General features: G+C 48.4%; 4 protein-coding genes across 9 annotated transcripts; 1 reads left to right on the top strand and 3 right to left on the bottom strand.

The window, feature by feature from the left end:
• Nucleotides 1-26016: 26016 nt before the first annotated feature.
• LOC130213335 (gastrula zinc finger protein XlCGF57.1-like) lies at nt 26017-32226 on the top strand. 2 transcript variants are annotated; one of them, XM_056444907.1, is made up of 3 exons: nt 26017-26105; nt 26172-26502; nt 30207-32226. In XM_056444907.1, the coding sequence occupies exons 2-3, from the start codon at nt 26223-26225 to the stop codon at nt 31664-31666; spliced, it is 1740 nt and encodes a 579-aa protein (XP_056300882.1). In that variant the 5' UTR covers nt 26017-26105; nt 26172-26222; the 3' UTR covers nt 31667-32226. The 2 variants fall into 2 exon arrangements, with proteins under 2 accessions (XP_056300882.1, XP_056300968.1); XM_056444993.1 differs by lacking the exon at nt 26017-26105 and having other exon boundaries at nt 26210-26421.
• Nucleotides 32227-32228: 2 nt separating this feature from the next.
• LOC130211563 (zinc finger protein 84-like) lies at nt 32229-43721 on the bottom strand. Of its 3 annotated transcripts, XM_056442502.1 has the most exons (4): nt 43244-43721; nt 38516-38689; nt 32703-35520; nt 32229-32595 (listed from the first exon to the last, which is right to left on the bottom strand). In XM_056442502.1, exons 1-3 carry the CDS (start codon nt 43305-43307, stop codon nt 32747-32749), a joined length of 3012 nt encoding a protein of 1003 aa, XP_056298477.1. In that variant the 5' UTR covers nt 43308-43721; the 3' UTR covers nt 32229-32595; nt 32703-32746. The 3 variants fall into 3 exon arrangements, with proteins under 3 accessions (XP_056298477.1, XP_056298394.1, XP_056298554.1); XM_056442419.1 differs by having other exon boundaries at nt 32229-35520; XM_056442579.1 differs by having other exon boundaries at nt 32229-35520; nt 38516-38665.
• Nucleotides 43722-45851: 2130 nt separating this feature from the next.
• LOC130212526 (oocyte zinc finger protein XlCOF28-like) lies at nt 45852-54532 on the bottom strand. Of its 3 annotated transcripts, none has more exons than XR_008835371.1 (2): nt 46908-50756; nt 45852-46106 (listed from the first exon to the last, which is right to left on the bottom strand). XR_008835371.1 is itself a non-coding variant. In XM_056443580.1 (2 exons), the coding sequence occupies exon 1, from the start codon at nt 49620-49622 to the stop codon at nt 47478-47480; it is 2145 nt and encodes a 714-aa protein (XP_056299555.1). In that variant the 5' UTR covers nt 49623-50757; the 3' UTR covers nt 45852-46106; nt 47475-47477. The 3 variants fall into 3 exon arrangements, 2 of the variants coding, with proteins under 2 accessions (XP_056299555.1, XP_056299636.1); XM_056443580.1 differs by having other exon boundaries at nt 47475-50757; XM_056443661.1 differs by lacking the exon at nt 45852-46106 and adding an exon at nt 54269-54532 and having other exon boundaries at nt 46181-49534.
• An 8429-nt stretch (nt 54533-62961) lies between these two features.
• LOC130198567 (zinc finger protein 135-like) lies at nt 62962-64259 on the bottom strand (the record flags this gene model as incomplete). The annotated part of the gene is made up of 1 exon (XM_056421777.1): nt 62962-64259. A coding segment is annotated over one exon (999 nt), but the record flags the coding sequence as incomplete, so codon positions are not given.
• Nucleotides 64260-70480: the final 6221 nt, after the last annotated feature.

Here is a 70480-nt window from a genome sequence, read left to right as displayed (position 1 = left end):
AGAATTTTCTGTTTCTGCTGAAATGACTCTAGCTCATGTAGTTATTTATTTTGTCCATTAGGGTCTCTGTTTTCCCTTGTATGTTACATGTCATGGTTTTTGATGAGAATTGTTATTATTTAGATTTAATGTGGTCCTGTCTTCCATGAACAATGGTTTTATTTTGCTGAGGGAAGTGGAAGTGCAGAGACAGATCAGAAGGCAAATGTGTGTGTTCTGTTGTCTTCTGCAGAATAAATAAGTGCTGGGAAAATCCACCATCTGAGCCGACTTCTTCCATGCCCGCTCCACATCTGTAACATCTGCTCTGAACCTCTTTCATGTGAGGGTGAAACTCTTTTATTTTGCAAACCTCTAAAACCCAACCCAATGTTTCTTAAAGAATTCTGCTCTGAACCTCTCATGCCCAAAGTTACAGTGTGTTGATAGTTGTTATTGGACAGTGTTGATGAGCACGCTGTGTTCTTGAAATAAAGCTTTGGTTTTTACAATATTCTACTCAAAACCTCTTTTCTTCTCATTGTTGAGTGCTATTTAAACCGCGTCGCCCAACTGCGCCCCCCCAAAAAAAAATTTCACCAGCCGCCACTGCTTGTATTGCACTTTACATGTCACTGCTGCTATATTGTACTGCCATGTGGTAAATACTCATGTATGCTGCTCTTGCTCTTTTTGCATATCATGTATTTAATATTTTTACAAATGTCATGTTATTATATATTGTCACAGTCAGGGACTACGGATGGAAATTAGCTCAAAGCTATAATCTGGCATATCATCTAGTCACATAACCTGTCTAAAGTGTTCATTAATGTGCATTGTCCCTCTTCAAATAAAACGATTAACTAACATTGTTCACCTGGTCACATGACATCTATTGTTCATCTAGTCACATGACATCTATTGTTCATCTGGTCACATGACATCTATTGTTCATCTAGTCACATGACATCTATTGTTCACCTGGTCACATGACATCTATTGTTCATCTGGTCACATGACATCTATTGTTCATCTGGTCACATGACATCTATTGTTCATCTGGTCACATGACATCTATTGTTCATCTGGTCACATGACATCTATTGTTCATCTGGTCACATGACATCTATTGTTCATCTGGTCACATGACATCTATTGTTCATCTAGTCACATGACATCTATTGTTCATCTGGTCACATGACATCTATTGTTCACCTGGTCACATGACATCTATTGTTCATCTGGTCACATGACATCTATTGTTCATCTGGTCACATGACATCTATTGTTCATCTGGTCACATGACATCTATTGTTCATCTGGTCACATGACATCTATTGTTCATCTGGTCACATGACATCTATTGTTCACCTGGTCACATGACATCTATTGTTCACCTGGTCACATGACATCTATTGTTCACCTGGTCACATGACATCTATTGTTCATCTGGTCACATGACATCTATTGTTCATCTGGTCACATGACATCTATTGTTCATCTAGTCACATGACATCTATTGTTCATCTAGTCACATGACATCTATTGTTCACCTGGTCACATGACATCTATTGTTCATCTGGTCACATGACATCTATTGTTCATCTGGTCACATGACATCTATTGTTCATCTGGTCACATGACATCTATTGTTCATCTGGTCACATGACATCTATTGTTCATCTAGTCACATGACATCTATTGTTCATCTGGTCACATGACATCTATTGTTCATCTGGTCACATGACATCTATTGTTCATCTGGTCACATGACATCTATTGTTCATCTGGTCACATGACATCTATTGTTCATCTGGTCACATGACATCTATTGTTCATCTAGTCACATGACATCTATTGTTCATCTGGTCACATGACATCTATTGTTCACCTGGTCACATGACATCTATTGTTCATCTGGTCACATGACATCTATTGTTCACCTGGTCACATGACATCTATTGTTCATCTGGTCACATGACATCTATTGTTCATCTGGTCACATGACATCTATTGTTCATCTGGTCACATGACATCTATTGTTCATCTGGTCACATGACATCTATTGTTCACCTGGTCACATGACATCTATTGTTCATCTGGTCACATGACATCTATTGTTCATCTGGTCACATGACATCTATTGTTCATCTGGTCACATGACATCTATTGTTCATCTGGTCACATGACATCTATTGTTCATCTGGTCACATGACATCTATTGTTCACCTGGTCACATGACATCTATTGTTCATCTGGTCACATGACATCTATTGTTCATCTGGTCACATGACATCTATTGTTCACCTGGTCACATGACATCTATTGTTCATCTGGTCACATGACATCTATTGTTCATCTGGTCACATGACATCTATTGTTCATCTGGTCACATGACATCTATTGTTCATCTGGTCACATGACATCTATTGTTCATCTGGTCACATGACATCTATTGTTCATCTGGTCACATGACATCTATAGTTCATCTGGTCACATGACATCTATTGTTCACCTGGTCACATGACATCTATTGTTCATCTGGTCACATGACATCTATTGTTCACCTGGTCACATGACATCTATTGTTCATCTGGTCACATGACATCTATTGTTCATCTGGTCTCATGACATCTATTGTTCATCTGGTCACATGACATCTATTGTTCATCTGGTCACATGACATCTATTGTTCATCTGGTCACATGACATCTATTGTTCATCTGGTCACATGACATCTATTGTTCATCTGGTCACATGACATCTATTGTTCATCTGGTCACATGACATCTATTGTTCATCTGGTCACATGACATCTATTGTTCATCTAGTCACATGACATCTATTGTTCATCTGGTCACATGACATCTATTGTTCATCTAGTCACATGACATCTATTGTTCACCTGGTCACATGACATATATTGTTCATCTGGTCACATGACATATATTGTTCACCTGGTCACATGACATCTATTGTTCATCTAGTCACATGACATCTATTGTTCACCTGGTCACATGACATCTATTGTTCATCTGGTCACATGACATATATTGTTCATCTGGTCACATGACATCTATTGTTCACCTGGTCACATGACATCTATTGATCATCTGGTCACATGACATCTATTGTTCATCTGGTCACATGACATCTATTGTTCATCTGGTCACATGACATCTATTGTTCATCTGGTCAGTCTCTAGTCTTAGAACTAGTCATACTAGACCCCATGAGACGTGAAGTCAAAATGACTCCGGGGAGAAAGCAGAGTGAGTAACGTGTGATGGAGAGATGAAAGTTCATCCCTAAGGAGAGAAAAGAGGAGAGAGGAGCTCAGTGTATCCTTAGCGTCCCCCTCAGCCTCTCAGCCTATAGCAGCGTCTCCAGGGGCTGGACCAGGTGAACCTGATTCAGCCCTAACTATAAGCTCTGTCAAAGAGGAAAGTCTTAAGTTTCCATGAGGGGGCGGAGTCTCCTCCAGGACTGAAGGTGAAGCTGGTTCCATAGAAGAGGACCTTGATAACTAAAGGCTCTGGCTCGCATTCTACTTTTTAAGACTCTAGGAACTACAAGTAGTCCCGCATTTAGTGAGCGTAGCTCTCTAGTGGGGCAATATGGTACTACAAGCTCCTTAAGATATGATGGTGCATCACCAATCAAGGCTTTGTACGTTAAGAGAAGAATTTTAAAAGTGATTCTTGATTTTACTGGGAGCCAGTGCAGAGCAGCTAGTGCAGGAGTGATGTGATCTCTGTTCTTAGTTTTAGTGAGAACACGAGCTGCAGCATTCTGGATCAACTGGAGTTGACCTAAGAGACTTATAGAGCAGCTTGATAATAAGGAGTTGATCTAAGAGACTTATAGAGCAGCCTGATAATAAGGAGTTGACCTAAGAGACTTATAGAGCAGCCTGATAATAAGGAGTTGACCTAAGAGACTTATAGAGCAACCTGATCATAAGGAGTTGACCTAAGAGACTTATAGAGCAGCCTGATGATAAGGAGTTGCAGTAATCCAGTCTCGAAGTAACGAACGCATGAACCAATTGTTCTGCATCTTTTTGAGACGTGCCTGATTGTTTAAATATAACGTAGATGAAAGAATGCAGTCCTTGAGATGTTCTTCACGTGGAGTTAAAGGACCCGATCAAAGAGAACAGAGATTCTTTACAGTGGTGTTGGATGCTACAGCAATGCCTCTACAGAAACCACATCACCAGATCATTGATCTCTGAGGCGCTCACAGTAAAATTACTTCGGTTTTGTCTGAGTTTAACATCAAGAAGTTGCAGGTCATCCATATTTTTATGTCTTTAAGACATGCTTGAATTTTACCGAGTTGGTTGCTCTCCTCTGGTTTTTTCCATAGAATATAGTTGAGTATCATCTGCATAACAATGAAAGTTTATGGAGTGTTTCCTGATAATATTGCCCAAAGGAAGCATGTATAAGGTAAATAAAATTGGTCCAAGCACAGAACCTTGTGGAACTCCGTGATTAACGTTGGTGGTTATCGAGGCGTCATCGTTTACAAATACAAACTGAGATCCATCTGATAAATAGGATTTAAACCAAATTAGTGCCGTGCCTGAAATGCCAATCGACTGCTCCAGTCTCTGTAATAGGATGTCATGGTCAATGGTGTCGAATGCAGCACTAATGACCTCATGTTTATTAAATAATGAGCTCATGTTTATTAAATAATGACATCATCTTTATTGTATAATGACATCATGCTTATTACATAATGACATCATGTTTATTACATAATGACATCATGTTTATTGTATAATGACATGTTTATTACATAGTGACATCATGTTCATTACATAATGACGTCATGTTTATTACATAATTAGTGTCCCCATGATGTCCTCTTAGTGTCCTCATGATGTCCTCTTAGTGTCCTCATGATGCCCTCTTAGTGTCCTCATGATGTCCTCTTAGTGTCCCCATGATGTCCTCTTAGTGTCCCCATGATGTCATCTTAGTGTCCCCATGATGTCCTCTTAGTGTCCTCATGATGTCATCTTAGTGTCCCCATGATGTCCTCTTAGTGTCCTCATGATGTCCTCTTAGTGTCCCCATGATGTCCTCTTAGTGTCCCCATGATGTCATCTTAGTGTCCCCATGATGTCCTCTTAGTGTCCTCATGATGTCATCTTAGTGTCCCCATGATGTCATCTTAGTGTCCTCATGATGTCCTCTTAGTGTCCTCATGATGTCATCTTAGTGTCCCCATGATGTCAGTGTCCCCATGATGTCATCTTAGTGTCCCCATGATGTCGTCTTAGTGTCCCCAAGGTTCCATTTTAGGGCCCATTTTATTTTCCTTATACCTTCTCCCCCTTGGGCTCATTTTTAGAAAACATGGCGTCTCCTACCACCTTTATGCGGACGACTCCCAAATATACATACCCCTAAATAAACGCACCTGCTCTCTGACGCCCCTGGTTGACTGTCTCAATGACATAAAGGCCTGGATGGCGCGAAACTTTTTAAACATAAATGAGAGTAAAACGGAGGTAATTGTGTTTGGACCAAATGGCGATGTCCCTCCATTGACCTGGGTTCCTGCAACAGTATGCAAACCCATGGTCTCTAATCTGGGCTAAATCGACAGTGCTTTTAAATTAGATAAACAGATAAACTCTGTGGTTAAGTCCAGTTTTTATCACCTGAGGCTGCTGTCCAAAATTAAACCGTTTTATCCGCTTCTGATTTTGAGTGTAATTCATGCATTTGTTTCACGCGCTTAGATTACTGTAATGCACTTTATGCCGGCTTAAACAAGATTCGCTGGCCGCCTGCAGCGTGTGCAAACGCCATGCTCGGTTGCTTACAGGAACCCGCAAGACGATCACATCACCCCAGTCCTGTCTTCCTCCATTGGCTTCCTGTCCACTTTAGAGTTCATTTTAAGATTTTATTGTTTGTTTTAAAGCGCTTAATGGGCTGGCCCTCAGTACATCTCTGACCTCATACAGGTGTACACCCCTCAAGGGGTCTGAGATCGGCTGACCAGCTCCTCCTAGTAGTCCCTAAACTAAGAAAATTACCAGAGGAGACCGGCCTTCTCAGCAGTAGCCCCAGGCTCTGGAACGACCTGCCCCCAGGTCAAATTGTCGCCCACCCTCCAAACCTTTAAGTCCCGTCTGAAGACCCACCTCTTTTCCCTCGCTTTTGAGTCAGTTTGAGCTATGTTTTGTATTGATTTCTCTCTATTTTGTTTGTATGCCTTTTATCTACTACTGTAATATTATATTTTATTATGCTATGCTTACTGTGAAGCACTTCGTTAAACCCTCTGTTTTTAATATGTGCTATATAAATAAATTGGATTGGATTGGATTGGATGATGTCATCTTAGTGTCCCCATGATGTCCTCTTAGTGTCCTCATGATGTCATCTTAGTGTCCCCATGATGTCCCCTTAGTGTCCCCATGATGTCCTCTTAGTGTCCCCATGATGTCATCTTAGTGTCCTCATGATGTCCCCTTAGTGTCCCCATGATGTCCGATGTCCCTTAGTGTCCCCATGATGTCATCTTAGTGTCCCCATGATGTCCTCTTAGTGTCCCCTCATGTCCTCTTACTGTCCCCTCATGTCCTCTTAGTGTCCCCATGATGTCCTCTTAGTGTCCTCATGATGTCATCTTAGTGTCCCCATGATGTCATCTTAGTGTCCCCATGATGTCCTCTTAGTGTCCTCATGATGTCATCTTAGTGTCCCCATGATGTCCCCTTAGTGTCCCCATGATGTCCTCTTAGTGTCCCCTCATGTCCTCTTAGTGTCCCCACATGTCCTCTAAGTGTCCCCTCATGTCCTCTTAGTGTCCCCATGATGTCCTCTTAGTGTCCCCATGATGTCCTCTTAGTGTCCTCATGATGTCCCCTTAGTGTCCCCATGATGTCCTCTTAGTGTCCTCATGATGTCCCCTTAGTGTCCCCATGATGTCCTCTTAGTGTCCCCATGATGTCATCTTAGTGTCCCCATGATGTCCTCTTAGTGTCCCCATGATGTCATCTTAGTGTCCCCATGATGTCATCTTAGTGTCCCCATGATGTCCTCTTAGTGTCCCCATGATGTCATCTTAGTGTCCCCATGATGTCATCTTAGTGTCCTCATGATGTCCTCTTAGTGTCCTCATGATGTCCTCTTAGTGTCCTCATGATGTCATCTTAGTGTCCCCATGATGTCCTCTTAGTGTCCCCATGAGGTCATCTTAGTGTCCTCATGATGTCCCCTTAGTGTCCCCATGATGTCCTCTTAGTGTCCCCATGATGTCATCTTAGTGTCCCCTCATGTCCTCTTAGTGTCCCCTCATGTCCTCTTAGTGTCCCCTCATGTCCTCTTAGTGTCCCCTCATGTCCTCTTAGTGTCCCCTCATGTCCTCTTAGTGTCCCCATGATGTCATCTTAGTGTCCTCATGATGTCATCTTAGTGTCCCCATGATGTCATCTTAGTGTCCCCATGATGTCATCTTAGTGTCCTCATGATGTCATCTTAGTGTCCCCATGATGTCATCTTAGTGTCCCCATGATGTCATCTTAGTGTCCCCATGATGTCATCTTAGTGTCCCCATGATGTCCTCTTAGTGTCCTCATGATGTCATCTTAGTGTCCCCATGATGTCCTCTTAGTGTCCTCATGATGTCATCTTAGTGTCCCCATGATGTCATCTTAGTGTCCTCATGATGTCATCTTAGTGTCCCCATGATGTCATCTTAGTGTCCTCATGATGTCATCTTAGTGTCCCCATGATGTCATCTTAGTGTCCCCATGATGTCATCTTAGTGTCCCCATGATGTCCTCTTAGTGTCCCCATGATGTCATCTTAGTGTCCTCATGATGTCATCTTAGTGTCCCCATGATGTCATCTTAGTGTCCCCATGATGTCATCTTAGTGTCCCCATGATGTCCTCTTAGTGTCCCCATGATGTCATCTTAGTGTCCTCATGATGTCCTCTTAGTGTTCCCATGATGTCATCTTAGTGTCCTCATGATGTCATCTTAGTGTCCCCATGATGTCCTCTTAGTGTCCTCATGATGTCCTCTTAGTGTCCTCATGATGTCATCTTAGTGTCCCCATGATGTCCTCTTAGTGTCCTCATGATGTCATCTTAGTGTCCTCATGATGTCATCTTAGTGTCCCCATGATGTCCTCTTAGTGTCCCCATGATGTCATCTTAGTGTCCCCATGATGTCATCTTAGTGTCCCCATGATGTCCTCTTAGTGTCCCCATGATGTCCTCTTAGTGTCCTCATGATGTCATCTTAGTGTCCCCATGATGTCCTCTTAGTGTCCTCATGATGTCCTCTTAGTGTCCTCATGATGTCATCTTAGTGTCCCCATGATGTCCTCTTAGTGTCCCCATGATGTCCTCTTAGTGTCCTCATGATGTCATCTTAGTGTCCCCATGATGTCATCTTAGTGTCCCCATGATGTCCTCTTAGTGTCCTCATGATGTCATCTTAGTGTCCCCATGATGTCCTCTTAGTGTCCTCATGATGTCATCTTAGTGTCCCCATGATGTCATCTTAGTGTCCCCATGATGTCCTCTTAGTGTCCTCATGATGTCATCTTAGTGTCCCCATGATGTCCTCTTAGTGTCCTCATGATGTCCTCTTAGTGTCCTCATGATGTCATCTTAGTGTCCTCATGATGTCCCCTTAGTGTCCCCATGATGTCATCTTAGTGTCCTCATGATGTCATCTTAGTGTCCCCATGATGTCCTCTTAGTGTCCTCATGATGTCATCTTAGTGTCCCCATGATGTCATCTTAGTGTCCCCATGATGTCCTCTTAGTGTCCTCATGATGTCATCTTAGTGTCCCCATGATGTCATCTTAGTGTCCCCATGATGTCCTCTTAGTGTCCTCATGATGTCATCTTAGTGTCCCCATGATGTCCTCTTAGTGTCCTCATGATGTCATCTTAGTGTCCCCATGATGTCATCTTAGTGTCCTCATGATGTCATCTTAGTGTCCCCATGATGTCATCTTAGTGTCCCCATGATGTCATCTTAGTGTCCCCATGATGTCCTCTTAGTGTCCTCATGATGTCATCTTAGTGTCCCCATGATGTCATCTTAGTGTCCTCATGATGTCATCTTAGTGTCCTCATGATGTCATCTTAGTGTCCCCATGATGTCATCTTAGTGTCCCCATGATGTCATCTTAGTGTCCCCATGATGTCATCTTAGTGTCCTCATGATGTCATCTTAGTGTCCCCATGATGTCATCTTAGTGTCCCCATGATGTCATCTTAGTGTCCCCATGATGTCCTCTTAGTGTCCTCATGATGTCATCTTAGTGTCCCCATGATGTCATCTTAGTGTCCCCATGATGTCATCTTAGTGTCCTCATGATGTCATCTTAGTGTCCTCATGATGTCATCTTAGTGTCCTCATGATGTCATCTTAGTGTCCCCATGATGTCATCTTAGTGTCCCCATGATGTCCTCTTAGTGTCCTCATGATGTCATCTTAGTGTCCCCATGATGTCCTCTTAGTGTCCCCATGATGTCATCTTAGTGTCCCCATGATGTCCTCTTAGTGTCCTCATGATGTCATCTTAGTGTCCCCATGATGTCCTCTTAGTGTCCCCATGATGTCCTCTTAGTGTCCCCATGATGTCCTCTTAGTGTCCTCATGATGTCCTCTTAGTGTCCCCATGATGTCCTCTTAGTGTCCTCATGATGTCATCTTAGTGTCCTCATGATGTCCTCTTAGTGTCCCCATGATGTCCTCTTAGTGTCCTCATGATGTCCTCTTAGTGTCCTCATGATGTCATCTTAGTGTCCTCATGATGTCATCTTAGTGTCCTCATGATGTCCTCTTAGTGTCCTCATGATGTCATCTTAGTGTCCCCATGATGTCCTCTTAGTGTCCTCATGATGTCCCCTTAGTGTCCTCATGATGTCCCCAGTGTACCCCCACACAGTTAAATGTCTTCCCAGCATGCACCTGTCCTACCTGCAGCCGAGGTGCAGTGGGTGTGTAGTCGGGCAGACTGCAGTCGCTTCTCTGCAGACAAACGCAGCCAATCAGCAGAAGAACCACGGCACACGGCTTCAGCTCCATCTGCCACCCAATCAATCAATCAATCAATCAATTGTCTTCTTCTTCTTCTGTGAGAATAAACAGAACCAGCTGGAGACTGGTGAGGAAAAATAATCCTCTTAGTCTGGTTTACAGGTCACGTGACCAGAGAGGACGTCACGTGACTCTCCCCTCTCTAGTCCCTGATGTACCCATTTGAAAGGGACCAGAGGGACCAGAAGTGAACTAGAGTCCATGTTATGATAACATGTTAAAAGTTTGAGCAGAAAAGGAGTCAACGAGCTGGAAGCCTCGGCAAGGGGGGGGGGGGTTAGTGCACCAGACCGCCAAAAAAGAAGAAGAGTTGAGTGCGATGGCAGCCAGCAGCACGGAACCGCGTCCGGTGAAGACCAGCTGTGCTCCCACGAAGGTCTCCTCTAAAGACCCGGATCAGAGGATCAACATCGGGCTCGCGTTCCCAAGGTGGAGCGCCCTCCGAGCGGCCAAGGGGCTCCAGCTGGACTCGGAGCTGGCTCTGCTGCTGCTGGATGCGTGAGTCCTACTGGTCCTACTGGTCCTACTGGTCCTAGTCTGCTGTCACCAGTGACCAGCTCTTAGCTTGTTGTAGTGGGTCCACGATGATAGTTTAGCTAACTGTGGCTAACCCGGAAGTATTAAAGCCTAAGTTCTCTCTCGAGCGGACTGTTGGAACCACGTGATGTCACCGTCACGTGACGCTGATTCAGAGGAGAGTTTAGTAACGGGCTCTCGTTGCTAACAGGCTGCTAACAGGCTCTCGTTGCTAACAGGCTCTCGTTGCTAACAGGCTGCTAACAGGCTCTCGTTGCTAACAGGCTGCTAACAGGCTCTCATTGCTAACGGGCTCTCGTTGCTAACAGGCTGCTAACAGGCTCTCGTTGCTAACAGGCTGCTAACAGGCTCTCGTTGCTAACAGGCTCTCGTTAACGGGCTGCTAACAGGCTCACGTTGCTAACAGGCCTCGCTAACAGGCTGCTAACAGGCTGCTAACAGGCCTCGCTAACAGGCTCGCTGCTAACAGGCTGCTAACAGGCTCTCGCTAACAGGCTGCTAACAGGCTCTCGCTAACAGGCTCGTTGCTAACAGGCTGCTAACAGGCTCCTCGCTGCTAACAGGCCTCGTTGCTAACAGGCTCTGCTAACAGGCTCTCGTTGCTAACAGGCTGCTAACAGGCTCGCTAACAGGCTCTCGCTGCTAACAGGCTCTGCTAACGGGCTCTCGCTGCTAACAGGCTCTCATTGCTAACGGGCTCTCGCTAACAGGCTCTCGCTAACAGGCTCCTGCTAACAGGCTGCTAACAGGCTGCTAACGGGCTCTCATTGCTAACAGGCTGCTAACAGGCTCTCGTTGCTAACGGGCTCTCGTTGCTAACGGGCTCTCTGCTAACAGGCTGCTGCTAACAGGCTGCTAACAGGCTCGCTGCTAACGGGCTCTCGTTGCTAACAGGCTGCTAACGGGCTCTCGTCGCTAACAGGCTGCTAACGGGCTCTCGTCGCTAACAGGCTCGCTAACGGCTGCTAACAGGCCTCTACAGGCTGCTAACAGGCTCGTTGCTAACGGGCTCTCGCTGCTAACAGGCTCGTTGCTAACAGGCTGCTAACAGGCTGCTAACAGGCTCGTTGCTAACAGGCTCGTTGCTAACAGGCTGCTAACAGGCTCTGCTAACAGGCTCGCTGCTAACAGGCTCTAACAGGCCTCGTTGCTAACAGGCTGCTAACAGGCTCTCGTTGCTAACAGGCTCGCTGCTAACAGGCTCGCTGCTAACAGGCTGCTAACAGGCTCGCTAACAGGCTCTCTGCTAACAGGCTCGTTGCTAACAGGCTCTTTGCTAACAGGCTCTCGCTTGCTAACAGGCTCTAACAGGCTAACAGGCTGCTAACAGGCTCGCTGCTAACAGGCTCTGCTTGCTAACAGGCTGCTAACAGGCTCTCGTTGCTAACAGGCTCGCTGCTAACAGGCTCGTTGCTAACAGGCTCTCGCTAACAGGCTGCTAACAGGCTCTCGGTGCTAACGCGCTCTCGTTGCTAACACGCTGCTAGCAGGCTCTCGCTAACAGGCTGCTAACAGGCTCGCTGCTAACAGGCTCGTTGCTAACAGGCTGCTAACAGGCTCTCGTTGCTAACAGGCTCCAGGCCTTGCTAACAGGCTGCTAACAGGCTCGTTGCTAACAGGCTCTCGTTGCTAACAGGCTGCTAACAGGCTCGCTGCTAACGGGCTCAGGCTGCTAACAGGCTCTCGTTGCTAACAGGCTCGTTGCTAACAGGCTCTCGTTGCTAACAGGCTGCTAACAGGCTCGTTGCTAACAGGCTGCTAACAGGCTCTTGCTAACAGGCTCTGCTAACAGGCTGCTAACAGGCTCTCGTTGCTAACAGGCTCTCGCTGCTAACAGGCTCTCGTTGCTAACAGGCTCGCTAACTCTCGTTGCTAACAGGCTCGTGCTGCTAACAGGCCTCGCTAACAGGCTGCTAACAGGCTCTCGCTGCTAACAGGCTCGCTGCTAACAGGCTGCTAACAGGCTCGCTAACAGGCTGCTAACAGGCTCTCGCTGCTAACAGGCTCTCTGCTAACAGGCTCGCTAACAGGCCTGCTAACAGGCTGCTAACAGGCTCGCTAACAGGCTCTCTGCTAACGGGCTCTCGTTGCTAACAGGCTCCCGCTGCTAACAGGCTGCTAACGGGCCCTCGTCGCTAACAGGCTGCTAACAGGCTGCTAACAGGCTCGTTGCTAACAGGCTCTTGCTAACAGGCTGCTAACAGGCTCTCGTTGCTAACAGGCTGCTAACGGGCTCTCGTTGCTAACAGGCTGCTAACAGGCTCTCGTTGCTAACAGGCTCTCGCTGCTAACAGGCTCTCGTTGCTAACAGGCTCGTTGCTAACAGGCTGCTAACAGGCTCTCGTTGCTAACAGGCTGCTAACAGGCTCTCGTTGCTAACAGGCTCTCGTTGCTAACAGGCTGCTAACAGGCTCTCGTTGCTAACGGGCTCTCGTTGCTAACGGGCTCTCGTTGCTAACAGGCTGCTAACAGGCTCTCGTTGCTAACGGGCTCTCGCTGCTAACAGGCTCTCGTTGCTAACAGGCTCTCGCTGCTAACGGGCTCTCGTTGCTAACAGGCTCTCGTTGCTAACAGGCTGCTAACAGGCTCTCGTTGCTAACAGGCTGCTAACAGGCTCTCGTTGCTAACAGGCTGCTAACAGGCTCGTTGCTAACAGGCTGCTAACAGGCTCTCGTTGCTAACAGGCTGCTAACAGGCTCTCGTTGCTAACAGGCTCTCGTTGCTAACAGGCTGCTAACAGGCTCTCGCTGCTAACGGGCTCTCGTTGCTAACAGGCTCTCGTTGCTAACAGGCTGCTAACAGGCTCTCGTTGCTAACAGGCTCTCGTTGCTAACAGGCTGCTAACAGGCTCTCGTTGCTAACAGGCTGCTAACAGGCTCTCGTTGCTAACAGGCTGCTAACAGGCTGCTAACAGGCTGCTAACAGGCTCGTTGCTAACAGGGCTCGCTGCTAACAGGCTCTCGTTGCTAACAGGCTGCTAACAGGCTCGCTGCTAACAGGCTCTTGCTAACAGGTTCCTAACAGGCTCTCGTTGCTATCAGGCTCTCTGCTAACAGGCTGCTAACAGGCCTGCTAACAGGCTCTCGCTGCTAACAGGCTGCTAACAGGCTCCTGCTAACAGGCTGCTAACAGGCTCGTTGCTAACAGGCTCGCTGCTAACAGGCTGCTAACAGGCTCTTGCTAACAGGCTCTAACAGGCTGCTAACAGGCTGCTAACAGGCTGCTAACAGGCTCTTGCTAACAGGCTCGCTAACAGGCTCCTGGCTGCTAACAGGCTCTCGTTGCTAACAGGCTCTCGTTGCTAACAGGCTGCTAACAGGCTCTAACGTTGCTAACAGGCTCTGCTAACAGGCTGCTGCTAACAGGCCTCGCTAACAGGCTGCTAACAGGCTCTCGTTGCTAACAGGCTCTCGCTGCTAACAGGCTCTCGTTGCTAACAGGCTCTCGCTAACAGCTCGTTGCTAACAGGCTGCTAACAGGCTCTCGCTGCTAACAGGCTGCTAACAGGCCTCGCTGCTAACAGGCTCTGCTAACAGGCTGCTAACAGGCTCTCGCTGCTAACAGGCTCGTTGCTAACAGGCTCGCTAACGGGCTGCTAACAGGCTCTCGCTGCTAACAGGCTGCTAACAGGCCTCGTTGCTAACAGGCTCTGCTAACAGGCTCGCTGCTAACAGGCTCTTGCTAACAGGCTCGATGCTAACAGGCTGCTAACAGGCTCTCGTTGCTAACAGGCTCGCTGCTAACAGGCTCGCTAACAGGCTCTGCTAACAGGCTGCTAACGGGCTCGTTGCTAACAGGCTCGTTGCTAACAGGCTCTCGTTGCTAACAGGCTGCTAACAGGCTCATAACAGGCTGCTAACAGGCTCTCGTTGCTAACAGGCTGCTAACAGGCTCTCGTTGCTAACAGGCTCTCGTTGCTAACAGGCTGCTAACAGGCTCTCGTTGCTAACAGGCTGCTAACAGGCTCTCGTTGCTAACAGGCTCTCGTTGCTAACAGGCTCTCGTTGCTAACAGGCTGCTAACAGGCTCTCGTTGCTAACAGGCTGCTAACAGGCTCTCGTTGCTAACAGGCTCTCGTTGCTAACGGGCTCTCGTTGCTAACAGGCTCTCGTTGCTAACAGGCTCTCGTTGCTAACAGGCTGCTAACAGGCTCTCGTTGCTAACAGGCTGCTAACAGGCTCTCGTTGCTAACAGGCTCGTTGCTAACAGGCTGCTAACAGGCTCTCATTGCTAACAGGCTCTCTGCTAACAGGCTCTCGTTGCTAACGGGCTCTCGCTGCTAACAGGCTCTCGTTGCTAACAGGCTCTCGCTGCTAACGGGCTCTCGTTGCTAACAGGCTAACAGGCTCGTTGCTAACAGGCTGCTAACAGGCTCTCGCTTGCTAACAGGCTCTCGCTGCTAACAGGCTCTGCTAACAGGCTGCTAACAGGCTCGTTGCTAACAGGCTCGTTGCTAACAGGCTGCTAACAGGCTCGCTAACAGGCTGCTAACAGGCTCTCGCTGCTAACAGGCTCTCGCTGCTAACAGGCTCCTTGCTAACAGGCTGCTAACAGGCTGCTAACAGGCTCGCTGCTAACAGGCTCGCTGCTAACAGGCTGCTAACAGGCTCTCGTTGCTAACAGGCTGCTAACAGGCTCTCTGCTAACAGGCTCTCGCTAACAGGCTCGTTGCTAACAGGCTCTCGCTAACAGGCTCGTTGCTAACAGGCTGCTAACAGGCTCGTTGCTAACAGGCTTGCTAACAGGCTCTCGTTGCTAACAGGCTGCTAACAGGCTCTTGCTAACAGGCTCTCGTTGCTAACAGGCTGCTAACAGGCTGCTAACAGGCTGCTGCTAACAGGCCTCGCTGCTAACAGGCTCGCTGCTAACAGGCTGCTAACAGGCTCGTTGCTAACAGGCTCGCTGCTAACAGGCTGCTAACAGGCTCGTTGCTAACAGGCTGCTAACAGGCTCGTTGCTAACAGGCTCTCGGCTAACAGGCTCTCGGCTGCTAACAGGCTCGTTGCTAACAGGCTGCTAACAGGCTCTCGTTGCTAACAGGCTCGCTAACAGGCTGCTGCTAACAGGCTCTCGTTGCTAACAGGCTGCTAACAGGCTCGTTGCTAACAGGCTCGCTGCTAACAGGCTCGTTGCTAACAGGCTGCTAACAGGCCTCGCTAACAGGCCTCTGCTAACGGGCTCTTGCTAACAGGCCTGCTAACAGGCTGCTAACAGGCTGCTAACAGGCTCTCGCTGCTAACAGGCTCGCTGCTAACAGGCTCTCGTTGCTAACAGGCTCGCTAACAGGCTGCTAACAGGCTGCTAACAGGCTCTGCTAACAGGCCTCGCTAACAGGCTGCTAACAGGCTCTGCTAACAGGCTCTCGTTGCTAACAGGCTGCTAACAGGCTCTCGTTGCTAACAGGCTGCTAACAGGCTCGCTGTTAACAGGCTGCTAACAGGCTCTCGTTGCTAACGGGCTCTCGTTGCTAACAGGCTGCTAACAGGCTCTCGTTGCTAACAGGCTCTCGTTGCTAACGGGCTCTCGCTGCTAACAGGCTCTCGTTGCTAACGGGCTGCTAACGGGCTCTCGGTGCTAACAGGCTGCTAACGGGCTCTCGTTGCTAACAGGCTCTCGTTGCTAACGGGCTGCTAACAGGCTGCTGCTAACAGGCTCTGCTAACAGGCTCTCTAACAGGCTGCTAACAGGCTCGCTGCTAACAGGCTCGTTGCTAACAGGCTGCTAACAGGCTAACAGGCTGCTAACAGGCTGCTAACAGGCTCTCGTTGCTAACAGGCTCGTTGCTAACAGGCTCGCTGCTAACAGGCTCTCGCTGCTAACAGGCTCTTGCTAACAGGCTCTCGCTAACAGGCTCGCTAACAGGCTCGCTAACAGGCTCTCGCTAACAGGCTCGTTGCTAACAGGCTCCTCGCTAACAGGCTCGCTAACAGGCCTCGCTAACAGGCCTCGCTAACAGGCTCTCGTTGCTAACGGGCTCTCGTTGCTAACAGGCTGCTAACAGGCTCGTTGCTAACAGGCTGCTAACAGGCTCGTTGCTAACAGGCTCTCGCTAACAGGCTCTCGCTGCTAACAGGCTCCGGTGCTAACAGGCTGCTAACAGGCTGCTAACAGGCTCTCGGCTGCTAACAGGCTGCTAACAGGCTCCTCGGCTAACAGGCTCTCGTTGCTAACAGGCTCTCGCTGCTAACAGGCTCTCGTTGCTAACAGGCTGCTAACAGGCTCGCTAACAGGCTGCTAACAGGCTCTCGTTGCTAACAGGCTGCTAACAGGCTCGTTGCTAACAGGCTCTAACAGGCTGCTAACAGGCTCTTGCTAACAGGCTCGCTAACAGGCTCTCAGGCTGCTAACAGGCCTCGCTGCTAACAGGCTGCCTGCTAACAGGCTGCTAACAGGCTCTCGTTGCTAACAGGCTGCTAACAGGCCTCGCTGCTAACAGGCTCTCGTTGCTAACAGGCTGCTATCAGGCTCGTTGCTAACAGGCCTCGTTGCTAACAGGCTGCTAACAGGCTCGCTGCTAACAGGCTCGCTGCTAACAGGCTCTCGTTGCTAACAGGCTCGCTAACAGGCTGCTAACAGGCTCGTTGCTAACAGGCTGCTAACAGGCTCTCGTTGCTAACAGGCCTGCTAACAGGCTGCTAACAGGCTCTCGGTTGCTAACAGGCTCTCTTGCTAACAGGCTGCTGCTAACAGGCTCTCGTTGCTAACAGGCTCGTTGCTAACAGGCTGCTAACAGGCTCTGCGCTAACAGGCTCTCGTTGCTAACAGGCTCTCTGCTAACAGGCTGCTAACGGCCTCGTTGCTAACAGGCTCTCGTTGCTAACAGGCTCGTTGCTAACAGGCTCTCGTTGCTAACAGGCTGCTAACAGGCTCGTTGCTAACAGGCTGCTAACAGGCTCGTTGCTAACAGGCTCTCGCTAACAGGCTGCTAACAGGCTGCTAACAGGCTCTAACAGGCTGCTAACAGGCTCTCGTTGCTAACAGGCTCTCGTTGCTAACGGGCTCTCGTTGCTAACAGGCTGCTAACAGGCTCTCGTTGCTAACAGGCTCGTTGCTAACAGGCTGCTAACAGGCTCGTTGCTAACAGGCTCTAACAGGCTGCTAACAGGCTTGCTACAGGCTCTGCTAACAGGCTCTCGTTGCTAACAGGCTGCTAACAGGCTCGTTGCTAACAGGCTGCTAACAGGCTCTCGTTGCTAACGGGCTCTCGTTGCTAACAGGCTGCTAACAGGCTCTCGTTGCTAACAGGCTCTCGTTGCTAACAGGCTCTCGTTGCTAACAGGCTGCTAACAGGCTCTCGTTGCTAACAGGCTCTCGTTGCTAACAGGCTGCTAACAGGCTCTCGTTGCTAACAGGCTCTCGTTGCTAACAGGCTCTCGTTGCTAACAGGCTCTCGTTGCTAACAGGCTGCTAACAGGCTCTCGTTGCTAACAGGCTCTCGTTGCTAACAGGCTCTCGCTGCTAACAGGCTCTCGTTGCTAACAGGCTGCTAACAGGCTCTCGTTGCTAACAGGCTCTCGTTGCTAACAGGCTCTCGTTGCTAACAGGCTGCTAACAGGCTCGCGTTGCTAACAGGCTGCTAACAGGCTCTCGTTGCTAACAGGCTCTCGTTGCTAACAGGCTGCTAACAGGCTCGTTGCTAACAGGCTCGTTGCTAACGGCTTGCTAACAGGCTCGTTGCTAACAGGCTGCTAACAGGCTCTCTGCTAACAGGCTCTCGTTGCTAACAGGCTGCTAACAGGCTCTGCTAACAGGCTCGTTGCTAACAGGCTGTTGCTAACAGGCTCTCGTTGCTAACAGGCTCTCGTTGCTAACAGGCTCTCGCTGCTAACAGGCTCTCGTTGCTAACAGGCTCTCGCTGCTAACGGGCTCTCGTTGCTAACAGGCTCTCGTTGCTAACAGGCTGCTAACAGGCTCTCGTTGCTAACAGGCTCTCGATGCTAACAGGCTGCTAACAGGCTGCTAACAGGCTCTCGTTGCTAACAGGCTCTCGTTGCTAACGGGCTCTCGTTGCTAACAGGCTGCTAACAGGCTCTCGTTGCTAACAGGCTCTCGCTGCTAACAGGCTCTCGTTGCTAACAGGCTCTCGCTGCTAACAGGCTCTCGTTGCTAACAGGCTGCTAACAGGCTCTCGTTGCTAACAGGCTCTCGCTGCTAACGGGCTCTCGTTGCTAACAGGCTCTCGTTGCTAACAGGCTGCTAACAGGCTCTCGTTGCTAACAGGCTCTCGATGCTAACAGGGCTCGATGCTAACAGGCTGCTAACAGGCTCTCGCTAACAGGCTGCTAACAGGCTCTCGTTGCTAACAGGCTGTTGCTAACAGGCTCTGGCTGCTAACAGGCTGCTAACAGGCTCTCGTTGCTAACAGGCTGCTAACAGGCTCTCGTTGCTAACAGGCTGCTAACAGGCTCTCGTTGCTAACAGGCTCTCGTTGCTAACAGGCTGCTAACAGGCTCTCGTTGCTAACAGGCTCTCGTTGCTAACAGGCTCTCGTTGCTAACAGGCTGCTAACAGGCTCGTTGCTAACAGGCCTTGCTAACAGGCTCGTTGCTAACAGGCTCTCGTTGCTAACAGGCTGCTAACAGGCTCTCGTTGCTAACAGGCTCTCGTTGCTAACAGGCTGCTAACAGGCTCTCGTTGCTAACAGGCTCTCGTTGCTAACAGGCTCTCGTTGCTAACAGGCTGCTAACAGGCTCTCGTTGCTAACAGGCTCTCGCTAACAGGCTGCTAACGGGCTCTCGCTGCTAACAGGCTCTCGTTGCTAACAGGCTGCTAACAGGCTCTCGTTGCTAACAGGCTCTCGATGCTAACAGGCTGCTAACAGGCTCTCGTTGCTAACAGGCTCGTTGCTAACAGGCTCTCGTTGCTAACGGGCTCTCGTTGCTAACAGGCTGCTAACAGGCTCTCATTGCTAACGGGCTCTCGCTGCTAACAGGCTCTCGTTGCTAACAGGCTCTGCTAACAGGCTCTCGCTGCTAACAGGCTCTCGTTGCTAACAGGCTCGCTGCTAACAGGCTCTCGTTGCTAACAGGCTGCTAACAGGCTCTCGTTGCTAACAGGCTCTCGATGCTAACAGGCTGCTAACAGGCTGCTAACAGGCTCTGTTGCTAACAGGCTCGTTGCTAACAGGCTGCTAACAGGCTCGTTGCTAACAGGCTCGTTGCTAACAGGCTGCTAACAGGCTCTCGTTGCTAACAGGCTGCTAACAGGCTCGTTGCTAACAGGCTCGTTGCTAACAGGCTGCTAACAGGCTGCTAACAGGCTCTCGTTGCTAACAGGCTCGTTGCTAACAGGCTGCTAACAGGCTCTCGTTGCTAACGGGCTCTCGCTGCTAACAGGCTCTCGCTAACAGGCTCTCGCTGCTAACAGGCTGCTAACAGTTGCTGCCAACAGGCTCTCTGCTAACAGGCTCTGCTAACAGGCCTGCTAACAGGCTCTCGTTACTAACAGGCTCTCGTTGCTAACAGGCTCTGCTAACAGGCTGCTAACAGGCTCTCTTGCTAACAGGCTGCTAACAGGCTCTCGTTGCTAACAGGCTCTCGTTGCTAACAGGCTCGTTGCTAACAGGCTGCTAACAGGCTCTCGTTGCTAACAGGCTGCTAACAGGCTCTCGTTGCTAACAGGCTGCTAACAGGCTCTCGTTGCTAACAGGCTGCTAACGGGCTGCTAACAGGCTCGCTGCTAACGGCTCTAACAGGCTGCTCTCGTTGCTAACAGGCTCTCGTTGCTAACAGGCTGCTAACAGGCTCTCGTTGCTAACAGGCTCTCGCTGCTAACGGGCTCTCGTTGCTAACAGGCTCTCGTTGCTAACAGGCTCTCGTTGCTAACAGGCTCTCGTTGCTAACAGGCTCTCGTTGCTAACAGGCTGCTAACAGGCTCTCGTTGCTAACAGGCTCTCGTTGCTAACAGGCTGCTAACAGGCTCTCGTTGCTAACAGGCTGCTAACAGGCTCTCGTTGCTAACAGGCTCGTTGCTAACAGGCTGCTAACAGGCTCTCGTTGCTAACAGGCTGCTAACAGGCTCTCGTTGCTAACAGGCTCTCGTTGCTAACAGGCTGCTAACAGGCTCTCGTTGCTAACAGGCTCTCGTTGCTAACGGGCTCTCGTTGCTAACGGGCTCTCGTTGCTAACGGGCTCTCGTTGCTAACAGGCTGCTAACAGGCTCTCATTGCTAACGGGCTCTCGTTGCTAACAGGCTGCTAACAGGCTCTCGTTGCTAACAGGCTCGTTGCTAACAGGCTGCTAACAGGCTCTCGTTGCTAACAGGCTGCTAACAGGCTCTCGTTGCTAACAGGCTGCTACAGGCTCGTTGCTAACAGGCTGCTGCTAACAGGCTCGCTAACAGGCTGCTAACAGGCTCTCGTTGCTAACAGGCTGCTAACAGGCCTGCTAACAGGCTCTCGTTGCTAACAGGCTGCTAACAGGCTCGCTGCTAACAGGCTCGTTGCTAACAGGCTGCTAACAGGGCTCGGTTGCTAACAGGCTCGCTAACAGGCTGCTAACAGGCTCTCGTTGCTAACAGGCTGCTAACAGGCTCTCGTTGCTAACAGGCTGCTAACAGGCTCTCGTTGCTAACAGGCTCTCGTTGCTAACAGGCTGCTAACAGGCTCTCGTTGCTAACAGGCTGCTAACAGGCTCTGCTAACAGGCCTCGTGCTAACAGGCTGCTAACAGGCTCGCTTGCTAACAGGCCTCGCTAACAGGCTGCTAACAGGCTCTCGTTGCTAACAGGCTGCTAACAGGCTCTGCTAACAGGGCCTCGCTGCTAACAGGCTGCTAACAGGCTCGCTGCTAACAGGCTCTCGCTAACAGGCTCTCAGGCTGCTAACAGGCTGCTAACAGGCTGCTAACAGGCTCGCTAACAGGCTCTCGCTAACAGGCTGCTAACAGGCTCGTTGCTAACAGGCTGCTAACAGGCTCTCGTGCTAACAGGCCTCGTTGCTAACAGGCTCTCGTTGCTAACAGGCTGCTAACAGGCTCGTTGCTAACAGGCTCGCTAACAGGCTGCTAACAGGCTCTCGTTGCTAACAGGCTGCTAACAGGCTCTCGCTGCTAACAGGCTCGTTCGCTAACAGGCTCTAACAGGCTCTGCTAACAGGCTGCTAACAGGCTCTCGTTGCTAACAGGCTCTCGTTGCTAACAGGCTCTAACAGGCTGCTAACAGGCTCGCTGCTAACAGGCTCGTTGCTAACAGGCTCTCGCTAACAGGCTGCTAACAGGCCTGCTAACAGGCTGCTAACAGGGCTCTCGCTGCTAACGGGCCTCGCTGCTAACAGGCTCTCGCTGCTAACAGGCTCTGGTGCTAACAGGCTGCTAACAGGCTCTCGTTGCTAACAGGCTCTCGCTAACAGGCTGCTAACAGGCTCTTGTTGCTAACAGGCTCTCGCTAACAGGCTCGCTGCTAACAGGCCTCGTTGCTAACAGGCTCTCGTGCTAACGGGCTCGCTGCTAACAGGCTGCTAACAGGCTCTCGTTGCTAACAGGCTGCTAACAGGCTCGTGCTAACAGGCTCCGTTGCTAACAGGCTCGCTGCTAACAGGCTCTCGCTAACAGGCTGCTAACGGGCTCTCGTTGCTAACAGGCTGCTAACAGGCTCTTGCTAACAGGCCTGCTAACAGGCTGCTAACAGGCTCGTTGCTAACAGGCTCTCGTTGCTAACAGGCTCTGCTAACAGGCTGCTAACAGGCTCTCGTTGCTAACAGGCTCGCTAACAGGCCTGCTAACAGGCTGCTAACAGGCTCCTGCTAACAGGCTCGTTGCTAACGGGCTCTCGTTGCTAACGGGCTCTCGTTGCTAACAGGCTCGCTGCTAACAGGCCTCGTTGCTAACAGGCTGCTAACAGGCTCTCGCTAACAGGCTCTCGCTAACAGGCTGCTAACAGGCTCTCGCTAACAGGCTCGTTGCTAACAGGCTGCTAACAGGCTCTCGTTGCTAACAGGCTCTTGCTAACAGGCTCTTGCTAACAGGCTGCTAACAGGCTCTCGTGCTAACAGGCTGCTAACAGGCTCTCGTTGCTAACAGGCTCTCGTGCTAACAGGCTGCTAACAGGCTCGCTGCTAACGGGCTCTCGTTGCTAACAGGCTGCTAACAGGCTCTCATTGCTAACGGGCTCTCGCTGCTAACAGGCTCTCGTTGCTAACAGGCTGCTAACAGGCTCTCGTGCTAACAGGCTCTCGTTGCTAACAGGCTCTTGCTAACAGGCTCTCGCTAACAGGCTGCTAACAGGCTCTCGTTGCTAACAGGCTGCTAACAGGCTCTCGATGCTAACAGGCTGCTAACAGGCTCTCGTTGCTAACAGGCTGCTAACAGGCTCTGGCTGCTAACAGGCTCTCGCTAACAGGCTCTCGTTGCTAACAGGCTGCTAACAGGCTCTCGTTGCTAACAGGCTCTCGCTGCTAACGGGCTCTCGTTGCTAACAGGCTGCTAACAGGCTCTCGTTGCTAACAGGCTCTCGTTGCTAACGGGCTCTCGCTAACAGGCTCGTTGCTAACAGGCTGCTAACAGGCCTCGGCTAACAGGCTGCTAACAGGCTCTCGTTGCTAACAGGCTCTCGCTAACGGCTCTCGTTGCTAACAGGCTGCTAACAGGCTCTTGCTAACAGGCTCGCTAACAGGCTGCTAACAGGCTCTCGTTGCTAACAGGCTGCTAACAGGCTCTCGTTGCTAACAGGCTCGCTAACAGGCTGCTAACAGGCTGCTAACAGGCTCTCGTTGCTAACAGGCTGCTAACAGGGCTCTTGCTAACAGGCTCTCGTTGCTAACGGGCTCTCGTTGCTAACAGGCTCTCGTTGCTAACAGGCTGCTAACAGGCTCTCGTTGCTAACAGGCTGCTAACAGGCTCTCGTTGCTAACAGGCCTCGCTTAACAGGCTGCTGCTAACAGGCTCGTTGCTAACAGGCTCTCGCTGCTAACAGGCCTGCTAACAGGCTAACGGGCTGCTAACGGGCTCTCGGTGCTAACAGGCTGCTAACGGGCTCTCGTTGCTAACAGGCTGCTAACGGGCTCTCGTCGCTAACAGGCTGCTAACCGGGCTCTCGTCGCTAACAGGCTGCTAACAGGCTCTTGCTAACGGGCTGCTAACGGGCTCTCGGTGCTAACAGGCTCGCTAACGGGCTGCTAACAGGCTCGTTGCTAACAGGCTGCTAACAGGCTCTCGTTGCTAACAGGCTGCTAACAGGCTGCTAACAGGCTCGCTAACAGGCTCGCTAACAGGCTGCTAACAGGCTCGTTGCTAACAGGCTGCTAACAGGCCTGTTGCTAACAGGCTGCTAACAGGCTCTCGTTGCTAACAGGCTGCTAACAGGCTCTCGTTGCTAACAGGCTCTCGTTGCTAACAGGCTGCTAACAGGCTCCTCGCTAACAGGCTGCTAACAGGCTCGTTGCTAACAGGCTGCTAACGGGCTCTCATTGCTAACAGGCTGCTAACGGGCTCTGCTAACAGGCTCCTCATTGCTAACAGGCTCGCTGCTAACAGGCTCTCGTTGCTAACAGGCTGCTAACGGGCTCTCGCTGCTAACAGGCTCTCATTGCTAACAGGCTGCTAACAGGCTGCTAACAGGCTCGTTGCTAACAGGCTGCTAACAGGCTCGTTGCTAAGAGGCTCTCGTTGCTAACAGGCTGCTAACAGGCTGCTAACGGCCTCGCTGCTAACAGGCTCTCGTTGCTAACAGGCTGCTAACAGGCTCGTTGCTAACAGGCTCTCGCTAACAGGCCTCGGCCTCGCTAACAGGCTGCTAACAGGCGCTAACAGGCTGCTAACAGGCTGCTAACAGGCTCTGCTAACGGGCTGCTAACAGGCTGCTAACAGGCTCTCGCTAACAGGCTGCTAACAGGCTCGTTGCTAACAGGCTCTAACGGCTGCTAACAGGCGTTGCTAACGTTGCTAACGGGCTCTGCTAAGAGGCACGCGTGCTCAGGCACTGTACCACGGCCCGCCTTAGAGGGGGCGCTGTTCTACCAGAACACCACTACTGGCACAATGTTTGCGTGTTTCAAACACACACACACACATGCACACACACACACATGCACACACACACACGCTGGGACACAAATTGTACGTGTAAAATATAGGAATTAACATGAAAGGACAGAATCACATTTAAATACCTGACGTAGGATTCTATGTTCACTAAAAGCATGATGTCAACACAAAGAGACCTGACCCCCCACAGTCCACCAGAGACCTGATCCCCCCCCAACAGTCCACCAGAGACCTGACCCCCCACAGTCCACCAGAGACCTGATCCCCCCCCCACAGTCCACCAGAGACCTGACCCCCCACAGTCCACCAGAGACCTGATCCCCCCCCAACAGTCCACCAGAGACCTGACCCCCCACAGTCCACCAGAGACCTGATCCCCCCCCAACAGTCCACCAGAGACCTGACCCCCCACAGTCCACCAGAGACCTGATCCCCCCCCCACAGTCCACCAGAGACCTGATCCCCACAGTCCACCAGAGACCTGATCCCCCCACAGTCCACCAGAGACCTGACCCCACAGTCCACCAGAGACCTGATCCCCACAGTCCACCAGAGACCTGACCCCCACAGTCCACCAGAGACCTGACCCCACAGTCCACCAGAGACCTGATCCCCACAGTCCACCAGAGACCTGATCCCCCACAGTCCACCAGAGACCTGACCCCCACAGTCCACCAGAGACCTGACCCCACAGTCCACCAGAGACCTGATCCCCACAGTCCACCAGAGACCTGACCCCCACAGTCCACCAGAGACCTGATCCCCCACAGTCCACCAGAGACCTGATCCCCCACAGTCCACCAGAGACCTGATCCCCCCCCCACAGTCCACCAGAGACCTGACCCCCACAGTCCACCAGAGACCTGATCCCCACAGTCCACCAGAGACCTGATCCCCCCCCACAGTCCACCAGACACCTGACCCCCCACAGTCCACCAGAGACCTGACCCCCCACAGTCCACCAGAGACCTGATCCCCACAGTCCACCAGAGACCTGATCCCCCCCCACAGTCCACCAGAGACCTGACCCCCCACAGTCCACCAGAGACCTGATCCCTCTCAGACGTGTTCACTCTGACACTTTAAACTTTGAGGCTCTGAAACTGTTGTTGTTTGTTGTTGTTGTTGTTGTTGTTTTTGAAGTGCTCTACTCGTCTCTGAAGTGAATCTAACTGAGCCCCTCTGGTCCTGAACAGCTATGAAAGGTGTCCTCGGAGGGGGGCGGGGCCTCCGGTGGTGCCGGCGTGGCGGCGGTAAGAACCTCCACCGTGGAACCTCTTCTGTTTTTTGTTTTATGTCACAAACTTATTTCCACGTCTCGTCCTTCAGTCCGGGAGCCGCTCCTGAAGCGACACCCAAGATGGCCGCCGCGGCGCCCGGCGGCGTCCCGGAGCTCCTGGCCGAGGAGCGCGGCGGCGGCTCTCGGTCGGCCGTCGTCTCCGAGGAGAGCCGCCGCCCGCCCTTGAAGAGCCACCGCCCGCCAGAGGGGCGTCGCCTTCGTGCTGGACTGGGTAACGGCCCCTCCACAGCAGAGGCCCTCCGTCTGGTTTCTCTCTGACCGTGTCCTCCCCATCCAGGTCTGCCCCCGGGGCCACGCCGTCTGCTCGCGGCCCGCCGTCGGGGTCGGGATGCCGGCCGGCGACTTCCTGCTGGGGACCGACGTCCTGCTGGGCGGGAGCAGCTACGGCCGAGTGGCGCCGCCGCTCCGCTTCAGGAACACGGGGGTCCTCGGTCCGGACTCCTGCTGCCTGGACGCCATCCGGGAGTTCTGGATGGAGAGGCGGTCTCGGGGGGTCCGGTGGCTGCGGGGCAAAGATGTGGTGGGCGGTGAGTTGGACTCATCATGTCATCAGCGTTGGGACCTTGGTTCTGGTTCTGTTCCAGCAGGCGGACGGAGCGACCCGGCAGGTAAACCTGAGGTTCTTCACCTCCATCGTGTTCCCTGTACCTTTTTCTTTCCTCCATTTATTGAGACGCTTTACTTCCTCTGGTCATGAGTCCACGGTCTGACGAGGGTCTCGGACGTCCCTCTTCCAGCTCCTCCTGAACCGCTCCCAGACCAGATAGAACCTCTCCCGGTACCAGTAAGAACACCTCCTACAGGAGGCTCATCTGGTCCCTGAGAGGCTCTGAGGCCAGACTCCCTCACAGGAAGCTCAGGACTCGATGGTCCTGGTGCCTCCAGTCCTTTGAGACCACGTTGGGCCTGGTGGAGTAGAAGTAGAGTGAGTAGGGATGAGAATTGATAAGATTTTAACGATTCCGATGCCTTATCGATTCCTGCTTATCGATTCTCTTATCGATTCTTATTGGGCAAGGGGTGGAAAAAAGAGCACAAACGGGTTTACATTAATTTTATTTTCTATAATGCTGCACACACCATATACAGGATGTATACATACACATTTACATTTTTTTAAATAACCAAAAACATTTATACATATTACTCTTGAACTTAAAATAAAACTTACATAACTTAAATAAAATGTATTCTGTTTAATTTAAACATGTTCCTAGAAATTACTGTGCTCCTTCCTTTTTTTAAAGGGTATATGAACTGAGCTGCCAAAAATGAAACTAGCAGTGGCAAATACCAAGTGTGCAACCATCAATTGTATGGATCAGCAACAATTTGTGTGCAGAAAAATAAGCATGTCTGCTTTCTCCGGGAGGATCCGCGATCTCTCAGGACTTATTGTGTCTCCAGCCGTGGAGAACACTCTCTCAGATGGGGTGGAGGATGCCTGAACACAAAGATATGAGGAGGTGGACAAGACGTGCTGTAGCCTGAGACCCAGACAGACGACCAGCCTCTGAACCGGTCTGACTCTGAACTTCATCAGCTAAATGGAATGGCAATGCAGATTATTTATATAGTGAAAGCTGGTTTACACAATGAACGCCTCCACATGTGGCCCCGCCCCCTGAACAATACCAGAGACGCGTTCCGATTTATTATTTTGTTCACCTGGCCCGCTGCCGTTGAGATTGCAGTGAGTCGCGGAGAAAATGTGAAGTGGTGCTCTTCTTCACAATAGAACATCTTTGATGGGACGTGTCGCGTCTCGGCCAATCAGCGTTCAGGAAGTTAGGTTAGCTTGAATGTTAGTCCGCTACATCTGGTGCAGTCACGCTGCACGGTGTAGCGATACGAACAAAGTACCCGTACGTTAAAAACGATGTGATTTAGCATATTTTTAGTATCGATACTTCATTAAAAGAGCGATCAGAGCTCACGCGCTGCTCCGCTCCGTGAAACGCTGTTTGCGCGCGCAGCGCTCAGCCGTAATGCGCGCACACAGGTGAGCACTCAGGTGAGCGCTCAGGTGAGCGCTCTCTCACCTCACACGAGCACTTTTTGTCGTGTGAAATGGAGCCACACTTTACAGGGTGTCTACAGGAATAAACCAGTGAAATTTAAGACTTTTTAAGACTTTTTAAGACCACGTCTAAATAAAATTTAAGACCTAATTTACGATGGAAATATACATTAATCTAAATTAATTAATTCAGAGTAAACACACTGATGTCTGTTCAAAATTAACAGTATGGTGTAATGCAAAAGGATAACACAAATGTCATTGCTGTTGTAAATTATATTTATTAATACATTTTCAGAACATTTAAGTCCCATGAACAAATGTCTCTAAAATTAAGTAAATATATTTAAAAAATACATGCAACATAGTTCCTTTTGAACAAAAAAATCCATAAAATAACAAATAACATTTCCAGCTGCTTTTAAAATGCAAATTCATTTACATAATAGAATGTATGTGTGTGTGTGTGTGTGTGTGTGTGTGAGTGTGAGTTCTCATGTCTCTATGTGATGGATGTTTGTGCACAGGTTCATGTCTACTCCTGAGCTTTTGTGAATATACTAGGAAAACAATCCTTTTCAAACTGTATTAATATAAAAACTTCCAGTTGACATTTGGTCCATTCTCCTGGAAAAAAGAAAGAAAAAAGGCAGACATTAGCCAAACAACAGTCACCACATCTCTTATGACACCACCACTTCAGATTAATGTCAGACTGGATCAATATGAATGAAAACTATTTTTACAAATTAAGCAACGTGAGCCATCTCTTGAGCCTAGTGAACACTATGTAGACATATTGACAGGTAAACACCACTCTACTTACTACCATTCTAAAACTATTTTTAATTAGTCTAATTAATGTGTAGTGCGCCTATGCATGTTATTAACTTGACACATGAGTAAAGCTTAACTATATGAAACACATACTCATATACAAGAGGATAGTTAATACATATATTTATGTTAGACTTACTGTGAGGTGCTGAAGTAGGTCCTGGTGTCATGGCCCATGAGCTCCACAGGATCCTGACGGGACCGGGTCATTTCACCAAGAGCACATGAAGTCCAGCTGTCTGCTCGCGGTGGTCTGGTCCAGAGTCTCGTGGAACAGAATGAAGAACGCACTGCAGCGTTGGACTTCGGTGATGAGCTCTTTGTTGTACGGCGCTGGATTTCCTCCGGTGACCTCCAGCGTTGTAGCGTTGACGTCGTTGCGGGCGGCAGAGCAGGAGCTAGCGGCGGAGCAGGAGCTCGCGGCGGAGCAGGAGCTCGCGGCGGAGCAGCAGCTAGCGGCGAAGCAGGAGCTAGCGGCGGAGCAGGAGCTAGCGGCGGAGCAGGAGCTCGCGGCGGAGCAGCAGCTAGCGGCGGAGCAGGAGCTAGCGGCGGAGCAGCAGCTAGCCCCGCGGGCTGCTGGCGGCCTTCGCTAGTCTCTGTGCTTCTTGCTCTGCACGTGAGATTCCACCGCTGGAAAGTCTCGCGACATATAACGCAGCTTCAGAAGCATTTCACCCACCGTGACCAGAAACACTCGTTCTTTTCAAGCCGTTGTTGAACTTGCATCCTGCCATGTTTTCTAAAGTAGCCGATGCTTCACGTTGTAGGGGATGGGACCGAATACGCGGTGCTCACCCGTGTGCGCGCATCACGGCAGCTTTGATGCCGGCGCGCACATCGCTCTGTCGCGAGCCGAGAATTGTTTGCGGGGGGGGGGATTTCACCCTGTTATAGGGGAAACACTGGAGTTGATAAGCGTGTCTTCTTGTCTGATCAATACGCAACTGTGAGGTGCGCGAATGGACCGAGCGGACAGCTGCTGATCACTCAACAGCCCGACCTGTATGAATAGACGGTGCGCGCGCAGCGCGCCAACATATTTTTTGGGAGCACCGAAGACCCATTTTGACCCAGGAAAACCCCTGGACATGACACCCAAAAAATTTAAGACCAATCCAATCTGAATTTAAGATAATTTAAGACTTTTTAAGGCCTTATTTTTAGGAAAAGCAATTTAAGACTTTTTAAGACTTTTTAAGGACCCGCGGACACCCTGCTTTAGAACGCCTCTGCCTAGTTGCCATGTTTGCTGCAGTCTGAAGAAGAAACTAAAAAAGTTCGCGCATGCGCAACGCCACAGAGGACCGTTAGCAGAACCGTTAAAGAATTTGGCTAACGATCCCAAACAATCGGTTCACTGGGAACCGGTTCTAAAACAGAACCGGTTCTCGATGCCCATCCCTAAGAGTGAGTATACGTCGTTACATTCTGCTGATGAACATCCTTTTGTCTCAGTTCTACATTCAGATGTACAAAAAGTGATCGTTAAAGAGGAACAGGACTTCAGTCTGGACCAGGAGGACCAAGACCCTCCTCACATTAAAGAGGAACAGGAGGACCTCTGGACCAATCAGGAGGGAGCGCAGCTTGAAGGCCTGGAGGAGGCTGGTACCAGGTTCTCATTCTCTCCTGTGAAGAGTGATGAAGAGGAAGCTCAGTCCTCTCATCTTCATCAAAGACTAACTGAACACATGGAACCAGAACCAGACTGGAACTTAAGTCCAGACAGACATTTCCAGCGATCAATGAGTGACAACGTTTCACAAGGTAACGAACGAGTAACTGATGATGATGATGACGACGACTGGAGGGAAACCATAGAACCTCCGTCAGGTTCAAACTCTCTGAACAATGAGGACTTGTCAGTCTGTGAGTCCAGATGTAGAGTTGGAGAGAAACCGTTCGACTGCTCCGAGTGTGGGAAAAGATTTGGGACCAAGGCGTATTTGAAGGTTCACGTGAGGACTGATACGGGGGAGAAACCCTTCAGCTGCTCGGTGTGCGGGAAAGGGTTCACGCGGAAGGTTCTGTTGCAGTTGCACATTAAATCTCACACGGGAGAGAAACCATTCAGCTGCTCCGTCTGTGGGAAAGGTTTCACACAAGCAGGAAGTCTGACGCGACACATGCCGCTGCACACGGGGGAGAAGAGGTTCAGCTGCAGTGTTTGTACGAGAAGATTCACGTGGTACACGAGCCTCAAGACGCACCGATGTGTCGGCTATCGGTCCGAGGAGAACCGAGAGGAAGAACCTCCGGCCGGCAGCTCGACGGGAAGCGAGGATGGAGAGGACTGTGGAGGATCAGAACCGGACCAGTCGGGTCCAGAACCAGACGCTGTTGCCAAGACTGGAGACTCTTCCGATACTGATGACAGTGATGACGAGTGGAAGAAGACCAGAGAATCTCAGTCAGGTCCAAACTCTCCGGATGAGTCTGTCAGCGATTCCAGATGTGGTACTTGTGAGAAACCATTTAGCTGCTCTCACTGTGGGAAAAGATTTGGCTTCAAGGCACACCTGAAGAGACACATGAGGTCTCACAACGGAGAGAAACCCTTCAGCTGCTTATTCTGCAGGAAGTCGTTTGCACAAAGTGATAGTCTCCAGAAACACATGAGGATCCACACCGGAGAGAAACCCTACAGCTGCTCACTGTGCGGGAAAGCGTTCAGTGAAATTGGAAATCTGAAAGTACACATGAGATCGCACACGGGCGAGAAACCATTCAGCTGCTCACTGTGTAAGAAGTCTTTCACAAAGAGTGACAGTCTACAGAAGCACATGCGGATCCACACTGGGGAAAAACCGTTCTGTTGCTCCGTGTGCGGGAAGTCCTTCAGTGAGAGTGGAAATCTGAAGAGACACCTGCGACTGCACACCGAGAAACCGTCCAGCGCCGCTGAAGGAAGATGAAGATTCACTTCCAGTCTGTTCGTCGTCGGCTGAGATCCAGATCAAGAATCAGTCCTCATGACAAGTCTACAGACTCTTCGGAAAACCAGAGAAACATCGACTTCCTGTTAGTGACTCAACAGGAAGTAACTCTCAAAGGACCAGAATGAGGTTCAAACCACAACGATCTGAACATTTAAAAAAAACGTATACAATATTTTTCTTTTAACAGATATTTCATTTTAATGCATTCCCGAATGAAGCCATTTAAAAATGGAATTTTAATTAAATTAACTTGTTTTTGTATAAATCTGTTTCATGAGTGAAGCAAACATTGTGAATGTTGTATTTTCATTAATGTGGATTCAATTACATTTTATTGGAGAGAGAGAGAGAGATAACATTTTACTTTCCAGTGGAAAATGTCAAGAAGCAAATGTGTTTACAAAAATACAATAAAATATCAGGACAATTTACATTTAAGAATCTAAATAACGGTTCTAGGATATAACTGATTTGAGCATTGAGGTTTCACTTGGATTCTAAAGTGTGGTATAAATTAAATTAATTATTTGAACACAGCAAGAAACTAAGTTCTTTATTTGTAATATGCACAAAATTACAGAAAGTCTCGGGCTCATTAAATACGTAGAACAGAGACATCGACTGTCTCCATGAAGACGTTGAAACCGCCATTAACACCCTGAAGGAACGTGACCTCTGACCTCTGAGGAAGGCTCCTGACGGGCTCATCTGGGCCGAGCAGCAGCGATCAGGCGTCGGCACGGGGCTCTGAGGAAGAGGTTGGTATGATCCCCAAGGGAGGAAGAGCTCACATCGCCCTCCGGGAACACAGCGGTTCTTCTCGTGGGCTTCTGTGAAGGTTCACGAGCAGAACCTGGAGAACCGTGTGCGATGACTCGTTATCGTTCCGGTCCTGTAATAAAGGACTCAAAGGAAAAGACGCATGAACATCTTTATATAGTTACATCTGTATAGTTACATCTTTATATAGTTACATCGTTACATCTTTATATAGTTAAATTTGTATAGTTACATCTTTATATAGTTATATCTTTATCACGAGATCTGTTGCTGTATTCAGCTGAGCTGCTGCTGGAGGCTCCTCCTGCTCCTCCCCCCCTCCTCCTCCTGTTCCTGCTCCTCCTGCCCCTCCCCCTCCCTGCTCTCCTCCTCCGGCTGGCCCCCACAGCGGTGCCTCCTCCGCTGGTCGTTCCAGGTGAAGCGTTGGCCGCACGCCGTGCAGAGGAACCGTTTCTGTCCGCTGTGACTCATCGTGTGATTCTTCAGTTGAGCTTTGGTCAGAAATCTTTTCCCACACTCGGAGCAGCTGAACGGTTTCTCTCCTGTGTGAGTTCCCATGTGAGTCTGTAGACTTCCTCTCTGAGTGAAAGCTTTCTTACACACGGAGCAGCTGAATGGTTTCTCTCCCGTGTGACATCTCATGTGGACCTTCAGCGCAGACCGAACGTTGAACGCTTTCCCGCACTCAGAGCAGCTGAACGGTTTCTCTCCCGTGTGAGTTCTTGAATGTCTATTCAGATTTCCTTTGTGGCTAAACCTTTTCCCGCACTCAGCGCAGCTGAATGGTTTCTCACTGGACACTTCCCCATTGTTCAGAGAGTTTAACCCTGAGGGAGGTTCTCTGGTCGCCTTCCAGTCATCACTGGTATCAGTCTCAGGTCCAGAAGAGTCTCCGGTACTGTCAACAGAATCCAGATCTGAGTTCCTGTCTGGTTCTGGTCCTCCACAGTCCTCCTCATCACCTTCAGTTTCCATGTGTCCAGTTCGTCTCTGGTGAATCTGAGCGGCCTGAGGACCGACACATCGGTGGTTTCTGAGTGTGTTGTACCAGGTGAATCGTTGGTCACAATCTCTACAGGTGTAGAGTTTCTTCTTTGTGTGGACTTCCAGATGTTTCGTGAGATGTCTCCTCCACGCAAACTCTTCACCACAAATTGTGCAATTAAACCTCATTTGCATTGTGTGGATCCTCATGTGTTGAACTAGAGACTCGCTGTCCCCGCAGTCTGAGCGGCACACTGAGCAGCGGAACGGTTTCTCCCCCGAGTGCTGTGTCATGTGACAACGTAAGCTTTCCTGCTTGTTGAATATTTCCCTACAAAGAGAGCAGCGGAGCGGTTTCTCCCCTGTGGGTGGGCCCCCGCGTGTCAGCAGCGTGAGACGCTCTTCAGCTCTTTCCTGACACTCAGAGGAGCTGAAAGGCCTCATGTCCGTGTTAAGTCCTGTATCTGTGGCTGAGACCTCACTGTCCAGAGGCTCTGGACCTGATGGAGGGAGACCCCCATCCACTCCGTCCTCAGTCTTGGGTTCACTTCCTGTCTTGTCACCAGAGCAGCTGAATGGCTTCCTGCTGCGATGAAGTCCATCATCCGCAGAGAGCTTTTTACTCCTCTGGTAAGTAAACCCTGACTGATGTTTCCTGGTCTCTTTCCAGAACTCCACGTCAACACTGTCCTCAGCCTCAGAATACGGTTCAGTCTCTTTATCTGGTTCTGGATGTCGGGCTGGATCTGGGTTCCAGTCTGGTCCTGACTCCCTGTCTGGTTCTGGTCCTCCGCAGTCCTCTCCATCAGCTTCTGTTTCCATGTGTGGGGGCTCTGGGTCCATTGCGCTGCCGGCTGGAGGTTCTTCCTCCCGGTTCTCCTCAGGCTGTGAGGACCGGTGGCCGACACATACATGTCTTGTAATCTGTGAACACCAGGAAAACCTTTTGAGACACATGCTGCAGCTGAACGGTTTCTCTCCCGTGTGGACCGGCATGTGTTGGGTCAGGTGACCCTTTCGGGAAAATCTTTCCCCACAAACTGTGCAAAGAAATGGTTTCTCCCCTGTGTGGGTTCTCATGTGATCCTTCAGGGTTCCCTTGGTGCTGAATCTTTTCCCACACTCAGAGCAGCTCAACGGTTTCTCTCCATCTTTACATCTTGAATCTTTGTTTAACCCTGACGGAGGTTCTCTGGGACCAGTCTCAGGTCCAGAAGAGTCTCCAGTCTCCCCAGGATCTGGTTCTGGTCCTGACTTCCTGTCTGGTTCTGGTCCTCCATAGTCCTCTCCATCAGCTTCTGTTTCCATGTGTTCAGTTAGTCTTTGATGAAGATGAGAGGACTGAGCTTCCTCTTCATTATCTTCACTCTTCACAGGAGAGAATGAGAACCTGATACCAGCCTCCTCCAGACCTTCAAGCTGCGCTCCCTCCTGATTGGTCCAGAGGTCTTCCTGTTCCTCTTTAATGTGTGGGGGGTCTGGGTCCTCCTTAATGTGTGGGGGGTCTGGGTCCTCCTGGTCCTCTTTAATGTGTGGGGGGTCTGGGTCCTCCTGGTCCTCCTTAATGTGTGGGGGGTCTGGGTCCTCTTTAATGTGTGGAGGCTCTGGGTCCTCTTTAATGTGTGGGGGGTCTGGGTCCTCCTGGTCCTCTTTAATGTGTGGGGGCTCTGGGTCCTCTTTAATGTGTGGGGGCTCTGGGTCCTCCTGGTCCTCTTTAATGTGTGGGGGGTCTGGGTCCTCCTGGTCCTCTTTAATGTGTGGGGGCTCTGGGTCCTCCTGGTCCTCTTTAATGTGTGGGAGGTCTGGGTCCTCCTGGTCCTCCTTAATGTGTGGGGGCTCTGGGTCCTCCTGGTCCTCTTTAATGTGGGGGGGCTCTGGGTCCTCCTGGTCCTCCTTAATGTGTGGGGGCTCTGGGTCCTCCTGGTCCTCTTTAATGTGTGGGGGGTCTGGGTCCTCCTGGTCCTCTTTAATGTGTGGGGGGTCTGGGTCCTCCTGGTCCAGACTGGAGCTCCAGTCCGTCTGTGCTTCTTCACCAACGATCACTCTTCGTACATCTGAAGGTAAAACTGAGACAAACAGACGTCGTTAAAATAAACTTCAGAACTTTTCCTCAGGAGAAAGTTTCCGTCTGTTTTAGAGACTCATGAATGTTTTTGTGAGAGAATAAAGTATATTTACATCAGGAAGTGTTATACATCTAAAGGAAATGAAGGAGTTCCTCATGGCACTGGTTGAGTAAGGCAGAGGAGGAGGAAGAGGACACGGCCAGGAGAGGAAGAGTAGACCTCAAGAGCCGTCGTGCTGCAGTCACTCTGGAAAGCGTTTGGCTGCTTGGGAACGAAGGCGGGAGGCAAGTGAGCCTCATAAAGACGAGGGGGAACCGCGAGGCGACCGAAAGACGACCGAAGACCGGCTGAGAGTATCGACGAGGAGATGAACGCTCGAGTCCGGCAGGTAAACACGTCCTCAGAGCAGTTCACACTCAGCCGCCCCAAGACCCTAGGACCTCATCCTCTGAGTCTGGACTCCTAGGACCTCATCCTCTGAGTCTGGACTCCTAGGTCTTCATTCTCTGGACTCCAGGGTGTTTATCCTCGTATCTTCTTACGAGAGTCTTTACTGACACTAAAGCTCTTAAAGACTCGTTTATGCTCCCGAGTTGAAGATAAGTAGCTGCAGCTCCTGTCGGCCGTTAGTGGAATGACCAGCAATCAGGACTCAGTGGGCTCACGAGTCCACAAGGAGGAGGACCACTACCATGTTGGATGAGTCCACAAGGAGGAGGACCACGTTGGATGAGTCCACAAGGAGGAGGACCACGACCATGTTGGATGAGTCCACAAGGAGGAGGACCACTACCATGTTGGATGAGTCCACAAGGAGGAGGACCACGACCATGTTGGATGAGTCCACAAGGAGGAGGACCACTACCATGTTGGATGAGTCCACAAGGAGGAGGACCACGACCATGTTGGATGAGTCCACAAGGAGGAGGACCACTACCATGTTGGATGAGTCCACAAGGAGGAGGACCACGACCATGTTGGATGAGTCCACAAGGAGGAGGACCACGACCATGTTGGATGAGTCCACAAGGAGGAGGACCACGACCATGTTGGATGAGTCCACAAGGAGGACCACTACCATGTTGGATGAGTCCACAAGGAGGAGGACCACGACCATGTTGGATGAGTCCACAAGGAGGAGGACCACTACCATGTTGGATGAGTCCACAAGGAGGAGGATCACGACCATGTTGGATGAGTCCACAAGGAGGAGGACCACGACCATGTTGGATGAGTCCACAAGGAGGAGGACCACCTCCATGTTGGATGAGTCCACAAGGAGGAGGACCACGACCATGTTGGATGAGTCCACAAGGAGGAGGACCACTACCATGTTGGATGAGTCCACAAGGAGGAGGACCACGACCATGTTGGATGAGTCCACAAGGAGGAAGACCACGACCATGTTGGATGAGTCCACAAGGAGGAAGACCACGACCATGTTGGATGAGTCCACAAGGAGGAGGACCACGACCATGTTGGATGAGTCCACAAGGAGGAGGACCACTACCATGTTGGATGAGTCCACAAGGAGGAGGACCACGACCATGTTGGATGAGTCCACAAGGAGGAGGACCACTACCATGTTGGATGAGTCCACAAGGAGGAGGACCACGACCATGTTGGATGAGTCCACAAGGAGGAGGACCACTACCATGTTGGATGAGTCCACAAGGAGGAGGATCACGACCATGTTGGATGAGTCCACAAGGAGGAGGACCACTACCATGTTGGATGAGTCCACAAGGAGGAGGACCACTACCATGTTGGATGAGTCCACAAGGAGGAGGACCACGACCATGTTGGATGAGTCCACAAGGAGGAGGACCACTACCATGTTGGATGAGTCCACAAGGAGGAGGACCACGACCATGTTGGATGAGTCCACAAGGAGGAGGACCACGACCATGTTGGATGAGTCCACAAGGAGGAGGACCACGACCATGTTGGATGAGTCCACAAGGAGGAGGACCACTACCATGTTGGATGAGTCCACAAGGAGGAGGACCACTACCATGTTGGATGAGTCCACAAGGAGGAGGACCACTACCATGTTGGATGAGTCCACAAGGAGGAGGACCACGACCATGTTGGATGAGTCCACAAGGAGGAGGACCACGACCATGTTGGATGAGTCCACAAGGAGGAGGACCACGACCATGTTGGATGAGTCCACAAGGAGGAGGACCACGACCATGTTGGATGAGTCCACAAGGAGGAGGACCACTACCATGTTGGATGAGTCCACAAGGAGGAGGACCACGACCATGTTGGATGAGTCCACAAGGAGGAGGACCACTACCATGTTGGATGAGTCCACAAGGAGGAGGACCACTACCATGTTGGATGAGTCCACAAGGAGGAGGACCACCTCCATGTTGGATGAGTCCACAAGGAGGAGGACCACGACCATGTTGGATGAGTCCACAAGGAGGAGGACCACGACCATGTTGAATGAGTCCACAAGGAGGAGGACCACGACCATGTTGGATGAGTCCACAAGGAGGAGGACCACTACCATGTTGGATGAGTCCACAAGGAGGAGGACCACGACCATGTTGGATGAGTCCACAAGGAGGAGGACCACTACCATGTTGGATGAGTCCACAAGGAGGAGGACCACTACCATGTTGGATGAGTCCACAAGGAGGAGGATCACGACCATGTTGGATGAGTCCACAAGGAGGAGGACCACGACCATGTTGGATGAGTCCACAAGGAGGAGGACCACTACCATGTTGGATGAGTCCACAAGGAGGAGGACCACGACCATGTTGGATGAGTCCACAAGGAGGAGGACCACTACCATGTTGGATGAGTCCACAAGGAGGAGGATGACTACTATGATTATTTTAACTGCATATTATTCCAGTGATTAAATAAATCCATATAATTTGAAGTAAACAATACTATTTGATTATCTGATCAAATAGGAACCCGTTCAGTCCTAAAGGGGAGCGGTGGATCGGCTCTGAAGATGCAGGTGTGGACTCACCTGGCTGTGGGTCAGCAGAATCAGACAGGTGTGGTGGAGGTCTTGCCTCCCTGGGGGGTCGCCGGCAGACCACCGGTGCACCGGCTCCAACGTGGCCCTCCTCTGGCTGCATTCCCTTCAGGGCCGACTGGACCCGGCCGGAAGGAGCACCTGTAACGGAGGAGCAGTGACCTCCTGGTGGTTGGTTTGAGTATTGTCCTGTAGTCGTGATTATTTTACTTGAATCAATTACATGAATACTTCGACCGCAGATGACTTATTATTTTAGAGTCAATTGAGTGCAGTAGAAGTTGGAGCTAGCGTTAGGTACTAACAGCTGGAGCTAGCGTTAGCTACAAACAGCTGGAGCTAGTGTTAGCTACCAACAGCTGGAGCTAGTGTCAGCTACAAACAGCTGGAGCTAGTGTTAGCTGCTAACAGCTGGAGCTAGCGTTAGGTACTAACAGCTGGAGCTAGCGTTAGCTACCAACAGCTGGAGCTAGCGTTAGCTACAAACAGCTGGAGCTAGTGTTAGCTGCTAACAGCTGGAGCTAGCATTAACTACCAACAGCTGGAGCTAGCGTTAGCTACAAACAGCTGGAGCTAGCCTTAGCTACTAACAGATGGAGCTAGTGTTAGGTACTAACAGCTGGAGCTAGCGTTAGCTACCAACAGCTGGAGCTAGCGTTAGGTACTAACAGATGGAGCTAGCGTTAGCTACGAACAGCTGGAGCTAGCGTTAGCTACCAACAGCTGGAGCTAGCGTTAGGTACTAACAGATGGAGCTAGCGTTAGCTACCAACAGCTGGAGCTAGCGTTAGGTACGAACAGCTGGAGCTAGCGTTAGCTACTAACAGCTGGAGCTAGCGTTAGGTACTAACAGATGGAGCTAGCGTTAGCTACCAACAGCTGGAGCTAGCGTTAGCTACTAACAGCTGGAGCTAGCGTTAGCTACTAACAGCTGGAGCTAGCGTTAGGTACTAACAGCTGGAGCTAGCGTTAGGTACTAACAGATGGAGCTAGCGTTAGGTACTAACAGATGGAGCTAGCGTTAGGTACGAACAGCTGGAGCTAGCGTTAGCTACTAACAGCTGGAGCTAGCGTTAGCTACTAACAGCTGGAGCTAGCGTTAGGTACTAACAGATGGAGCTAGTGTTAGCTACCAACAGCTGGAGCTAGCCTTAGCTACTAACAGATGGAGCTAGTGTTAGGTACTAACAGCTGGAGCTAGCGTTAGCTACCAACAGCTGGAGCTAGCGTTAGGTACTAACAGATGGAGCTAGCGTTAGGTACTAACAGATGGAGCTAGCGTTAGCTACCAACAGCTGGAGCTAGCGTTAGCTACGAACAGCTGGAGCTAGCGTTAGCTACCAACAGATGGAGCTAGCGTTAGCTACGAACAGCTGGAGCTAGCGTTAGCTACCAACAGATGGAGCTAGCGTTAGGTACTAACAGATGGAGCTAGCGTTAGGTACTAACAGATGGAGCTAGCGTTAGGTACTAACAGATGGAGCTAGCTTTAGCTACCAACAGATGGAGCTAGTGTTAGATCATACGTGTCAAACTCAAGGCCCGCGGGCCAAATGTGGCCCGCCATGTCATTTTATGTGGCCCGCGACGGCATGAAATAAATATGATGCCTTTTCTTAAAAAAGGGAGAAAAAAATCTTGTGCTTTTATTTTGAAGGTCATTTTTTTTGCAGCGGACTGCGGTCTCTTCACTCTCCTTGATGCTGCGTTCACGCCAGAGGAGAGGCGAACCCTTGCGTTGCTTTACTAAATGTACTCGCGTGAGTCACTCGCCGGACTGTTTGTCACGTTTTCTTCACTCGCGCTAGAAGCGCCGGCGTGGCTTATCGTGGCATAACAGATCGTTACCACCGTCCACCACAGAACAAATACACACTCTTTGTTCTGTTGAGAAAGTCCCACACACGTCGGACCATCAAGCCCTCGAGTCTGGGTTAATAATATTATTATATAATATTACATATTATATTATCCGTAGTCGCACGCAGCTTCTCCAGGAGCTGCGTCTGGATGACGGCTGCTTCCAGACGATCAATATTATCCGTAGGTTCTGATTCAATGGTATGACGTCAGTGATGTCACGCGGAGCATTTCAACAGTCTCACCTACTTTTACCGCCGAGTTTAAAAATCAGCCCGAATGAGGCGCATTTTTCGCGTGCTATCATTCACGCGCCGGCGGACATCCAGACGCGTGCGTGCGTGCGTGTGTGACCACATTGACTTTGTATTAACAAACATTCCCAGTTCCCTATTATGAATTCCTCCATCAGGTCTATGTCAGTGGTCACTAAGGTTGAAGTGAGTGCTGCTTCATGTTTTTCAGTATTTATAATATAGTCAGAAGAAAAGTTAATGTTGAATATGTGAATCTTTTTTAATTACCCTTGTTTAATTTATTTATAGTTTGTGTATAAAAGCTGCTCCTCAAGACTCTGACTTGTAGAGCAGCTTTATGTGCCATAGGTTCAGTGAGTGAGACATGAATTACATCTTTTGAGGCTTTTTAAAACCAGACTTTTTTATTTCATGTTTATGCATGAAAGCACTGTTTAGACATGTTTTAAAGTCTGAAGTTACTGAGTAGTAATGTATGTTGTATTACCTTGTGTCCTTAAGATTCACTTGTTGGTTCATAATTGACTGTAAAAGGGAATATTACTAAATAGTTTTGTTGTGCATACTGTGATATTCTGAACTCTCAGGTTCAAACTGCACCATCTTTTCATTAAATACATTTGAGAAGTTAAAAATGTCCCTCGATTTAGGTCATAGCTTGTCATTCAGGGGTGATAGTGCGTCCCAAAGCCAGACCAGTGGAGAACCACTACCCAGACCAGTAGAGAACCACTACCCAGACCAGTGGAGAACCACTGCCCCAGACCAGTGGAGAACCACCTGTCTCAACTGTGACAAAGCTTTTAACAAAGTTAATGTAATAATGTTTGTTTGATCTTTGATACAGTAATGTGGGTTAAAATAAATATAATGAAATTAAATAGATTTATTTTATAATATTACATACATTTGCATATATAGTTATACATTTATATAAGTACACCTAAATGAACAATAAACAAATGCAAAGACAGTTATTTAACAATATGTTCTGAAGTAGTTAGAATTATACCGTGTTAGTGACAACCGGCCCTTTGAGGGCAGCCATGAGGCGGATGTGGCCCTCGGTGAAAATGAGTTTGACACCCCTGTGTTAGATACTAACAGCTGGAGCTAACGTTAGGTACGAACAGCTGGAGCTAGCGTTAGGTACTAACAGATGGAGCTAGCGTTAGCTACCAACAGCTGGAGCTAGCGTTAGGTACTAACAGATGGAGCTAGCGTTAGCTACCAACAGCTGGAGCTAGCGTTAGGTACTAACAGATGGAGCTAGTGTTAGCTACCAACAGCTGGAGCTAGCGTTAGGTACGAACAGCTGGAGCTAGCGTTAGGTACTAACAGATGGAGCTAGTGTTAGCTACCAACAGCTGGAGCTAGCGTTAGCTACTAACAGCTGGAGCTAGCGTTAGGTACTAACAGATGGAGCTAGTGTTAGGTACGAACAGCTGAAGCTAGCGTTAGCTACTAACAGCTGGAGCTAGCGTTAGCTACTAACAGCTGGAGCTAGCGTTAGCTACTAACAGCTGGAGCTAGCGTTAGGTACTAACAGATGGAGCTAGTGTTAGCTACCAACAGCTGGAGCTAGCGTTAGCTACTAACAGCTGGAGCTAGCGTTAGGTACTAACAGATGGAGCTAGTGTTAGCTACTAACAGCTGGAGCTAGCGTTAGGTACTAACAGATGGAGCTAGCGTTAGCTACCAACAGATGGAGCTAGTGTTAGGTACTAACAGATGGAGCTAGCGTTAGCTACCAACAGCTGGAGCTAGTGTTAGGTACTAACAGCTGGAGCTAGTGTTAGCTACCAACAGATGGAGCTAGTGTTAGGTACTAACAGATGGAGCTAGCATTAGGTACTAACAGATGGAGCTAGTGTTAGCTACTAACAGATGGAGCTAGCATTAGGTACTAACAGATGGAGCTAGTGTTAGCTACCAACAGATGGAGCTAGTGTTAGCTACTAACAGATGGAGCTAGCGTTAGGTACTAACAGATGGAGCTAGCGTTAGGTACTAACAGATGGAGCTAGTGTTAACTACTAACAGATGGAGCTAGCGTTAGCTACTAACAGCTGGAGCTAGTGTTAGGTACTAACAGATGGAGCTAGCGTTAGCTACTAACAGCTGGAGCTAGTGTTAGCTACTAACAGCTGGAGCTAGTGTTAGGTACTAACAGCTGGAGCTAGCGTTAGCTACCAACAGATGGAGCTAGTGTTAGGTACTAACAGATGGAGCTAGCGTTAGCTACCAACAGATGGAGCTAGCGTTAGCTACCAACAGATGGAGCTAGCGTTAGCTACTAACAGCTGGAGCTAGTGTTAGGTACTAACAGATGGAGCTAGCGTTAGCTACTAACAGCTGGAGCTAGTGTTAGCTACCAACAGATGGAGCTAGTGTTAGGTACTAACAGATGGAGCTAGCGTTAGCTACCAACAGATGGAGCTAGCGTTAGGTACTAACAGATGGAGCTAGCGTTAGCTACTAACAGCTGGAGCTAGCGTTAGCTACTAACAGATGGAGCTAGCATTAGCTACTAACAGCTGGAGCTAGTGTTAGCTACCAACAGATGGAGCTTGGTTAGCTTAGCAGCAGAAAGAAAACCAACCTGCTTCTCTCCACAGCTCCATATCGGCCTTTAAAACCACATCCAGCACTTTGCTCCTTTTCATGTCTCCAAACGTCCAATCAGAGATCCGCGAGCCGCCGTTTGGACCTCGGTGGACCACCCTGGACTGTGGACATGTTGTACAGATGGAGTCCAAGAAGACTAAAGACAACAACACCGTGTTTGCGTCTTTATTTCCACTTAGCTGACCTGCTAACTGTGCGACCCGGAAACACTCTCACTACTTCCGCTCCTCTGGCCTTCACAATAAAAGGAGATCGGCACTGGACTGGAACCAAGTATATTTACGTGCATATAATGCTAGTTTAGACTTGTTGACACCAACAACAATAACCACATTATCACTTCTTACTTGCTTATATTATTACCCTTGTATTTGATCTTAGTTGTTGTAACTTAGTTGTTCTACTTTAATTGATTAATATTAATTGTATTTACCTTACCTTGATTTACAACGGTGTCAGTAGTACTTCTTTTACCCTTGTTTATATCTTATTGTATAATTCATATTCAAGTTTTGATTGTATTCTTTTATAAATTCTTCTTTCTTGAAACTCTTGCATAATAATTTCCTTCTGGATTAATTCATTGAAGTTTGATCTTAATGTTACTGTTATTGTTTTACTGCACGACATTTATGGAATAACTTTGGTTAATAGTTAATAATGTAATTAATATAATATATTCCTTATATATATATATATACACTACCGTTCAAAAGTTTGGGATCACTTAGAAATGTCCTTATTTTTGAAAGAAAAGCAGTTTTTTTCAATGAAGATAACATTAAATTAATCATAAATACCCTCTCTACATTGTTAATGTGGTAAATGACTATTCTAGGTGGAAACGTCTGGTTTCTAATGAAATATCTCCATAGGTGTATAGAGGCCCATTTCCATCAACTATCACTCCAGTGTTCTAATGGTACATTGTGTTTGCTAATCGCCTTAGAAAACTAATATCTGATTAGAAAACCCTTGTGCAATTATGTTAGCACAGCTGAAAACTGTTTTGCTGATGAGAGAAGCTTTAAAACTGGCCTTCCTTTGAGCTAGTTGATTATCTGGAGCATCACATTTGTGGGTTCGATAAGACTTTCAAAATGGCCAGAAAAAAAGAAGTTTCATGTGAAACTCGCCAGTCTATTCTTGTTCTTAGAAATGAAGGCTATTCCATGCGAGAAATTGCAAAGAAACTGAAAATGTCCTCCAGCGGTGTGTACTACTCCCTTCAGAGAACAGCACAAACGGGCTCTAACCAGAGCAGAAAGAGAAGTGGGAGGCCCCGGTGCACAACTCAGCAAGAAGACAAGTACATTAGAGTCTCTAGTTTGAGAAATAGACGCCTCACAGGTCCTCAACTGGCAGCTTCTTTAAATGGTACCCGGAAAACGCCAGGGTCAACGCCGACAGTGAAGAGGCGACTCGGGATGCTGGCCTTCTAGGCAGAGTGGCAAAGAAAAAGCCATATCTGAGACTGGCCAATCAAAAGAAAAGATTGGTATGGGCAAAAGAACACAGGCATTGGACAGAGGAAGATTGGGAAAAGGTGTTCTGGACAGATGAATCCAAGTTTGAGGTGTTTGGATCACACAGAAGAACATTTGTGAGACGCAGAACAGGTGAAAAGATGCTGGAAGAGTGCCTGACACCATCAGTCAAGCATGGTGGAGGTCATGTGATGGTCTGGGGCTGCTTTGGTGCTGGGAAAGTGGGAGGTACCAGGTAAAAGGGATTTTAAATAAGGAAGGCTATCACTCCATTTGGCAACGCCATGCCATACCCTGTGGGCAGCGCTTGATTGGAGCCAATGTCCTCCTCCAACAGGACAATGACCCAAAGCACACCTCCACATTGTGAAGAACTCTTGAGGGAAGAAGCAGGCAGCTTGCTGTCTGTAATGGAGTGGCCAGTCACCAGATCTCAACCATTGAGCTGTTGTGGGAGCAGCTTGACCGTATGGTCCTCAAGAAGTGCCCATCAAGCCAATCCAACTGGTGGAGGTGCTTCAGGAAGCATGGGGTGACATTTCAACAGATTACCTCAACAAACTAACAGCTAGAATGACAAAGGTCTGCAATGCTGTCATTGCTGCAAAAGGAGCATTCTTTGACGAAAGCAAAGTTTGAAGAAAAAAATTAATACTTCGAATACAAATCATTATTTCTAGCCTTGTCAATGTCTTGACTATATTTTCTATACATTTTGCAACTCATTTGATAAATAAAAGTGTGAGTTTTCATAGAAAACACGAAATTGTCTGGGTGATCCCAAACTTTTGAACGGTAGTGTATATATATATGAAGATACTACAATAAAACAGAAAAAAAGTCTACATATGAAATACTTAAATTATTTATATTACAATATGATTTATCACAATGTAAACAATCCTCTTGGAAACTAGATCTATAGTGAAGAACATTAGCACGGATAACGTAACCATTAAGTTATCATCAGACAGAAATAATCAAATGTGTCTGTACAGTCACAGCTCCTTGTTGTTGTTGTTGTGGTTGTTGTTGTTTAGTCTTTCAAAACCAGCGACTCGTATCAAAGAGTCTCTTTAATGACCTGAACTCGTCTCTGGTGGGTGATATTTTAATTAAACGAAATATTCTGCTTCAGATCGGCTTTCAAAAACTAAAGTTTCATTGTGAACAAACACAAAGGGAGGCAGCACCTGTTGACGGAGGGGGGGTGGGGGGGCAACAGAACCATGACAGACACGTCTAGAACCGAGCAGCACTCTGTTCGGGGAATGGCAGACAGCATGAAGACACTTCAAGGCTCTTGGTCTTCAGTCCTCGGGTGACTTCCATTGGTCCACATCATTGTTCCTGTTTATTGGACAGAACGATTACTTATTATTACAGAACATGAAGGTAACCCGAAGATCTGAGCGGAACTGAAAAAGATTTCCAGAAAACTTTATTCAAGATTTATTCCTGGACGTCTTTGTGAACAAATTCACTTCCTGTTGACGTCAAATTAAACTCTAAAACACAAAGAGAGGTTCAAGTGTTAGCATTTACATTATGGACAAGATGAGGAAATATGAAGCTATAACAAAGGAAACTGTCAACACGGGGTCCGGTTCCCCCCGAGACTCAAACCCTGGACCCTCAAGGACTCCGACGTCAGCTGGTAAGAGTGTGAAAGACTTTAAATGATGTAAATACTAAAGACTTGAGTGATGGCTACACATCGACATGTATGGCGACTGTAATTCTTATTTTAAGATCCAAATATCATGAAATGAGTTTTCTTTGTATTAATTAACAACTTCTTTACACTTCCCTTTGTTAATTATTCATTTGTCGTTCAGAAAATTAAATAGCAAGTGCAGTTTGGGAGACAGAAACTCGCCATTTAGACGAATAGGAAAACGCAGAGGACCGAGAACCGCTCCCTGTTGGACGCCTCGAAGAGAGGAACCCCGAGATACACACTCCTTTCTAGTCATTAAGTATGGATGTCACTAAAGTACTGGACCCTAGGTCAGTGCAATAGGACTGGACAGGATGTTCTGTCCTTTCAGAACCTCTTTGACCCGATCACATGTTCCACTCCGCTGTCATTGGGCCGTCAGTCCAACACAGACAGACGACTATTCACAGGCAACGGAGAGTCCAACCAACCTGAGCTGCATGTCTCTGGACTGACGGAAGAACCCAGAAGGAACCCAGGCTGCCACAGGGAGAACATGCAAACTCCACACAGAGGGACCGCCCAGACGTGCTTCAACTTGGCTAAAATGTTCCATTTAGTTCTCGGAGTCTTATGATGGAGGACGAAGGAATCAGAACCGGGTCCATTTATGAAACTGGTCAATGTTTGTTATTCTTTTAAATCAATGGAAAGAATTGTCTTCTGGTTTTCTCTACTGAACTTGAAACATACAAACAATGTATTTTGTGTACTAGTACACAACTAGGATTTGGCTTGTAAATCGGATTAACTCTTAAAAGCATTCCAGAAAAAAAATCTCACTGTGAACATAATTGTATGGAAAAGAAGTAAAATAGCCCCGTTTGACGAGAAGTAGCTCGTTGTCATGGTTCCTTCAGGCTGGAGGTTCTCCTCAGTCTGAAGACGCTGAACAACAAACACCGTTATGTCTTTTGAGCCGGCGACGACAACAACAACAACAACAGCCACCGGTCCAAACCCTAGAGGGGTTCTCCAGGTCCAATAATCGTGCTTACAGTTTAAACTCTGCTCTCCTTCCAGTCTTCACTGTCATCAGTCTCAGGTTCAGAAGGGTCTTCATTGTTGTCATCGGTACCGGGTTCTGGATGTCTATCTGGATCTGACTTCCTGTCTGGTTCTGGATCTGACTTCCTGTCTGGCTCTGAGTCCCTGTCTGGTTCTGGTCCTCCACAGTCCTCTCCATCCTTGTCTGTTTCCATGTGTTCCGTTGAGCTGCCGGCCCGAGGTTCTGCCCCTCGGTTCTCCTGAGTGTGATGACGCTGTGAGGACCGGCGACCGACACACTTGTGTTTCCTGAGCTGGTAGAACCAGGTGAACTTGTGGTCACAAACACTGCAGCTGAAGCTTTTCTCCTCCGTGTGGTTCCTCATGTGTTCATCCAAGTTGCACTTTCCATTGAACCGTTTATAACACAATGAACATTTGAAGATGTTCTCTCCAGTGTGGATTCTCAAGTGTTTCTTCAGACTTTCCTGGGAGCCAAATAGTTTCCCACACTCAGAGCAGGTGAACGGTTTCTCTCCCGTGTGGATTCTCATGTGTTTCTGTAAATTCCCGCTCTGTGAAAAAGACTTCTTACAAACCGAGCAGCTGAATGGTTTCTCGCCTGTGTGAGACCTCATGTGTATCTTCAGATGCGTCTTTTTCTTAAATATTTTCCCACACTCAGAGCAGCTAAAAGGTTTCCCTCTTGCTCTGAATCTGGAACCACTGAGAGAAACTTCCACATTATTCAGAGAGTTTAACCCAGGCGGCGGTTCTCTGCTCTCCTTCCAGTCATCACTGGGATCAGTCTCAGGTCCAGAAGAGTCTCCAGTCTCCTCAGGTTCTGGCCCTGACTTCCTGTCTGGTCCTCCGTAGTCCTCTTCATCAGCTTCTGTTTCCAGGTGTTCCGTTGAGCTGCCGGCTGGAGGTTCTGCGTCTCGGTTCTCCTCCGGCTGGTTCTCATGAAGCCTTGAGAGGCGACGGCCGACACATCTGTGGTCTTTGAGCTGTTTGCACCAAGTGAACCGCTGGTCACAAACGCTGCATCTGTAGATTTTGTGGACTTCCAGATGTTTCGTGAGATGTCTCCTCCACGCAAACTCTTCACCACAAATTGTGCAATTAAACCTCATTTGCATTGTGTGGATCCTCATGTGTTGAACTAGAGACTCGCTGTCCCCGCAGTCTGAGCGGCACACTGAGCAGCGGAACGGTTTCTCCCCCGAGTGCTGTGTCATGTGACAACGTAAGCTTTCCTGCTTGTTGAATATTTCCCTACAAAGAGAGCAGCGGAGCGGTTTCTCCCCTGTGGGTGGGTCCCCGCGTGTCAGCAGCGTGAGACGCTCTTCAGCTCTTTCCTGACACTCAGAGGAGCTGAAAGGCCTCATGTCCGTGTTAAGTCCTGTATCTGTGGCTGAGACCTCACTGTCCAGAGGCTCTGGACCTGATGGAGGGAGACCCCCATCCACTCCGTCCTCAGTCTTGGGTTCACTTCCTGTCTTGTCACCAGAGCAGCTGAATGGCTTCCTGCTGCGATGAAGTCCATCATCCGCAGAGAGCTTTTTACTCCTCTGGTAAGTAAACCCTGACTGATGTTTCCTGGTCTCTTTCCAGAACTCCACGTCAACACTGTCCTCAGCCTCAGAATACGGTTCAGTCTCTTTGTCTGGTTCTGGATGTCGGGCTGGATCTGGGTTCCAGTCTGGTTCTGGTCCATCAGCTTCTGTTTCCATGTGTTCAGTTAGTCTTTGATGAAGATGAGAGGACTGAGCTTCCTCTTCATCATCTTCACTCTTAACAGGAGAGAATGAGAACCTGATACCAGCCTCCTCCAGACCTTCAAGCTGCGCTCCCTCCTGATTGGTCCAGAGGTCTTCCTGTTCCTCTTTAATCTGTGGGGGGTCTGGATCCTCCTGTTCCTCTTTGATGTGGGGGGGCTCTGGGTCCTCCTGGTAATACTGTTCCTCTTTAATGTGGGGGGGCTCTGGGTCCTCCTGGTTCAGACTGGAGCTCCAGTCCTGCTGCTCAGGGGGACCCTCTTCTTCTTTATTCTCCACCAGCTGCTGGACATCTGCAGGAAATAGGAAACAAACATTAAGGGAAAACCAGGAGATGATGTTCAAGTCAAATTTGAAATGGATCATAATCCATTTAAACATGTGAGAGAAAGTATGTGCATGAATTCATCCATAAGGAGAGAGGAGCTCAGTGTATCCAAACATCCATAAGGAGAGAGGAGAGGAGAGAGGAGCTCAGTGTATCCTAAGCGTCCATAAGGAGAGGAGAGGAGAGCTCAGTGTATCCTAAACGTCCATAAGGAGAGAGGAGAGGAGAGAGGAGCTCAGTGTATCCTAAGCGTCCATAAGGAGAGAGGAGAGAGGAGCTCAGTGTATCCTAAGCGTCCATAAGGAGAGAGGAGCTCAGTGTATCCTAAGCGTCCATAAGGAGAGAGGAGAGAGGAGCTCAGTGTATCCTAAGCGTCCATAAGGAGAGAGGAGCTCAGTGTATCCTAAGCGTCCATAAGGAGAGAGGAGCTCAGTGTATCCTAAGCGTCCATAAGGAGAGAGGAGCTCAGTGTATCCTAAGCGTCCATAAGGAGAGAGGAGAGGAGAGAGGAGCTCAGTGTATCCTAAATGTCCATAAGGAGAGAGGAGCTCAGTGTATCCTAAGCGTCCATAAGGAGAGGAGAGAGGAGCTCAGTGTATCCTAAACGTCCATAAGGAGAGAGGAGCTCAGTGTATCCTAAGCGTCCATAAGGAGAGAGGAGCTCAGTGTATCCTAAACGTCCAGAAGGAGAGAGGAGCTCAGTGTATCCTAAGCGTCCATAAGGAGAGAAGAGAGGAGCTCAGTGTATCCTAAACGTCCATAAGGAGAGAGGAGCTCAGTGTATCCTAAGCGTCCATAAGGAGAGAAGAGAGGAGCTCAGTGTATCCTAAGCGTCCATAAGGAGAGAAGAGAGGAGCTCAGTGTCTCCTCAGCGTCCATAAGGAGAGAGGAGCTCAGTGTCTCCTAAGCGTCCATAAGGAGAGAGGAGAGAGGAGCTCAGTGTCTCCTAAGCGTTCATAAGGAGAGAGGAGAGAGGAGCTCAGTGTCTCCTAAGCGTCCATAAGGAGAGAGGAGAGGGGAGCTCAGTGTCTCCTAAGCGTTCATAAGGAGAGAGGAGAGAGGAGCTCAGTGTCTCCTAAGCATCCATAAGGAGAGAGGAGTTCAGTGTATCCTAAGCGTCCAGAAGGAGAGAGGAGAGGAGCTCAGTGTATCCTAAGCGTCCATAAGGAGAGAGGAGAGGAGAGAGGAGCTCAGTGTATCCTAAGCGTCCATAAGGAGAGAGGAGCTCAGTGTATCCTAAACGTCCATAAGGAGAGAGGAGCTCAGTGTATCCTAAACGTCCATAAGGAGAGAGGAGCTCAGTGTATCCTAAACGTCCATAAGGAGAGAGGAGCTCAGTGTATCCTAAGCGTCCATAAGGAGAGAGGAGAGGAGAGAGGAGCTCAGTGTATCCTAAGCGTCCATAAGGAGAGAAGAGAGGAGCTCAGTGTCTCCTCAGCGTCCATAAGGAGAGAGGAGCTCAATGTATCCTAAGTGTCCATAAGGAGAGAGGAGAGAGGAGCTTAGTGTCTCCTAAGCGTTCATAAGGAGAGAGGAGCTCAGTGTATCCTAAGCGTCCATAAGGAGAGAGGAGAGGAGCTCAGTGTCTCCTCAGCGTCCATAAGGAGAGAGGAGAGAGGAGCTCAATGTATCCTAAGTGTCCATAAGGAGAGAGGAGAGAGGAGCTCAGTGTATCCTAAGCATTCATAAGGAGAGAGGAGAGAGGAGCTCAGTGTCTCCTAAGCGTCCATAAGGAGAGAGGAGCTCAGTGTATCCTAAGCGTCCATAAGGAGAGAGAGGCAGACTACATACACAAGGGAACGAGACAGGGAGAGGAGTCTGAAACAAGAGGCACATTAGGGACAGGAAACAGACAACAAAAACTACGTAGAAGGTTTTGGCATTACAAACCTGAACCAGGCCTAACTATAGACCTGAACCAGGACTAACTATAGACCTGAACCAGGCCTAACTATAGACCTGAACCATGTAATGTTGGTGTGATGGGCTCTTGTGTATTTGAGAGGTTTTGTGTATTCTCATATCAGTAAATAAAGTAGACTATTAAAACCTGAAGTGACTTGAGGTTTCAAATCCTTTTTTCTGTCTTAACAATCAAAGGAAAGTGTTTCTCTTCAGAAGGGAGAACCGACCAGGCCCCGCCACCCCGCGCTCACTCTCTGGACGAAAGAGTGAGGACCCTTTCCCCAGCTAGCATTAGCTACGAGCAGCTGGAGCTAGCGTTAGCTACTAACAGATGGAGCTAGTGTTAGGTACTAGTAGCTGGAGCTAGCGTTAGCTACGAACAGATGGAGCTAGTGTTAGCTACAAACATCTAGAGCTAGCGTTACCTACCAACAGCTGGAGCTAGTGTTAGCTACCAACAGATGGAGCTAGCGTTAGGTACTAACAGATGGAGCTAGTGTTAGGTACTAACAGATAGAGCTAGTGTTAGCTACTAACAAATGGAGCTAGTGTTAGCTACCAACAGATGGAGCTAGTGTTAGGTACTAACAGCTGGAGCTAGTGTTAGCTACTAACAGATGGAGCTAGCGTTAGCTACTAACAGCTGGAGCTAGTGTTAGGTACTAACAGCTGGAGCTAGTGTTAGGTACTAACAGCTGGAGCTAGCGTTAGCTACTAACAGATGGAGCTAGTGTTAGCTACTAACAGCTGGAGCTAGTGTTAGGTACTAACAGCTGGAGCTAGCGTTAGCTACCAACAGATGGAGCTAGTGTTAGGTACTAACAGCTGGAGCTAGTGTTAGGTACTAACAGCTGGAGCTAGCGTTAGCTACTAACAGCTGGAGCTAGTGTTAGGTACTAACAGCTGGAGCTAGTGTTAGGTACTAACAGCTGGAGCTAGTGTTAGCTACTAACAGATGGAGCTAGCGTTAGCTACTAACAGCTGGAGCTAGCATTAGGTACTAACAGCTGGAGCTAGTGTTAGCTACTAACAGATGGAGCTAGCGTTAGCTACTAACAGCTGGAGCTAGCGTTAGGTACTAACAGATGGAGCTAGTGTTAGCTACCAACAGCTGGAGCTAGCGTTAGGTACGAACAGCTGGAGCTAGCGTTAGGTACTAACAGATGGAGCTAGTGTTAGCTACTAACAGATGGAGCTAGTGTTAGCTACTAACAGATGGAGCTAGCGTTAGGTACTAACAGATGGAGCTAGCGTTAGGTACTAACAGATGGAGCTAGCGTTAGGTACTAACAGATGGAGCTAGTGTTAGCTACCAACAGATGGAGCTAGCGTTAGCTACTAACAGCTGGAGCTAGCGTTAGCTACTAACAGCTGGAGCTAGTGTTAGGTACCAACAGATGGAGCTAGTGTTAGCTACCAACAGCTGGAGCTAGCGTTAGGTACGAACAGCTGGAGCTAGCGTTAGGTACTAACAGATGGAGCTAGCGTTAGGTACTAACAGATGGAGCTAGCGTTAGCTACTAACAGATGGAGCTAGTGTTAGGTACTAACAGATGGAGCTAGTGTTAGCTACCAACAGATGGAGCTAGCGTTAGGTACTAACAGATGGAGCTAGCGTTAGGTACTAACAGATGGAGCTAGTGTTAGCTACTAACAGATGGAGCTAGTGTTAGGTACTAACAGATGGATCTAGTGTTAGCTACCAACAGATGGAGCTAGCGTTAGGTACTAACAGATGGAGCTAGTGTTAGGTACTAACAGATGGAGCTAGTGTTAGCTACTAACAGATGGAGCTAGTGTTAGGTACTAACAGATGGATCTAGTGTTAGCTACCAACAGATGGAGCTAGTGTTAGGTACTAACAGATGGAGCTAGTGTTAGGTACTAACAGATGGAGCTAGTGTTAGCTACTAACAGATGGAGCTAGCGTTAGGTACTAACAGATGGAGCTAGTGTTAGGTACTAACAGATGGAGCTAGCGTTAGCTACTAACAGCTGGAGCTAGCGTTAGGTACTAACAGATGGAGCTAGTGTTAGCTACTAACAGATGGAGCTAGCGTTAGCTACCAACAGATGGAGCTAGTGTTAGCTACCAACAGATGGAGCTAGTGTTAGCTACTAACAGATGGAGCTAGCGTTAGCTACCAACAGATGGAGCTAGCGTTAGCTACCAACAGATGGAGCTAGTGTTAGCTACCAACAGATGGAGCTAGCGTTAGCTACCAACAGATGGAGCTAGCGTTAGCTACCAACAGATGGAGCTAGTGTTAGCTACTAACAGATGGAGCTAGCAGTGTTAGGTACTAACAGATGGAGCTAGTGTTAGCTACTAACAGCTGGAGCTAGCGTTAGCTACTAACAGCTGGAGCTAGCGTTAGCTACCAACAGATGGAGCTAGTGTTAGGTACTAACAGCTGGAGCTAGCGTTAGCTACTAACAGATGGAGCTAGCAGTGTTAGGTACTAACAGATGGAGCTAGTGTTAGCTACTAACAGCTGGAGCTAGCGTTAGCTACTAACAGCTGGAGCTAGCGTTAGCTACCAACAGATGGAGCTAGTGTTAGGTACTAACAGCTGGAGCTAGTGTTAGCTACCAACAGATGGAGCTAGCGTTAGGTACTAACAGATGGAGCTAGCGTTAGCTACTAACAGCTGGAGCTAGCGTTAGCTACTAACAGATGGAGCTAGCATTAGCTACTAACAGCTGGAGCTAGCGTTAGGTACTAACAGATGGAGCTAGTGTTAGCTACCAACAGATGGAGCTTGGTTAGCTTAGCAGCAGAAAGAAAACCAACCTGCTTCTCTCCACAGCTCCATATCGGCCTTTAAAACCACATCCAGCACTTTGCTCCTTTTCATGTCTCCAAACGTCCAATCAGAGATCCGCGAGCCGCCGTTTGGACCTCGGTGGACCACCCTGGACTGTGGACATGTTGTACAGATGGAGTCCAAGAAGACTAAAGACAACAACACCGTGTTTGCGTCTTTATTTCCACTTAGCTGACCTGCTAACTGTGCGACCCGGAAACACTCTCACTACTTCCGCTCCTCTGGCCTTCACAATAAAAGCAGATTCACAATAAACCATACAAAAACGATATATATATATATATATATGTACACTACCGTTCAAAAGTTTGGGGTCACTTAGAAATGTCTTTATTCTTCAAAGAAAAGCACTGTTTTTTCAATAAAGATAACTGTAGCGGCCATTTGTCGTCCGTAATCAAACAAAAAGATAAATCAAACCGCCACTGATGCACCGTGGGTTTTGGTGTTGACACATGCAAAAGAAAGTACTGTCCATTTCCGCCTGTTTGTATTTTGATAATTTATGTCTTAAACCAACGAAAAAAGAACAAACAAAATGTTGACACTTCTCTGTGCTGTGGTTAAAAAAAACATTGGCCCCCCTGGTGCATGCTGGTCCTGTGCCTATCCACCTCTACATATAGCCACAGGTGCCCAGTGTTACCCAATCAGTGAACCTAAAACTAAATATATTAAACTAAACTACAACTATCATAAGAAACAACTAACATATCAAAATATAACCTAAATAAGCAAGAAACAATCATTACTTTACAATAAAACTAGGGCTGTCAATCGATTAAAAAAAATTAACTAATTAATCGCACATTTTGAAATTCGTTAAACGCGATTAATCGCAATTAAAAGTTAAAAGTTAAAAGTTCATTCTTTTTAAAGACCAAACTTCACACAGAGCTGTGTTTTCAAAGTGGCTCCTACCTATAAAGTGCCAGCGAGGTATTTAATATTGTGGATGATAAATTGTTTCTTCAGTGAAACATCAGATTAGTAAAAAAAAGAAGTATATTGAGACCCCATTGGTCCTGTCATCTTTAACACTGAACAGCAGAACCAGTGGCCTTGGTAACTGACTGACATTCACATATGTCACGTTAACCCTCTGGAGGCTGGGGGCATTTTATAAAAAAATTAAATTCACCTTTTAAAGTCTTTTGCATATGACAAATACCCACGTGTTATACATCAAACATTCCAGAACAATCTCAGCTCTATTCAATGAGGCTCAGTTGTCCTGGTGCCGTGTTCTCTGCTCTCTGACTGACAGGCTGCTAATGAGCCTCACCTGTGAGGTGGGAGGTCCTTTGTGATTTACTGAGTGTTCATTGGTTGTTTTTTCCCCAAAATGTTGACAGACAAACGGATTGACCAATCACGGTGAAGGTTTCGTGTGACGAGTTCTTTCCGCGCCGCGTCCCCCGACCCGTCGCCCTCTGTTCCTCTGTGTATCAGAGGGGGAGACGGGAGGAAGGAGGAGCAGGAGGAAACCCGACTGATTCATCCACGAGTTTAAACTCATTTATGATCCTTATTTTCGCTGAGAAATAATTGTTTTAAAAACGAAAACAGTGTTAAACCGTACTGCCGCGGTTTGACACTCGGTTTGAGTGTAAAAACTTCAACGAACACCGGAAGTAAACAAAGTTGTGTTAATTGCGTTAAAATTAGGGCTGGGCAACGAAATTTTTTTTTTAATGGAGATTAATTGCATGATTTCCCTGATTAATCACGATTAATCACGATTAATCGCATTTGTATACGCAAAATCCAATAATTAATTCAAAAGTAGTGTATAGCGCACTTCTATTTTAAATGTTCTGCCATATGAATGAAAGTGCCATAACATGTGTTGTCCCTGTTAGAGTGAGACACCAGAAAACACTTTCAGTGCAGTTTGTCAATTCCTAGAACTTGACACTTATTTTAAATGTACTGCCATATGAACTAAAGTGCCATACAATCTGTCAGGACATTGTCAAATGCCTGTTATGCAGAGACACTGACAGAGCGCTGGAGACGCGAAGCAGGGACATGATCAAAGGCAGTCGTCTCGCAGCAGCGATCATCTCTGGTGCTCTATCTGCTCAGTGTGGTGACTTTATCTGACACATTCCACTGCTGTGCAACTTCAGTAAAGTGTCCCGCGCACGTTTCAGCATCATGTCTCTCCTCTGTTGTTATCACAGTCAGGGCATGTGAATGCAGCGCCTACTTCTCATCAATATAATGCACAGTAACTCCGAGGTCATTGTGGTTACCGAGTGATGTCCAGTAGGGTGACCAGATTTGAGTTTGTGAAAAAGAGGACACTTTGTCTCGTGGGCGGGGGGGGTGCTGAGATTAAACATCTCTCTTGTTCTGCCTGTTTTGTGATATACATGCCTAAAAGGTGCCTAATATTTCTAGACTGAAATAATATCGGCATTATAATTATTATAACTATGAGGATTTTTTAGTTGCCTGTTTAGTGGAGCCCCTCAGGACGTGGTGCCCTCCCACAGCGCGTAGTGCGCTATGGGAGCGGCGGCGCTGGGAGGAGTTTATAGCACAAACAACAATGAACTAGTGGAGGCGGCGAGGTGCTCCGTGTTGCCAGATTGGAAACGGTGAAGTATCGTACCAAAGGCTCAAAATGGTTGTATTTGGGGGATAATTATCGTGTATCTGGCAACCCTGAGATCGGTCGACCAATGACTGTTCTCTATACTGGGAGATACCATTTCCACAACTTGTAAGGGGTAAATACTAGTTTATGAAAACCCAGAGAAACACAAATATCCGACGAAGCAAAATCCCGACGTTTTTGGAATCCCTGCCTTTGTTAGGTCTCAAAAGCAGGACATGTCCGCGGAAAGAGGACGTCTGGTCCCCCGATGTCCAGTCGTCCCCAGAGAGCAACAGCACGTTGTGAAGCTGTCGCTTTGCAGTCCTCTCCTTTTCATACAACTCGTGTATTCTCCGTGTGACGTGTGTCTTGAGTCTCATACCTGCCGTCATTTGTTGAGATTCTCCATGTTTGTTAAACCGCGAATGACTTTCTTTTCCGGCTCCGCAGCAATCAGTAGCAGACTTTTACAAAATAAAAGCCTGTCAGCAACACACTTTTACAATAATAAAATAAATAATAAAACCTGCGTTAACGCGCGATAAAATAATTGTCGGCGTTAATTAATTGATGCGTTAACGCAAGATTAACGCGTTAATGTGCCCAGCCCTAGTTAAAATATTTTAGTGCGTTAACGCGGCCAAATTAATCGCATAGATTAACGCGTTAACGCTGACAGCCCTAAATAAAACCTAAATACAAATGTCAAATTAAATAGCTCCAACAATAACATTAATCAACAATACCCTCTATACATTGTTAATGTGGTAAATGATATTCTAGGTGAAACGTCTGGTTTCTAATGACATGTTTCCAGAGGTGTATAGAGGCCCATTTCATCATCACTCCAGTGTTCTGATGGTACATTGTGTCATCGCCTTAGAAGACTAATGTCTGATTAGAAAACCTGTGCAATTATGTTAGCACAGCTGAAAACAGTTATGCTGGTGATATAAGCTACAACTGGCCTTCCTTTGAGCTTGAAGTTTGAAGAACAAAATTAATATTTCAAATATTAATCATTATTTCTAACCTTGTCAATGTCTTGACTATATGTTCTATGAAATGTTCAATTCATTTATAAATAAAAGTGAGTTTTCATGGAAGACACGCAATTGTCTGGATGACCCCAAACTTTTGAATGGTAGTGTATATATATATATTTATATATATAAATAAATAAATATATATATATTGCAACCTATTTTAATAACAGTTGATAACAGTGTGTTATTTCTCATGGGACACACAGGTCCACCTCAGTAACCCAGGAGGCTTTCGTCCCCTGTGGGGGGGTCGAGTCCTTCATGAGCCCAGAGGAGGTCTCGCGTGGTCCCGCGAGGTCTCATGAGGTCCCGCGTGGTCCCGCGAGGTCTCATGAGGTCACGCGTGGTCCCGCGAGGTCTCATGAGGTCACGCGTGGTCCCGCGAGGTCTCGCGAGACCTCCTGAGGTTCCGCGTGTTCAACTACATTTACACAACATTAAGGATTAAAGATGGGACATAAAACACATGAAACATGATATAAAAATAACATATATATAAATACATGTATTAATGATGATGATAATGAAAACAATAACAATAATACAAACAATGAAAATAGTAATAATGACAATAATCATAATTTTGTCAATAATAATGATAATGATCATAATAAAACAAATAATGATCATAATAAGCATAGCCCTTCAACGTCGTAAAGGAGTCCGCACGTCAGGTCGACATCGGGCCGCATCCCGAGAAGGCGGAGCTAACCCTAAATATCTAAGAATGACTACAGATATTAATCTTAATGTCTACAGACTTAATGACCTCCCATTGCTGAGCAGGATTGAGGAGGATGTAAACCCATGACTCATTGGTGGAATAAACTGTAAATGAACATCCTCCGAGGTTGCAGTAACTTTGAGTCCTGACCGCTTCACACATGAGTCCGTTGTTATGGAAGTCCTGAGCGGTGAACCACCAACACGGGACGGAGGTCCAGGACGTTTCCGGCGACCCAATTAAAAACACATTGTTTAGCGGCCCAGATGCGATGCTGCCCCCTGTTGGTTACTCATTGGACTTCATCCTCTGAAAGAAGGATCTCACCGTGATTTTATTTATAAACGGAACCCCCAAACCACATCCAGCAGGACAGAGAATCATATTTTAAACATTTTATTAAAATATGATACCAAGAACTCTCCCCGGTGGGACTCTTCCCCGGCTCGCCTGTCGATGGCGAGCAGCTGACCAGCCGCCTGCGGCACTCCTCAAGACATCTTCAGCTCCAGGTTGGTGAGCAAGGCATTCTCTATCCTCTCCTCATGCGATACAACACACGTTGTGTATAATTCAGTCTTCACGAAGCAGGTCGGTCTGTTCGGACTACAAAGGAATTCCCTGCTGGAAGGTTTACAAAGAAGAATAAATAGTAGCGCTGCGAAAGATGAAAAACCAGCTAACGTAGAAACATCTTCATAAACAGGAAGTGACAAAATATGTGTATTATAGACCAGAAGGAATTCAATATAAGGTATAAACAGGAATTCACCCAATATATGTTTTATGAACAGGAAGTGATCAAATAGATGTTTTACAGTCCTTAAAGAAGGCCATCGGAGGCTAAAGGTCCTTTAAGGAGGCTAAAGGTCCTTAAAGCAGGCCAACGGGGGCTAAAGGTCCTTAAAGCAGGCCATCGGGGGCTAAAGGTCCTTTAAGGAGGCTAAAGGTCCGTAAAGCAGGCCAACGGGGGCTAAAGGTCCGTTAAGGAGGCTAAAGGTCCTTAAAGCAGGCAATCGGGGGCTAAAGGTCCTTTAAGGAGGCTAAAGGTCCTTTAAGCAGACCATCGGGGGCTAAAGGTCCTTTAAGGAGGCTAAAGGTCCTTAAAGCAGGCCATCGGGGGCTAAAGGTCCTTTAAGGAGGCTAAAGGTCCTTAAAGCAGGCCATCGGGGGCTAAAGGTCCTTTAAGGAGGCTAAAGGTCCTTAAAACAGGCCAACGGGGGCTAAAGGTCCTTAAAGCAGGCCAACGGGGGCTAAAGGTCCTTTAAGGAGGTTAAAGGTCCTTAAAGCAGGCCAACGGGGGCTAAATGTCCTATAAGGAGGCTAATGGTCTTTTAAGCAGGCCATCGGGGGCTAAAGGTCCTTTAAGGAGGCTAAAGGCCTTTTAAGGAGGCTAAAGGTCTTTTAAGCAGGCCATCGGGGGCTAAAGGTCCTATAAGGAGGCTAATTGTCTTTTAAGCAGGCCATCGGGGGCTAAAGGTCCTTTAAGGAGGCTAAAGGCCTTTTAAGCAGGCCATCGGGGGCTAAAGGTCCTTTAAGGAGGCTAAAGGTCTTTTAAGGAGGCCATCGGGGGCTAAAGGTCCTATAAGGAGGCTAATTGTCTTTTAAGCAGGCCATCGGGGGCTAAAGGTCCTTTAAGGAGGCTAAAGGCCTTTTAAGGAGGCTAAAGGTCTTTTAAGCAGGCCATCGGGGGCTAAAGGTCCTTTAAGGAGGCTAATTGTCTTTTAAGCAGGCCATCGGGGGCTAAAGGTCCTTTAAGGAGGCTAAAGGCCTTTTAAGGAGGCTAAAGGTCTTTTAAGCAGGCCATCGGGGGCTAAAGGTCCTATAAGGAGGCTAATGGTCTTTTAAGCAGGCCATCGGGGGCTAAAGGTCCTATAAGGAGGCTAAAGAGAAGTTGGTAGCTGAGCAAATGATCTGCCATTTGAAAAACAGTCCCTTTGCCCTTCATCTGTTTCTTCACTGAAAAAAATCAAAATTCTACTGGACAAAGGGGGTGTTGTTGGAGTTGTGTATCTTGATCTCAAGAAGGCATTTGACACTGTAAATCATAGTATTCTTTTGTCCAAATTGCACAGTTACAACTTCTCCTCAGGTACACTTAAATGGATGGAATCATATTTGCTAAATAGGTCACAGTCTGTCCAAATTCAAAAACATCAATCCGCTGCCCTCCGCTTGTCCACAGGTGTCCCACAAGGATCTGTCCTGGGCCCATTATTATTTTCCTTATATATTAATGATCTGCCATCAGTTTGTCCTCATTCCAACATTCAAATGTATGCCGATGACACCATCATTTATCTGCATGGCAGCAATTTGGGAGATGTAGCAAAAGACCTACATCCATGGCTAATGTGACTACTTGGTTAACGCAATGTTGTTTACAACTCAATATATCCAAAACTGTGTGTATGTTTTTTACCAAAAGAAACTCTGATAGTGTAGAACCGGATGTTTTTGTATCTGGGGAGAGGCTAAAGGTTGTATCTGAATACCTGGGAGTACTTTTTGATTCAAATCTGTCTTTCAAATCACAGGTGAAAAAAGTTTGTAATCGGGTAAAATACAATCTATCCAATTTCCGATTCTCGCGCAACTACATGTCAACAGAGGCTAAAACATTCATGCATTCAATGGTTATTTCCCACATGACCTACTGTTTAACAACCTGGTCACATGCTAGTGCCACTACGCTCAAACCATTACAGTCATTATACAAGCGGACGCTCAAAACTCTTGATTAAAAAAAAGTTCTGTCACATCATTGTCCTATACTAAAAAAATACAACTTGCTTAGTTGGGATAACTTGATTAAATATGTGCACGTCTGTCTGATGTACAAAATCATACATGGATTGACCTCTCCTCCTCTCAAACAATTTGTCACCACACGAACTGGATATCGGCTCACAAGAGGAGCAGCGAGAGGGGATTGTATCGTCCCTCTCAGGAAAAGTGCTTTCAGTCATGCTGCTTTCTCAGGACAAGCAGCAGTTCACTGGAACTGCATTCCAGGATCTATCAGAGAGCTACAATCATTCAACTCTTTTAAAGCGGAAACAAAGAAATGGTTGATTACTACCCAGCTCTGTCAGCACTAGACTGTAACGGCTCCTCCCTCCTCCATCTGTCCAGGTTGGACTTTCATTTTTTCTGTCTGTCTGTTGTTGTCTGTCTGTCTGCTGTTGTCTGTCTGTCTGTCAGTTGTTGTCTGTCTGTCTGTTGTCCGGTCTCTGTATGTCTTGACTTGCTGGTCGGCCGTTTTACTCCACCTGCATGTCTTCTCTTGTCGTTCACCTGTTTGCAGTTATACACTCCCGTTCAAAAGTTTGGGATCACTTAGAAATGACTTTATTCTTCAAAGAAAAGCACTGTTTTTTCAATAAAGATAACATTAAATTGATCAGAAATACACTCTCTACATTGTTAATGTGGTAAATGACTGTTCTAGGTGGAAGTGTCTGGTTTCTAATGAAATATCTCCAGAGGTGTATAGAGGCCCATTTCATCATCACTCCAGTGTTCTGATGGTACATTGTGTTATCGCCTTAGAAGACTAATGTCTGATTAGAAAACCTGTGCAATTATGTTAGCACAGCTGAAAACAGTTATGCTGGTGATATAAGCTACAACTGGCCTTCCTTTGAGCTTGAAGTTTGTAGAACAAAATTAATATTTCAAATATTAATCATTATTTCTAACCTTGTCAATGTCTTGACTATATTTTATATTCATTTGATAAATAAAAGTGTGATTTTTCATGGAAGACACGAAATTGTCTGGGTGATCCCAAACTTTTGAACGGTAGTGTATATCACATTTAGTCTGTAAACTTTTATGTTGTATCTCTGACATTATGTTTTTATTCTGTCCATTTTAACATTGTTCTCCCTTATTTTATTTACTTTATCTGTAGATTGTATTCGTAGTCTTATGTTTTTAGGTTTGTTCTTAACATCGGCAACATTGGGACTACAGATGAAAAATAGCCTCTTGGCTAACTCTGGCACATTTACTGCAATGTTTTTATCAATGTGCACTGTCACTTCTTAAATAAACCATAAAAATAAATAAAAAAAGGTCCTTTAAGCAGGCCATCGGGGGCTAAAGGTCATTATAAGGAGGCTAATGGTCTTTTAAGCAGGCCATCGGGGGCTAAAGGTCCTTTAAGGAGGCTAAAGGCCTTTTAAGGAGGCCATCGGGGGCTAAAGGTCCTATAAGGAGGCTAACGAAGTTCGGGTGACGCGTACACATTACTAACATTCCACGCAACGACTCCAAATACATGTTTAATAACATTTATTTCTGTAAATATTTAAACCGTCACAATATTCAACACAGTACAATAAAACTCTTCTACTCCGTCAATGTTTCTAAGATGAACTCACAGAACACATCAGAGTGGATTAGAGACGGTGGTATGAAGGCGTGGCTACGCGTGTTCAACACACCGGGTCATCAGCTTCTGCAACGAGCCACAAGAGTCCAACCGCTTCGTCCTGGAGCCACGGAGAGCTCCTATTGGACCAGCTGGTCGAAACTGGTTCCACAGCGGGTTTGGGTTTCGACCGCCATGCTCCGCTTCAGCTGCCGCTGCTCTCGCCGACACACTTGTGGCTTCGGACCTGCGACTGCCACGTGAACCTTTTGTCACAGTTGCTGCAGCTGAACTGCTTCTGTCCCGTGTGCAGCGAGAAGTGGTACGTCAGATTGGCCTTCTGGGAAAAACTTTTCGCGCACACTAGACAACGATAAGGTTTCTCTCCTGTGTGGACAGTCATGTGTTTTTTGAGGCCCCCCTTCTGAGTGAAGCTCTTGTCACAATACAAGCAGCTGAAGGGTTTCTCCCCGGTGTGGATCCTCATGTGGTTGACCAACGCGCTCCGCACAGCGAAACTTGTGTGGCAGAAGGAGCAGCTGAACGGTTTCTCTCCCGAGTGACATCTCATGTGACGAATCAAGTTTGGCCTCTGAGAAAATCCTTTTCCGCAAGCAGAGCAGCTGTAGGGTTTCTCTCCCGTGTGGAACCTCATGTGTCTCCCCAGACTGTCCTTACGACCGAACCTCCGACCACATTCACAGCAGACAAATGACTTTGTGTCAACACTAGATTTGCCATCGCTTACAGGACCGCCGTCATTCAGAGGGTTTGAACCGGACCGAGGGTCTCTGGTTTCATCACCATCAGGTTCAAAACAGTCTCCAGTTTTAATAGTTTCTAGATGTGTATGTGGATCTGACTTCCTGTCCGGTTCTGGTCCTCTGTAGTCCTCTCCATCAGCTGTGTTCTGTTCTCTGTGTTCAGTTATTCTTTGATGAAGATGAGAGGACTGAGCTTCCTCTTCATCATCTTCACTCTTCACAGGAGAGAATGAGAACCCGATACCAGCCTCCTCCAGACCTTCAAGCTGCGCTCCCTCCTGATTGGTCCAGAGTTCCTCCTGTTCCTCTTTGATGTGAGGGGGCTCTGGGTCCTCCTGGTTCAGACTGGAGCTCCAGTCCTGCTGCTCAGGGGGAACCTCTTCTTCTTTATTCTCCACCAGCTGCTGGATGTCTGCAGGAAACAGGAAACAGGACGAGGAAAAGAGAAACAACCAAAGTTATAGAAACACCGTCGACTCTCAACCTCTGAGGTGAAGCTGCTGGTCGACAAGGAAGACGAGAATAATCTGTTGTCTGTTTGAGACAACAGTAGTACTACTACTACTGCTACTACTACTGCTGCTACTACTACTACCACTACTACCGCTACTACTACTACTGCCACCGCCACCACCACCACTGCCACCACTGCCACTGCCACCACTGCCACCACTGCCACCACCACTGCCACTGCCACTACCACCGCTACACACTACCACTGCCACCACCACTGCCACTACCACTGCCCCACCACCACTGCCACCACTGCCACCACCACGCCACCACCACCACCACTGCCACCACCACTGCCACCACCACTGCCACCACCACTGCCACCACTGCCACTGCCACCACCACCACCACTGCCACCTGCCACCACCACTGCCACCACCACCACCACCACCACCACTGCCACCACCACTGCCACCACCACTGCCACCACTGCCACCACCGCCACCACCACCACCACCGCTACCACCACCGCCACCACCACCACTACACCACCACTGCCACCACCACCACCGCCACCACCACCACTGCCACCACCACCACCACCACCACCGCCACCACCACCACCACCACACCACCACTGCCACCACCACCACCGCCACCACCACCGCCACCACCACCACCGCCACCACCGCCACTCACCACCACCGCCACCACCACCACCACCGCCACCACCACCACCGCCACCACCACCACCACCGCCGCCACCACTGCGCCACCACCACTGCCACCACCACCACCACCACCACCACCACTGCCACCACCACCACCACCACCGCTACCACCACCACCACCGCCACCACCACCGCCACCACCTGCCACCACCACCACCACCACCACCACTGCCACCACCACCACCACTCACCGCCACCACTGCCACTGCCACCACCACCACCACTGCCACCACCACCACCACCACTGCCACCACCACCACCACCACCACCACCACTGCCACCACCACCACCACCACCACCACCACCGCCACCACCACCACCACCACCACCACCACCACCGCCACCACCACCACCGCCACCACCACCACCGCCACCACCACCACCGGCCACCACCACCGCCACCACCACCACCACCACCACCACTGCCACCACCACCACCGCCACCACCACCACCACCACCACCGCCACCACCACCACCACCACCACCACCGCCACCACCACCACCACTGCCACCACCACCACCACTCACCACCGCCACCACCACCACTGCCACCACCACCACCACCGCCACCACCACCACCGCCACCACCACCACCACCACCACCACCACCACCGCCACCACCGCCACCACCACCACTGCCACCACCACCACTGCCACCACCACTGCCACCACTATCACCACCACCGCCACTGCCACCACCACTGCCACCACCACCACCACCGCCACCACCACTGTCACCACCACCACCACCACCACCGCCACCACCACCACCACCACCACCACCGCCACCACTGCCACCACCGCCATTACCACCACCGCCACCGCCACCACTGCCACCACCACCACCACCACCACCACCACCACCGCCACCACCACCACCGCCACCACCACCACCACCGCCACCACCACCTCCACCTCCACCACCTCCACCACAGCCACCACCTCCACCACCTCCACCGCCACCACAGCCACCACCACCACCACAGCCACCACTGCCACCATAGCCACGACCACTATCACCACTACCTCCACCACCAGCACCACTACCACCACCACTACCTCCACCACCACCGCCACCACCACCACCACCACCACCGCCACTGCTACCACTGCTACCACTACTGCCACCACTGCTGCTACTACCATCAGTGGCGGGTGCATTGTCAGGGCCAAAGCAAGGCCTCTCTGCTGGCCCAAACACCATCAGAATATATATTTTTAGGGTCCCTTCCGAAGGGGTTTTTTTTTAAGCAGGCCATCCTAAAGGCCCTTTTAAGGAGGCTAAAGGCCTTTAAGGAGGCTAAAGGTTTTTTAAGCAGGCCATCGGGGCTAAAGGTCCTTTAAGGAGGCTAATTGTTTTTTAAGCAGGCCATCGGGGCTAAAGGTCCTTTAAGGAGGCTAAAGGCCTTTAAGGAGGCTAAGGTCTTTTAAGCAGGCCATCGGGGCTAAAGGTCCATAAGGAGGCTAATGGTTTTTTAAGCAGGCCATCGGGGCTAAAGGTCCTTAAGGAGGCTAAAGGGTTTAGGAGCAAAGTCTGCCTTTTAAAAAAAGCCCCTTTGTTTATTGTTTTTCACTGAAAAAATCTTTAGGACAAAGGGGGTTTTTGGGGTATCTTTTAAGAAGGCTTTTGTTTAAATCATAGACTTTTGCCCTTAAGAAAACCTCCTAGGTCCTTTAAAGGAGGAAAATTTGAAAATGGCAAGTCTGCCAAAATTAAAAAAAACCCCCTGCCCTCCGTTTCCACTGCCCCAAAATTTCCGGGCCCCATTTTATTTTCCTTATTAAAGATTGCCATCAGTTTGTCCTCATTCCAATTTCAAATTATGGATGAACCATTTTTTCTATGGCACTTTTGGGGAATTAAAAAACCCTCATCCTGGCTTGTCACGGTTCCAAGTTGTTTCCCAAATATATCCAAAATGTTGATGTTTTTACCAAAAAAATTATGTGAAAACCGGGATTTTTTGATCTGGGGAGGCAAAGGGGTTTACTAATACAAGTACCTGGGAGTTTTTTTATTCAAACTGTTTTCAAATCAAGGTGAAAAAGTTTGAAATCGGGTAAATTTAAATCTATCCAATTTGATTCTCGCCAATACAGTAAAAGGACTAAAAACATCTTTCAATTTATTTCCCAATTTTTAAAAAGGGTCACAGGGGCCCCTAAAACCCATTCATCTTTTCAAGGGACCCAAAACCTTGTTAAAAAAAACTGTCACATCTTGTCCATACTAAAAAAAAATTGCTTATTGGGATAACTTGATTAAAAGTGCACTCTGTCTATTAAAAATCAACGGGATTGATCTTTTAAAAATTTGCACCCCCGGGTTTGGTACAAAACAAAGGATTGATCTCCCTCTCAAAAATTTTACACTGTTTTCGTACAAGAGAGCACGGAATTTTCCGGTCTTCAGAAAATCTTCAACTCTTTTGGGGAAAAAAAAAAAAGGTTATTACTACCCAGTCTTCAGACTAACTTCCCCCTTTTACGCCAGGTTGGACTTTTTTTTTCGTCTGTCGGGTTTTGTCTGTCTGTTGCTGTTGTCTGTTGCTGTCTTGTTGTCTGTCGTTGTTGCCCGGTTTGTATGTTTTGACTTGTGGTGGGCCCGTTTACTCCACCTGCATGTCTTCTTTGTCGTTCACCTGTTTGCAGTTATACACCCCCTTCAAAAGTTTGGGATCACTTAGAAATGACTTTATTCTTCAAAGAAAAGCACTTTTTTTTCAATAAAGATAACATTAAATTGATCAGAAATACCCCCAATTGTTAATGTGGTAAATGACTGTTCTAGGTGGAAGTGTCTGGTTTCTAATGAAAATTCCAGAGGTGTATAGAGGCCCATTTCATCACCCCCAGTGTTCTGATGGTACATTGTGTTATCCCCTTAGAAGACTAATGTCTGATTAGAAAACCTGTAATTATGTTAGCACAGCTGAAAACAGTTATGCTGGTTAAAGCTACAACCCTTCCTTTGAGCTTGAAGTTTGTAGAACAAAATTAATATTTCAAATATTAATCATTATTTCTAACCTTGTCAATGTCTTGACTATATTTTATATTCATTTGATAAATAAAAGTGTGATTTTCATGGAAGACACAAATTGTCTGGGTGATCCCAAACTTTTGAACTAGTGTATATCACATTTAGTCTTAAACTTTTATGTTGTATTTGACTTATTTTTTTATTTGTCCATTTTAACATTGTTCTCCTTATTTTATTTTTTATCTGTAGATTTATTTAGTCTTATGTTTTTAGGTTTGTTCTTAACATCGGCAACTTGGGACTAAGTAAAAATAGCCTTTGGCTAACTCTGGCACATTTACTCAATTTTTTATAACATTACTTAAATAAACCATAAAAATAAAAAAAAATCCTTTAAGAGGCCAGGGGGGCAAAGGTATTAAAGGGGTAAGGCTTTTAACAGGCCATCGGGGCAAAGGTCCTTTGGGGGCAAAGGCCTTTTGGACCAGGGGGGCAAAGGTCCAAAGGGGCTAACGGTTCGGGTGCGACACATTTCTTCCCACCGACTCCAAATACTTTTTAACATTTATTTCTTTTTAAATTTAACCTCAAAAATTTCAACCCTCAAAAAAATTTCCCCTCAAGTTTTTGGGGGGATGAACTCCAAACACATCCCGGTTTTGGGAAAAGGACCGGTTTTTGGAGAAGGGCCCCTGGACGCTGGTAAAACCCGGGTCAAGTTTGGGGAGCCCCCGGGGCCCGGGGCTTGGGGCCCCTTGGGCCCCCGGAGAGGCCCCTTTGGACGCTGGCAAACTTTTTTCCCCCAGGGGTTTTGGGTTTGAGCCTCTGGGTTTTCCCACTGCCGGGCTCCCGAACATTTTTTGGGCTCCCTTTGCCTTTGTCCTCGAGCTAAGGGTTTTTTTCCGTGTGGCAAAGTGGGCCAAGCCCCCCAAAAACTTTTGGAAAAGAAAACGAAAGGTTTCCTCCGTGGGCCCTCTTTGGGGTTTTTGGGCCTCTGAGGAAACTTTTCCCCGGCAGCTGGGGGTTTTCTCCCGGGGAAACCTCTTTTACCCCAACGCGTCCGAAACAGGAAAAACGGGGAAAAACCAAAATTCCCGGCTTAAAATTGAGGGAAGTTTGGGCTCAAAGAAAAATCCTTTTAAAGAGATTGAAAATTTTTCTCCTCCCCCGGTTTCCCTGTGCTCCCCAACTTTTTCCCGCCGTGCCAACCCCAGAAAAAATGCTTTTTCACACTAATTTCCAGTTAAAAGACCCCCCCCATTCGGGGTTTTAAAACCACTCCTGCCCCCAATTACCCCCGGGCCCTCCTTAATGTCAGTGTGAGACCTCTTCTTCCCTTTATTCCCTCCACCCAGCTGTTTCTGCCGGCAGGCGAGAAAGAAAACGGCCCCCCCTTTCCACCCCTTAACCTTACAAAAAAAACCCCCCGGAACCAGCCCCCCAGCCCCCAGCCCCCTCCCCCCGAGGGCCCCAAGCCCCCCTTTCCCCCTTTGAGGGGGGCCCCCCGGGGCCCCCCGGGGCCCCGGGAGCCCCTCCTCAGGGGACCCTCCCTTTACTCCACCACTGCGGGATGCCCCAGGAAACAGAAACGGCGAAAAAGGGAAACAACCAAATTAAACAACCCCAACTCCAACCCTGAATGAAAGCGGGGGCCCAAACAAAGGGGTTTCCCCTTTTGAACAAAAACCCACCCCCACACCCGCCACAACTCTCCCCCGCCCACTGCACCCCACGCCCCTGCCCCCTGCGCTCCGCCACCCCCCTCTCCGGGGCCAACACCGCCACCCTGGGCAACAACACCCTACCCCCTGCAACCCGCAACAAACAACCGGGGCCCCAACACCACGACCAAACTGCTTTACACCCACCAACTCCCAACTGCCACCAACGCACAACACCCCCCCAACTGCGGGGCACCAACACCCCCCGGGGGGTTTACATGAAAACCCCGAAAACACACGCTTCCACACCACAAAACAACAACAGCTCCCAAACAGGCAACATTTCGCAACAACAACAACGTGAAAGGGCGGCAACCCACCCCCAACCAACAACAACAACGGGGCCCCCGCCGACCCTGTTGGGCCCAAACAGGCCCCTGAACAGCCCCACCCGGCCCCCCCCCTCCGGGAACCCCCCCCCCGGCCCCACGGGCCCCTTTTCCCTGCCCGTGGCCCCCCCACCCCCTGCCCCCCCCGGGCGCCCGCCAAAAACCCCCCCTTGCTGGCTGCAGCCCCGCCCCCGCGGGCACCACACCCCTGTGGCTAAACATCATCAGAATATATTTTTTTTTCTAAATATATTTTCCCACAAATATGTATTCAATTATTCCCCAGGTAAAGTTATTCTCTTAATTTCATAGCGTTCCTCTTGGTTCCCGCGCCAGGTTGAGATTTGGAGGCTGGTCTTTTTTTAGATCTTTTTCAATCATATTCAGCCATCGTGTGTTGCCGGGGCTAAATCTCCCCTTAGGCCTTCAGAATCAACATTGGG

Source organism: Pseudoliparis swirei, chromosome 1 (assembly GCF_029220125.1).
Source record: "Pseudoliparis swirei isolate HS2019 ecotype Mariana Trench chromosome 1, NWPU_hadal_v1, whole genome shotgun sequence".
Lineage (NCBI taxonomy): Eukaryota > Metazoa > Chordata > Actinopteri > Perciformes > Liparidae > Pseudoliparis > Pseudoliparis swirei.
Note: the sequence above shows the minus strand (reverse complement) of the source record. Positions and strands in the feature narration are given on the sequence as shown.

Coding starts and splice junctions, on each gene's coding strand:
- LOC130213335 (XM_056444907.1), top strand. CDS start 26,223: ATGCCGGCCGGCGACTTCCTGCTGGGGACCGACGTCCTGCTGGGCGGG. Junction 26,503..30,206: donor CGGACGGAGCGACCCGGCAG/GTAAACCTGAGG, acceptor CTTTTGTCTCAG/TTCTACATTCAGATGTACAA.
- LOC130211563 (XM_056442419.1), bottom strand. CDS start 43,307: ATGAAAAGGAGCAAAGTGCTGGATGTGGTTTTAAAGGCCGATATGGAG. Junction 38,690..43,243: donor GGAGCTGTGGAGAGAAGCAG/GTTGGTTTTCTT, acceptor ACCAACCACCAG/GAGGTCACTGCTCCTCCGTT. Junction 35,521..38,515: donor TTCTGCTGACCCACAGCCAG/GTGAGTCCACAC, acceptor TGTTTGTCTCAG/TTTTACCTTCAGATGTACGA.
- LOC130212526 (XM_056443580.1), bottom strand. CDS start 49,622: ATGTTTAAATGGATTATGATCCATTTCAAATTTGACTTGAACATCATC.